The 63699-nt window shown below is 35.0% G+C and overlaps 1 pseudogene; it reads left to right on the top strand.

Moving 5' to 3' along the window:
• The first annotated feature begins 6309 nt into the window (after window positions 1-6309).
• LOC144374183 (tolloid-like protein 1) lies at window positions 6310-33266 on the top strand (annotated as a pseudogene).
• Window positions 33267-63699: the final 30433 nt, after the last annotated feature.

Here is a 63699-nt window from a genome sequence, read left to right as displayed (position 1 = left end):
ACATATAAGAAAATGGCATGAGGCAGGCATAATGGAATAGATTTCCTCCGTTTATGAGAGCCTCCACTGATTTACTTGTGACCACACTTTCTGGGATTACCTGAGATTGCCCAAGAATTAAGGAAAGACTTGTAATTCTAAAGTTCTCTTTAGATACAATGCCTTTATTATTTTCCAAACATATTAAGTTGATCTCACCATAGAAGGGCAAGTATAGGCACCAAGCAGGAAAAGTAGTTATGATGGTTACTTCAAAAACCACTTTTAAGTTTAAAGCTAGCCTTAGCAAAAGCAAGGCACCAAGCAAATCAGTGAGACCCTGTCTTTAAAATTTAAATTTAAAAAATACAAAATAGGACTGGAGATATTACTCAGTGGTTAAATGGCCCTGAGTTCAACCCCTGGTAACCCTACTCCCACCCCTACCATCAAAGAAAAAACACTTTTTAGTTTATTTTTGCTCTCAATAAAAGAAGCTTCATCTCGAGTAGGAATCAGGACCCACTCTTGAATAAACTGCTTTCCAAAGTCAGGGATTAATGATTAGCAAACTGGCTGTGTTCCTCCCCAGGTCAAACAATGATGATGATGAAAGTGGCTGTACATACTACACATGGTTAAGAATCACGCTGTCAAACACAGATAGGTAACAGGGATCCTGCAAACTTAGGAATCTCCATGGGAAGGGCAAGAGACACAGAGATAAGCACATACCATGGTATTTCTTTTTATCTCATAGATCCCAGAGCCACCTAAGGAAACAAAAATGAGTCCTCAATATTAACTCCTAGGTTTACTAAACAAACAAGCACATTAGATCCATGGCCAATGATACCAGCACATATAGAAATCACTTTGGGAGACAGGGGAGATACTGGAATTGCACTCAGGGGCACTGAACCGCTGAGCCACATCTTCAGCCCTATTTTGTATTTTAGAGACAAAGTCTCACTGAGTTGTTTAATGCCTTGCTTTTTGCTGAGTCTGGCTTTGAATTCTGGATCCTCCTGCCTCAGATTCCTGAGCTATTGGGATTACAGGTGTGCATCACCACACCCAGCAGAAATCACTTTTTATGAGTATTTCTTATGGTTCCACAATTGTATTCATGGCTTATTGTCTTTTAAAGAACAGCAGAAAATTAAACTTTAAAATATTCTTAGAGGTTCCCCAGTACCCATCCCTTCTGTGCCACACCCAGAACTTCTTGAATACCTTCACTTACATAAGACTTATTTACATTTTTGAAAATCTTACCAGAGTGCTGTTCCTAAAACAGAATAATACTGTATTTGCCTTCTAATTCAGTCATGGTTCTACATTAGAAAAGAAAAAAGCTACCCCATCTTAGAAATCATACAGATTTGAAGACAAATACATATGCAAATTTTTAAGTGTTATCGCCTTTTAATATAGGCTGAATATTCCAAATGTTTATTTTCCCCCCACAAATAGTTCCTCTAACACAAAGCCAATAAGATTAGAATATATAACTGTATCTAATCTCCTCTCTCATTAGTCACCTGACATATCACAATGCAGGTTATTTATGACCCAGCACCATAATTGACAGCTTCCAGGAATACCACATAACTTTTTTTTTATTTGTTCTTTGTAGTTATATGTGACAATAGAATGTATTTGACATACCATACATACATGGAGTACAAATTCCCATTCTTGTGGTTGTACATGATGTGGAGTAACACTGGTCATGTATTCATGTCTGAACATAGGAAAGTTATATCTAATTCATTCTACTATCTTTCCCATTCCCACCCCAAATTCCTTCCCCCGGCTCCCCCCACCCCCCATCCAATTTTGTGAACACATAACATTTTTCACAACATTTCCCAATAAAAGAAATGGACAAGAATAACTTCCATATGGGGATAATACACTTAACAGATTGTAATTATGTATTCTGTTTATTCTGCAGGTACTTATCTGATAATTCATAATTTACCAGAACAAGTTTCTATTTGTGCAAATTGCTAACAGATTTATATTCTAAAGAATTCACAACTAGCCTAGATTCCTCTGGAGAAATCTGTATTCCTCAGAGCCTCCGGCTGCCTTCAAATCATGTGGGGAATTAATTAAAATAAAAAATATATATGCTTGGACTCTGTCATAGAACTACTGAACCAGAAGCTCTACAGTTGAATTACTGGCCCCATGCATTTTTTATAAATCAACTTTATTAAGGTATAATTTAATTCAAATAAAAGTACCCTCTGCTTTTAAGACTATCTCCATCACATACCAATATGTGGAGGCTGAAATGCTAATTTTATTAACATTGTATTGGATTATGTATAAAATTATAAAGTTTGATTACTTAAAAATTAAAACTTTAGATCCAGGAAAAAAAATACCCATTTTAAGTACACTGTTTGGTGTAGTATCCACAACCAAGATCTACAACATCTCCATCATGCTGTGAACATCAAAACTGGTCTACTGTTGGGCCCACAAGACTTTCCTAAGATTTCATGTTTTTCAATTGTTTAAATAAATTCCTTGTTGAAGTATTAAATTCCAACTGGCTATTAGCTCCCTCAAGTAGCAATCTGTCGTGCCTTATGTGAGTCTTTTCTTTTTTTAAGTGCAACTTATTGGTGTTCTTAAACAAATCAGTTTTACAGTTATTCTCTAACTATAAATGATGCCATTAAGTCCTTCTAAGTGCATGTGAGAAGAGGTGGGGAGGGGAGAGAAAGAAAGTCATTATGCAAAGCCTTGAGACAAACAATTGGCCCAAAGTGGGAAATGTCAGCCATCTGTTATTCTCTCATACGCCTCTCTAGACTCCGTTTATAAAGTACATCATCTCTGAAATCCACCAAGTTTCTGTAATGAAGCACTCCACAAAAAGCTATGACTTAGGTGAAATACCACAGCTGCACCTAACTCCACGTAGCTAACCCTATATTATGCATAACCATGCAGCCCATGCCCAATAGTCCAGGTGACTCAAGACATAACTACCTGCTCCAAACACACTGGAGGCAAAAGGCTGGCATCTCAAAAAAAACACCTCAGGTACCCTGGATGATTCTACTGCAGCACTCACACCTCATTTTTGGAAAGCCCTATAACTGAAGTCTGAGGGCAGTGTCACAGAGTCAATAAATTTTAAACATAATCCTCATTAAAAATACTCCCACACATATATTGAGTACCTAGTATTACAGGCATTTTCTAAATGATGCTATAGTGCTCATTTATATTTTTTAAAATATAAAAAGATGCTTTGATACATTATGAGAACATCACCTGAAATAAATCAAACTAATGTCAAGAACCAACAAAAAGGGGCTAGGGTATAGCTTAATGGTAGATCACATCCTTACCATGTGCAAGGTCCCAGGTTCAACCTCCAGAACCAAAAATACTATAAACCAACAACAGTCAAGAAAAACCTCACAAAACAAAATGAAACCACAACTTAAAACATTCTCTAATATGTTAGTCCCAAATAAGAACAATTCCATAATGTTACTTTTTGTTTCATTATGCCAACCATCTGGAAAAAGACATAAACATATCAGTTACATGCCTATTTATGCTCTTAACATTCACATTCATACCACACTCACCATTCACTACAAATACCAACTACGTATCTAATAATAATGAAAGCAAATAAAATGCACTGAAACACATTCTACATGTTGTACTTAGCATGTGTTTTTGCCCTTCAAAACAACCATATGAGGTAAAAACTACAATTATCTTATTTCCTAGCTACAGTTTGGTTCAATGTCCCCTCCAAACACACTGTTTTTATCTTTTTTACTTTGGTTTATGTCTCTTATTTATTATCAATAATCAGGTTCACTATAGATTATTCTGTAACTGGGAAATAAGAGCACCAAAGAACTGATTATATACCATCCTTTTCACTCACAAGCTCTGGTTTGCAACATTAATTCACAAACAATAAAGGCAGCAGACAGCTCCCATTAAAGGAGAAGGAGATACAAATTCAAACACATTATAATCTGAGAAGCAATTAGGTCTCTAACTTGGAAAGTTAGGTATTTCCAACTAAATACAGAATGGTGCACTTCCAGTGCCACTAACTTTCGGAAGACTGCAGCTAATCTCATTGAATCCATAAATAAAACCTACTCTGTGAACATTACATAATTCACCCCTCGACCTCTCATTTCCTGGACAGCAATAAATTCTTGAAAGGCAATCAACTTCTTTCTCCCCATGGAACAGGAAAAAAATTCTAGTGATGCTGTGTACACATCAAGACATATTCACTAAAATCGTCTCTTTGTGATTTTTGTCTCCCACCTAATTATAGATGAAATATAATTTACATTCCTTGTTCAAGTGTGACATATTTAATAGATTATTCCATATCAGTTTATCCAATCAAGTCAGAATGTCAGTAACAATGTTAATCAGGGCTAGGCCTACGTATCAATTTTAAGTTTCATATAGTTCAATGCAATTATCAAGAGATGCAGGACACTATCAATATGTTTTGCTCTCTATGTCAAAAGATTCAGAGTATTTTTTGATTTCTCCTTCATGTTCTCTTTCACTCACAGTGGGGGAAGAGAATATGTGCAAAATGTGTGCTGAAACTCGGCCCCACATGCTCCATGGTGGGGATGCTGAGGGCCCAATCTAAGAAGAAGGATGCTATCTTGCTACCTGGAGCCTTGACACCACCTAAGCCATCAGGTCACATTTCACTGTTCTGCTTGGAGACTGGAAAACCCAAGCACCTTTGTGAAGAAACTTATCTTCTCATCCTCTCATTTCGTCCTCTGGAACTCATTTTCCCTCAACTTCCCTTCTTCCAAATCAGGGCAACTATCTCTCTCAAACACTTTCTGATAGCACATAACCTTCTCCACTGTTCAACTTGCACTGATCATTCCTTCCATTTGTTACTAATTAAAATGTGGTTCTTTTATACAGGGTCTCAGTACCCCACCTCAGGATCTTCCTATTCATTCTTCTAAACCTTACAGCTTATAGTTAATTGCTGGTGGTGTTGAAACTATCCTAGCTCCTGGCTATAACTATAACATGAGTTTTCTAGCCTCATGGAAAAAAAATATACATCCTGTGCCTAGTCCCTCTTTGAGCTGAGCAGACTGTCTCCCTTCTCTATTGTTTCATTGCCTACAAAAGTGAAATGTATTCCACTGCACTACTGTAAAGCGGAATGAGCTAATGTAAGTGCTTAGCAAAATACCTAGCACAAGGTAAGTGCTAAATGTTCTTTAGCCTATGCTCATTCTTTCATTCAGCTTATAATCTGACATGACAAGAAGAGGGCTTGTAGCTTAGATGTGGTCAAACAGCCATCTGGGGCCATGGTCAAGATTAAAGACACTAATTCTACCATTTACCTTTCCATCAATCACTTGTCTGATAAACCAAACATTCACTAGAAAATTGTCAACAGACTATTGTACCAAATTCTGCAGGTTTTAGAGGAGATAGAACTAAAACGTGGTACCTACACAAAGGAATATAAAGTCTGATTTTAAAAAAAAACTGTCTTGTATAAGTACAATAGAACTGATGAGACACAGTGATGACAGTAATCTCCAAGTGGGGCACTAAAAGATCTGGACAATTAAGAAATACTTAAGCTCAGGCTTGCTAAGATTCAACTTACTTCTCTGGCCAGGTATGCATTCTGAGAATCTGTTATTTGGGTCTGGGCCTCAGTGAACAATAGACAGTGGTGGGAGTGTGTTCAAATTCAAGGTATGCTACAGCAGGTGACTGAGAGCACTTACCCAGGGTCAATTCAAAACAATCTAGAGATCAAGGACCAACAAGATGACCTTAAATACATATCTTTAAAATCTAGTTATTTATGGAAAACAGTTCCTTGAAAATAAAAACAGACTTATCATGTGATCTAGCAATTTTACTTCTCTCTCTCTGTGTGTATATATATATATAGATAAATAGATAGATAGATAGATAGATATCTACCTATGTACATACACACACACAGAAAACAGAAAAGAGAATTGCAAAGAGACTTGCACATCCATGTTCATAGCAACACTATATATACAACAGCCAAGAGGCAGAAGCACCTCACATGTAAAATAAAGAATGAATGGTTAAACAAAAGTTGGTATAGACACACAAGGAAAATGCGGGCCAGACAAACTGACAAACAGCGCCTAGACAGGCTAGCCCAGCGGGGAGCTAGGCCCCACCAAGGGGGCTGCGCATAAAGGCAGATGGGGGGAGGGGGCGCTTACCTCCAGCGCTTCAAAAGGGACAAAGCTGGTCCTGGCAAACCCATGGATGATGTCCTCTTCGGCCAAGGTGGTCTCTCGCCTCTTCCTCCGCGGGGGTCTGGGCCGGGACTTGGTGGAGGACAGGGGCTTCCCATGTCTTCCCTGTGGGAGCCCGACGAGGCAAGCGAGGGCGCCTAGGTCCAGAAGGCCCCGCTGCCGCCCGCCGCGTCGTCCTCAGACCTCCCCGGGAGCGCCTCTCCCGGTCTCGCTGAGACTGCCGCTTTTTGCGGAGTCCAAGGCCCGGAGCCGGTCCATCCATGGCTCTGCCACGCTGGGGTCCCCGCGCTCGCCGCCCGCGCGCCCGATCGTGGCCGCACAAAAAAATTCACACGGAGCCCTCCCGCGGTACGGCGTCCCTCGGCCCCACTCAGATGCTCGCCGCCCGCACCCGCCGGGGGGCCCGCAAAGGACGCAACAAAGTCGGGGCGCGGAACTTCGCCCGCCCCAGCGCGGGAGAATGCTCCAGACGCTGCTCACGCAGGAAACTCACTGCCCGGCCGCAAGAGGTCCAGGCCGTGCAGCCGGCGGCGGCTGGGGCCAGGCAGCGGGAGCCCAGGGCAAGCGCACTGGAGGTAGCGAGTGCCGCGCATGGGGGGGGGGGGGGCAAGGGGGACGAGCGGAGGGGGCCTCGCGCGGGGGGGGGCGGGGGGGGGAGCGGCATCCAGAGCGACCCTCGGCGCGCACCCCGCGCCTTCCTGGGGCACTTGCTCCTTGACCCGCCCGAGGAGCCCCAGGGCGTTTCCCCTGGCGACCCGTGGGGTCAGAGGAGGGCGCTCCGGGCCAGGGCGTGACCAGGCACCGCAGAGGGAGTGGGCATCTGGTAGCGCGAGGCCTTGCAGCGCTCCTGCAAACATATTCTTCAGTCTCTGCCATATGAAGCCAATGAAAGATGCCTGCTGGTGACCAAATGATGCTCATGCAAAAAAGTGGTTCTGAAAATTTTAATAACCCTTATGTTTTAAAAAATTGTGTCTTCATTTCTTCTCAGGACATGTTTTCAATTCAAAATTCCATGTGACTTAATCAAATGTGAAAATTGATGGAAGTTCATATGAAAAAACTTCAAATGACTCTTTAAAGCAACCAAGATCAAGGTTTTTTTTTTTTTTTTTTTTTTTTTTTTTTACTGATTTTAAACCCAAGTGTCAATTTTTAATGGATTTGATAGATGACTCCTGATGAATTATGATTTTTATATTTATTTTTAAAGAGCAATATAGATCTAAAACAGATCCAGCTAAGATACCATTCTGGTTAAAGAAAGTATCCACCCTCTGGAATTACATAAAAAATACACTAGATACTGGGGACATGCCCTAGTTCAGTTCCCAGCAAAACACACACACAAATAACAATAATAATAAGTAAAAATATTAAATTCTAGTCCAGATCCAGTTACAAGCCTCCTATTCACAAAACTTAGTAATTAGTTTGTTTCTGCCATGTTCAAGGCCTTTCATGGTCTGATTCCTGTTACCTCTCAAACTCCTTTATTTCAGAATATATTTTTCAGTGCATCCTAAGCTAACTCTTTCCAGAACACCTCCATATCCTTGCCCATGCTGATCCATCAGTCCAGAATCTCCTTTACTGCCATCCAGATTTAATGAATTTCCATTCACCTATCAAAGCCAACTCATCCAGAAAGCTTATTCTTACTATTTCCATTTAGAATTATCACCCTTTTTCTACTTATGTGGCACTTTAATTTGTGGGCTTATGTATATTTCAATGTATTGTTAAATATTTTGAAGTAATATAATGACAAATCATGTACTTTCCCATTTCTAAAAGGGCTTATATTATTTACAAAATAATTACATTGAAGGATAATTGATTAAAAAAACCTACCTACCAGAAGAATACTATCTATATACCTTTCCAAAGTACCTGACCCCTATTATGTACCTGTCTAGAGTCCTATCCAATTTCTGCAATCCCAGGCCCCTTAAATCTTCTTTTCCCATCCCCAGGGGATATCATTACTCTGAATCTCACACTTACCATTTCATGCATTTCTGTATATTGTTAATACATATGGAAGTATCCCTAAGCAATATATAGGATTCTTTTGCACCTTTTTAAATCTACATACATGATCAGTCTATTTAAAATTTGCTGTTACAGTCAGTGTTTTATTTGTCAGAACTGTTGATACATACAGTTTCTGGGCATTTTTTTTCACTGTTGCCTAATAATTCCATCACATGAACATTCCACAACATATTATTTGATTTCTATCTGATCAATAGAAATTTAGATTGCTTACAATTTTTGTTAGAAATAGCACAGTGCAGAAGGAGACAGGGTCCCCTCTGTTTATACTGATGTTATGGGACTTCCACACTATTCTCTTATTTTGTTATTAGACATACATTCTGTGACTAAAATGTCACAGGACTGGGTGGGCAATGCCGAATGCTCAACGAATGTAAACTGATTTTCAAGACTTATCCTTTCTGTATTTGAGTTTAGATTTTGTAGACTTAGGCTGCTATGTTTTATAGTACAGATGAAGACTTGAATCTTTAGATTTTCACACTTCTCCTTCAGAAACTCTAAAAATAAGTTGGAAGGAAACTCAAGACTTAGTATTAAAAGGGGCTCCTTAGCCATTCAGGTGTGGTGGCACACACCTGTAATCCTAGTGACTCTGGAGGCTGAGGCAGTGTAATTTGGTAAGACCCTATCTCAAAATTAAAAAAGGGTTGGGGTTGTATCTCTGTGGTAGAGAAGCCATAGGTTCAATCTCCAGTGTGAAAAGTGGGGGCAAGGTGGTCCTTAAAAATGAGTTTGTGGTATTCCTGAGTTCCTTAATGCCTCTGTCAATTTTGGAACACAGTAGATGTTTCTTTATGAAATAATGACTACCCAGTGATCACATTTCTATCTTCAAATGCTATTAATTGTTTTGCAAGATCAAAAAAAGGAAATATTTTTAGCTGTGATGAAATCATCCTGGCTTGAAATCATCAAACAAGCAAATACTTTGTTGTTTGAAACATCCAGATAAATATATTGCCCAACTCCTACCATGGATTTATATTACCAGGAAGTTTCATGAAATGGTTACATAGAAGGATAATTGATAAGCTAGCAGAAAAATATATAGATATATATATAAAATATATATTCTAAGAAAAGTAAATATTTGTTATGTGTTGAACATTACACTGTTTTCTGTCTTTGCAGATAAGACCCAGAGCTTGAAAACAATGGGTTTATGCAATGCAAATAAATGTATTAAAGTCTTTCTTTTTAAAATGAAAAGAAAAATGTTTATATGTTGTCAACACAATTCTATCCTATGTTGTGTTTTTACTGAAAGTTCAAATTTGAAGGAGGAATTTCATGTATACAAAATGAATATTCATGCACACGAAAACATTTGTAACATTATATTTTGGGGAAAAACTTGAAAAAACAACATAAATGCCATAAAATGAAGGATAAGTAACTTATAACATGAAAATAAGTTAGAATTTAATGAATTTATTAAAGCTATGATTTTGTGAAACTCTGTACTTGTTAACTAATAAATATAATTGTAAATACCTCTGGTTACAACTGTTCTGTTTTTTTGTTTGTTTTGGAGTTATTTTGGTACTGGGGATTGAACCCAGAGTGCTTTACCACTGAATTATAACCCCAGCTCTTTTATTCATTTTTATTTTGAGACCGAGTCTCACTATTTATATTTAAACTTCATGTGTGCTGAGGCTGCTCTCGAACTTCTAATCCTACTTTTTCAGATTCAGGAGTCACTGGGATTTCAGGTTACAATTATTTTTACAGTTGTTAAATTGTATATTATTTGTCAGAACAAAGTGTAGAAGAAACAAAACTGCATGTGTAAATTTGGTTTGTTTTAGTGGTAATATAAATGGAAATTTATCTATTTTTTAAGTATTATTTTTAGTTGTAGTTGGACACAATACCTTTCTTTATTTATTTTTATGTTGTGCTGAGGATTGAACACAGTGCCTCACACATGCTAGACAAGCGCTCTACCACTGAGCCACAAATCCAGCCCCAGAAATTTATTTTTAAATTGCTCCTTCTTATACTAAATTTAATATGATAATAAATAAAGCATCATGTTTTATTTTAAAGAGTAAAGTGTGTATATTGTAGTAACCAAGTGTCCCCATTTGCTTATAACTGATGGTTTTCCCAGAGTGCTGAACATTTCATCACTAAAATCAAAATCATCCTGGGTGAGTGAGAATGATGAGTCACCCTATAAAGTATCTTTAATTGGTAGGAGAAATGATAAAAAATTATTTCTTTTTCCTTGAGACCATAGGAATTTAACTCAGAGTTACATTGGCACCCTTTTACTCTTATATTGAGACAGGCTCTTGCTAAATTGCCAAGGCTGGCCTCCAACTTGTGATCCTATTGTCTCAGCTTCCCAAATAGCTAGAATAATAGATATATGCCAACAAGCCCAGCAAGAAATTATAATTTAATTTCAATTGTTAGGAAATAAACTGGATACTAGTTTGTTCACCAATCAGAAATTATTTATATTTTAACCTCTTCCATATGACAGCTACTCTTAGAAAATTGCACGCAAGGTCTTAAAGAGACAACCTTCTAATTACATATTCACCTTGTATCCATTTCAACAAATGAAATTAGTCTCAGCACACATTAACTGACATAATTACCAAAAGATCAACATCAGATTAGCCACTGTAGCTCAAAGAAAAATAGAAAAGAATCCATTGCTCCAGCAAATTGCAAAAGTGTTTTCTAAAAAGGGCTCAAAAAGGTTGTTCAACTTGCAGATAGTTTTAAATAAAGCTAATAAAACATGGCTATAATAATATTCATTCATGAGACGATTCTGGTTTTTTTGTGTGTTTTGGCTATATTGCATGTAAACTTCAGTCTTTATAAAATCATGCATTTTGTTGATCTTGTAATCCCCATTATACATGTTTTACTGGCATAGCACTCCTGTTCTAGGAAAAAAATTGTATCTACCATTTGTGTTTTCATAATTAACAATCATACAGTTATCCTCAAAGCACAACAGCAGCAACAAAGACACCGTTGTATTTGTAAAAAAGTTTACTTCTCAAATTTCTGGCTCTTTTTCCTAAAATACTGGCATCATAGTAAAACACTGTTCTCCCTGCTTTGGGTTCAAGTCATCTGATAAATCAGAGAAACATGAAGATAGCAAAAAGAAGACATATGTTAGTGCGATTCTGCAAGGCAAAAATGCCTTTGCCAAGACTTCTTTATTGATTACATGCCATCTATCCTTTCACATCTCTCTTCCTTGTTTCCTATGCCAGGTTATTCTCACCACTTAAAATGTAATTTGCACAATCCACCTTCCATGCACTCTGTTCTGGTTACTGTGCTATTATTAGACTACCTCAGCTTTACAAGATCTTTTATCAAAGCTCATTAGCATTCTTTATCATCATCATGATTATTGCTATTATTATTTACTTTTGCTCTTCTCTGCAGAATGTTTTCTCTTTATTGCAACACTTGGTATGTTCTCCCTATTATTTAAAAGCTGGTTCACACATTGGTGTAGAATTTGCTTTTGTTGTAAATGAACTCTGATAAATCAGAGAAACACAAAGAAAACAAATTATTCAAGATAAAAATAGACATATACTTGGATTATTTGTTACTGTTCCTTATCCACTTAAAATCTTCACTATCAGTAATGTCTCTTGAAAACTTTTCTTTCTGACACAGTTGGTTACTAATTGTGTTTACTATCAATAATATATGAATTTTGGGAAATTACAACCAGAATTAGAGTGAAATTACAAAATGAAATTACAACCAAAAATATAATGGAGAAGGGGAACTGAAATAAAGAAGGGAAATTATAACTCACCATTTAAAAAAGAAAGACTTTAATACATTATTTGCATTGCATAAACCTATTGTTTTCAAGCTCTGGGTCTTATCTGCAAAGACAGAAAACAGTATACTGTGTTTGTTCTGTTCAACACATAACAAATGTTTACTTTTCTTAGATTCTTCTCATTAGGTACCCCAAGCCCTCCACTTAACACTGTTAAAAATTTGAAGAGCATGTCAGTTTATCTTCTCACTTTGCTTTAGCACTTCCATTACACAAACACACTCCAGGGTCTCTCTGTGGTCCAGCCCATGCTTGCAAGAGATCTAATGATTATCCCAATTACTTTTGTAGAAAGCAATTAAACTATAGCAATCTTACAATCACCATTGATAATGGATGCCAGAACCTTTGACAAATAAAATCTCAAAGTGTCACTCTTCACATCTCTTATTAATTATAAGGAGAAATAGTACTTTAACATTGCAGGCATTTGGTGAGTTCTGCCTTAATCAAATGACCCAATATATTGTACCAATTACAACAGCACAAAAATTTGGATATGATGCATTGAGTACACATTAATACCTATATGATATTTCTTCAAAAAATTTTATTATGCTGGAGATTATACCCAGGGCTTTGTGCATGTTAAGCATGTGTTCTGCCCCTGAGCCCTTCCTTCCAAAAATATTTAACCTGAATCTAATCATTAAGAGACAGCCAGGCAAATTCAACTTCAGGGACATACTGAAAACTGGTACAAATTCTAAAAAAAATGTTAATACTATAACAGTGAACAAATAAAAAAAAAGACTAGAAAATTGTAACTCAAGGGAGGGTAAACAATAGGAAAATTGAATGTAACAGATAATCTTGGTTATATCATGGAATGCAAACAAATAAATAAAACTACAAGAACTGTGTTGAAACCATTGTGAAAATTTTAATATAGAGTTTATTTTCAGATAATAATATTGGATCAATGTTAAATTTCCCAAGTAGTCATATTGTGGCTATGTAGAAGAATGTCCTTTTTCTTAAGAAATATATGCTACAGTATTTAGGGATGAAGTGTCAGGATGCCTGCAATAAATTATCCAATGTTTCAACAATACCTATACACCAAGGGAAGGAGTACATTAACAGAGAGCAAATGTGGCAAAACGTTAGCAATTGGTAGATACAAGCTCCTCATTATACTTTGCCTGCAACTTTTCTGAAGATTTGAAATGTTGCAAAACAATAAAGCTTGGGAAAACCTATTAAACCAAAATCCAGCATTTCTTAGGGAAAGAAGTCCTGGGTTTAATCATTTACATTAAGCCAACATGCTTTGCTTTGAGAAAACACAGAGGTCTCCAAGTTTGGGGAGCATAAGGAGCAGGGTCAGCACCAGGTATACAACAAACATTGCTATGTAGACTCGAAATTTCAGGACAGGTTCTATGTCTCCAGGCACAATGAACTTCAGATCAAAATAGTAAACTACCCCAAAAAAAGAATTGTGTTTACTGAACATGTACAGATTTCTTCTTGTCATTATTCCCTAAAAAAATCCAGTATAAAATTATTTACAAGTCATTTACATTGTATTAGATATAAGTGGTCCGGGAAGAATTTAAAGCATAAAAGAGAATGTGTGAAGATTCCATGCAAACACTATGCTGTTTTACATAAGGAACCTGAGCATCCTCAGATTCTGGTATCCATAGGAGGTCCTGGAACCAATTCCCTGCAGATATGGGAAAGATTGCATATATTTATGTAGTTAAATATGACATCAGAGATGCTGTAGTACAAACAGAGGCTCAGAGAGATATGCCTCACCCCATGTCCCACAACATAACAATAGAGCTGGATTTCAAACCCAGGAGTCCTGTGTTCTATTAACATTTGAGGCTTCCTCATGTACAATTATTTCTACAAAACAACAACAATCTAAAATTTCCTGAGCTATTTCAGTTTAATAAAAACTTTGGACTTTTTGCATGAACGAATGCTACCAATTCCTCTCTCTTTTTCTACCAATCTTCAATGAAAATGAGACTACAAAGCAAAACCTGAAACATGTAAGATTTTTGAAAGTTAATAAAGTCAAACCTATAATATTAACTAATTTCAAAGGCATATTGATATTGGAAGGAAATTGTCCAAAGTCTTGGCATAGTTTGTTGACTTCATGAGTTTCAGCCTTTCAATTTCAGCCTTTATGAACCATAGATGCTCAGTGGTCCAAATTCACCTGAATATGTTCTGATGTTGATACGTGTTTTATTGATTGTTTGCTCAGTGATACCTCTTTTTTAATTTGTCTGTTAAAATTCAAGGAGATTAGGGGATATAGGGGACAAAATTGAGGGCTGCATTTTCTAAAAGCCCTGGAAGGAGATTTTTTCTCAAAAGCTGTGCTTTCTGATTTAGGACAGAAACCTATCTTTTAAAGTCTTTGTCAGTAATTTTTATTAAAGACATATTTTCTTAGTTCTCTTCTCTCCTCTTCCTTTTGAACTTTAATATTCTTTAGATCTGTTTTCATAAATTTTATAAATTACATAAAGTAATGGAGTGCATTTTTCAATTGAACACCATTTAGGTTCTTGTTATTTTCTTCTAATTCCAAATTTATTCCAAAATAAAATTAATTGGAGAAACTTGATTTTCTTAAAATGACATTTTTAAAAAATTTAGTTGAATATATTATAAAATATATTAAAAAGTTTTCAAAAATTATCAAGACTTTGGAGCAAAACTTGTGCTACTGGATATAAAAATATCCAGTTTCCATAGAGGAAATAGCTGAAATACAATCAGTAGAGCAGAACAACTTGCTGTTGTTATTACATATAACATTATGTGATGTCATGGTCACAGTGAAGAAAAACTCTTCAAATTATCAATAGATGAATGAATTGTCATGTTGTCCAAATAAAGTCATGATTCAGATTGCTCTCTAAATGCCCCACACATCCTTTATTTTTAGTTAGCAACATTTGTTGCTGTAGAATTTTTACCTTACACAAGGATTCATGGATATTCATAACTCCAACACGTTAAGATCAAAAAAAGGATGTCCAGAGAAAACTAGTGTAGCATATTACTATTGTTTATTTGTGAGAACTTGAAAATACATTGAGTGTAACTCAAGTGTTTTCTGGTATTCTTTAAGGTGGACTTTGTGACCATGATATGTCAAAGAAATGAGGGGCCCTCTATCAACTCATAGACAGGATAAGAAGAATTGGCTCTGGTATATCAATGTTTAAAGTTGCAGACGCTTGACTTGATGTACAGTAAATATTATACTCATAGAAGTTTGGTTAATTAAAATCAGTGTGCCATTATGACCTGAAGCTTGTAAAGAATATATGCTGAGAAAGAGTTCTTTCTTTATTTAATTTTGTTAGCCAATATATGATACAAGGATTTTAGAATTTAATTTGAAAAATTTGAAATGTTCTTTTAACTTATTTTAAGTTTCTATTTTAAATGTATTAGGTATTTATTTTGTTTATACTTATTTCCAGTCATTTGAGTATCACAGCAAGATATTTTAATAAATCAAGAAGCTATATCAATTTTAATCAAATGGAAAAATATCATATCAATTTATTTTCAAATAAGTCGCTTAAATTGACAAACTAATTTCTTACATTAAAAAGGTAATGTGAAAAAAAAAAAAAAAAAAAAAAAAAAAAAAAAAAAAAAAAGGTAATGTGTTTTTGATCATGAAGCATACATTTAAGACATTCAAAGAAACTACTTTCTGGTTTTATAATTAGTAAATATTTATTGAAGTCATTAAATGCTCTTTTTGGATTTTAGTTTTTTTAAAAATCCTTCATTCATGCTTATTTTCTAACATCTCTTAAATTGATGGATTAATAATTAAATTTTTGAAGTGCTTTCAAGTAATAATTTTCCTAAGCAAAGATGCTTTGCCCCAGGACAGACATAGGTACAGGGAGACATATGCATTTAATACTTGTTGTGTCAAAACATATTCCAGTGAAAAAGCATTTGTATCAACAATGATAGATGAATATAAAAAAATCATGTAAATTTATGAGAAACAAGACAGTAACTGAAAATATTACAAAAGGCCACCAAGAAAAGTCAGACTAGACTTGGAAGCTGCTCCAGGGAGAATGCATTTTATATGAGCCTACTCTTGAGGTACTTACCTCTGAGTCATGCTGATACGTGGAGAAGAATTCAGGGGAAACTGGAATGGAGATGGCTGAGTGTTCCCAGGAGTCAAGACCACATCTGTCTTTATGTTATTGTGTTGATTATCAATATAGTGTAATATTCATAATTTAGACCATATTATAGAATATTAATTTTGATTTAAAGTATGAGGGATTTAGCCAGAATAAGAAGACTCTTGAATACCACATAACTTTATTAAACAATATATATTTTATTATTTTGGGGAGAATTGATAGTGAGTTAGTAAAATAGAAAATATAAAACCATTTTTCTATGGCTTATATGCCTGTGTAAATTCTACCTACTGTATACAGTTGTATGAAAATTCTTCAAAATTCATTTATAGAGCATTAAGAAATAGTATTTGGATATGAAATACTTAAATATTTTAGTGCCTTTCTAAGCTATGTAAGATAACTAAAGTTTTTTAAAAATGAATTTTGACTTCAGGCATATTTATTCAAATATGTAAATAAGACATTTCAACTTTTGTCCTTTAAGAGGTAAATGATTCCCTGACAGAGGACTTCTGTTTCACAGAATGTTTTAAATGTCACTGCAGGCTTGGAGCAAAACACCACAGTTAAGGGAAAAGTACCTCTAAAATTCTCAGGGCAAAATGAGAAAAATCGAGTTCCCAGAGCTGCTACATCATGAACTGAAAGAATATGGCCTGGAGATGTTATTCCTTATGTTATAGGAGGCAACTTTACTGGTAAGATATTCCCAGAGTGACTGTTTTAATAAAGAAAAACAATTACCATGCACATTAAGTGTGCATTTTTATAGAATAGGAATATAGCAACTATAGTATTCAATCAAACTTGGAAAAACACTCCCTTAACCTAAGTTACTAGCTTAGAATATCTCTGAAACTTGGAAAAGAATATCTTTACCCTAAGAATCTAAAGAAATGTTCTGGTTTTTGAATTGAGCCTCAAATGTGTCTATTAAATCTGGAAGCTGATCTCTCTTCAACTGACAGGAAGAATATATACACCATCTATAGAGCCTTGTACACACATATTTGTAGAGATAGAGAGCCTTGACCTTCTGATTATAAAGTGAGTGTTGATTCTTAATAATGACTCATCTGGGGTGCTATAAGCTAGTACTCTTTGTTTAGTGATAACAGTGGCATTCTGAATTGCCGGCCTAGCACAGGACGGAGGAGCCAGCACAAAGCACTCCTCCCTGGAGTGGACACCATTGTATTAAAGTCGTGCCATTTTTTTCCAGGCAGCCAGAGAGCCATGTTCAAGCAGGCCTTGAGGCACTGGGAAAAGCACACCTGTGTGACATCCATTGAAAGAAGTGATGAAGAGAGTTACATTGTATTCACCTATAGGTCTTGTGGGTAAGTAGAACCAGGGAATGATTGAAGTTTAGATGGAAAAAAAAATAAACTCCACAAGTAGGATTTCTTTATTAATATTGCATAGAACTTTGGCCATGAGAAAGTCTGAGTTTTACATAAGAAAATATTATATATTAAATGAATATATTCTAGGACCACAGAATTTTGTGCCTGTAGGGCAAGTGGGTTCCTACCTCCACCACACCACTTTCTAACATTGGCATTGCTGATATCCACTCACCCAAGTTCAGAACTTGAGCATACTTGTGCTTCTGGTATGCTTCCTCTGAAATCTATTTTCACCTCGTCCCACATTAGTGCCCTGGTTTGCTCACATCTTCAGCATCCCATGCTTGGGCTATTCTTCTGTCTTACCTCATCAATTTGCTGCCAAACTAGAATTATTTTCTAAACGTATTGGTCAGAGCAAGATTCTACATTTTCTGAGTGTCTTAGATATTCCCTCCCACAGTAGTGTTTTCCAGATTTGCTTCTTGCAAGATAACAACTACTGTCTCAAAAATAATGTGTCCCATGCTTATATAATTAATTAAAATGAACTCTAATATTATGTATAACTATAATGCACTAATAAAACAAACCTCAAAAAGGCTTCTGTAAATTGTGAAAATGCTGTGCTATATTTTAATAGATATTTTTACAGCAGTGTGGAAATGAATCGCAGTATTATTTATTATTATTATTATTATTATTATTATTAGTAGTAGTAGTAGTAGTAGTAGTATTATACCAGGGATTGAATCCAGGGGCATTTAACCACTGAGCCAAATCCCTAGCTATAATATATATAAAATATTAGAGACAGGTCTTTCTGACTTTCTTAGGGCCTAAGTTGATAAGGCTGCTTTTGAACTTGTGATCCTCCTATCTCAGCCTCCTGAGCCACTAAGGATTATAGGCATATGCCACCTACCCAGCTCACTAAGTTGCTGAGGCTTACTTTGACCCAGCTCATGATCCTCCCGCCTCAGCCTCCTGAGCTGTGTTACTGGGATTACAGTGTGGGCCACCATGACTGATGGTTTTATCATTCTTTCGAAATGGTGTTGCTATCTTTAAATCTCATAAAAAATCATTTCAATTATTAAGGAGTTTGGAAGTTGGTGTTGTACAAAGTGTTTAGGGCCAATGAGAATAAGATATGTGTATGTCAAACACTTAACACTCTCATTGGATTTCATATTGGGTCTTTTATGTCGTCAAAGCTGTTGCACTAAATAAATAAATGCTGTGGTATTTGGTTATTCAGATTAGTGAAGAAGTTAATTTATGATATACATATTGAATTCCCATGTTGTGTTACCTCCATAGTATGTGTTGGGATGTTAACATTGAATATAAGGCATTCTCTCTGAGGAGGACGTAGATAGGCAGTTTGGGGGGTGTGATAGTCAAGATTCTTATTTGCAAACACCAGAGATGAGCTAACTGAAGCAGGAAGAAGAATGTCTCAGAAGGTTATTAGGTAATAAATAGAATCACATGAATGGAAAATTGGAGAGAGAGGCTGTGGGATGAATCAACCTTAGCTCCCTCCTGCACATCTGAGATCTTCTCTTTAAAGAAATAGCTACTGTGTTCTACCATATGCCAGGCTCTGTTCTAGGGGCTGGAGATAACAGGAGTGTCAGACGGAGAGTCCTATGTGCTCATAGAGCTTACATTCTAGAGTGGAGATGCAGAGATGAAGGAATGAAATAAGTGAAATATAAAACATACCATTAACTACAGGTTAACTTGAAAATCTTAGGGTAAAGAGGCAACTGGGTATCTGGGAGAACTGAGTTCTTGAGGAGGAATGATAAGCAAGAGCTTTTCTGCATTTTCAAGGCAGAGTAAGGAAGTAAGCATGACTGGAGTCGATGGAGTGACAGGAGGGCTGGTTGTAAGAGATGAGCTCTGTGTGGTAAGAGATTTGTGTGCGGAAATAGTTTAGGATCTTCTTGTACTTTGTAAAGATTTAAAAGAACCTGTTTTAGTCAGATTAGCAAATTTATACTACGGTAAACAAGGATCCCTCAATCTCAGAGGCCTGGACCAACAGACTTTTATTTATTTGCCCACGATGGCTTAGCTGTGGCTGTGTTACAGCAGTGTTACTCTCGCATCCAGTCTTTCTGCCCATTGTTCTCCCTCCAGCAGATGCAATAGAGACAGTATGGTCAACCATGTGTTGGCTCTTAAAAGACTCTCCCCAGAAATTACACAAACAATTTGGGCTTCTGTGACATTGTCCAGAGCAAACCACATGACCAAACCTAGCATTAGTGGGGTAGGGAAATATAATCATCTGTTAGAGAACGGTAATGGATATTTTAAACCATTGACACAATTTACCGCAGAGCTATTGCAGATTTGATGTTTTAGAAGAATCTTGGTGCTAAGAAAACTGCTGAAGGAAGGCTAGAACAGAGAGAATCATCAGTTAGTAAATGATTTCAACACTCCATGTGAGATTCCATGGTTGGACTGGGGTGTTAACAAGGGAGACAATGACAAGATGATTGATTATGGATATAGGCTGAAGGTAGAGCCAACAGGATTGACTGTTGGAGGACAAAGGGAGGATTCAGAAATCCTGGCATTACTCAGCCTGAGCCTCTGGAAGGTTGGAGCTCCCTTTAACTGAGATGGGTAGGTGAGAAGATAGATCGGGTTTCTTGGAGAAAAAAACTAGGAACACAATAAATTGAAACATTTATTATTCTACAAATGCAGACATTAAGAAAGTTGGGTGACTATTTGAGCCTGGTATTGGACAAATAGTGCTATCTCTGGACTAGCCCTGCTTTAAATCCTTGTGATAAATCAGTGAAGCGAAGAGATGAAGGTTCTTGTCCTGATTACTACCCCATTCTAATGGTGGGCACTTAAATTTTAGTGGCCTTTTATAGGAGTTTATCATAGAAAACAAGAATAAAAGAGAGGAAGGAAGGATGAAGAAAGGAGTTATTAAAAAATGTAATGATTAAACTAAAAAAAATTGGAAATATAGCTGATGAAAAGGTAGAAGGCATTCCAACCTTTTAATGTTGAAATGTCCCAAAGGATTATCTTAAAGGAAAGTGTTTTGATCTGCCAAACCAAGGTGAAAATAGGGAATAGTATACTTCGATTATTCCCTATGATTAGAGAGAGGTGAAAGTTTCCTATGGGTGTTGAAAGCATTTCTTGAGGTACCAGATAGACCACAGGATGGTCAAGTCGTAAAAGTGGCACACAAATTAGAAGTAAAAATTTGAGAGCCATATTGAAGAAAATGCCTTCAAACCTGGATTACATTAGAAACTAAGATAATGTTTGGGTATGATTAAATCACATTTTTCTAAATTGCATGTTACCCTATCATTCCATGCCTAATATTTGTCTAAGTACATATTTAGTTAATCTGAATGTAGAATTCTTTGTCCCTAAGAGCTCTTGTTAGTCAGGGATAAAAGCACTACATTTTTCTTGTTTCACAGGACCACTGTAAAATAATAACTCATGAATAAGGCAGTGTGAAATCTATTTTTCCTTTCCATTATGAAATCCCATCTTATTATAGGAAATTGCCATGGGTAAAATTATGCTAAAAGGGTGTTTTAGGATTAAATAAATTGACCAAGTTGCTTTACTGTCTCCCAGAATTTGTTTTGCAAAGTGCTGTCTTCTCTGACTATAACCAGCAGAAATGACTCAATGTGAGTAATTTAGTGGTTATATAATCACCAGATATTTCAGTTTCAATAATACTGCCTTAAGGTATCAAATATTTCAGTTTTAATCTCTATAATATTTGCACAAAAATTGTATCTCCATATCTATTACTTATTAGGTATGTAATAAATATTTGAGTATGTAATAAGTATATATGGATTAAAATATTAAAGAAAATTCTCAAGGCAAAAAGACAATTCAGATTTTCACCTTCCCCACCAATTTTCTCTTTTCTATTACTTACTTATTTATTAGGCTTAATTTACTGCTATACTAGATTTACACATAATGAGTACTAATGAGTTCATCTAACTCAGTTAAAATATGTAGACACTAAAAACCTAATTAGAATGAATGAACAAATAAATAAGTAAATGAATAAATAAGTTAAAAACCTACAGAAATAATTTGGGTAAGAAAGAGACTGACACAGGAATTTATATTTGTGCAAAATCAAAAGCACCATCTAATATACTTACCCTGGAAAATTAAAAGAGTAAAATTCTTTTTACTCCTTTGTGCAATTAATTTTTGACAATTTTTCTTTTAATTTAATAAATCAGAGAGGTGTTTGACAATGTCTAGTGCACTGCAGTTCCCAACTACTCAAGACCAATTATTTAGTGCTCTCTAATGCTGTTTAGGAGAAACATGCTATAGACAAGCTATTTCAATTCAAACCTGATTATCAAAGTTTTAGATATGATTTTATTTGCATTTATAATTATAGCTACTATATATCACCTAAAATTTGTTTTAAAGGGTGTCCAATGTATTTATTATTTATAGAGTGTGTGGATAAGAGACTTCCAGACTGTTATGCACTCATACATACATGTGTGCACACACACACATTTAAATGAATAAATAGAAATTCTATTTTGGATAGAAAAACCTTCTATGTATATACATTTATAAATATATAAATATCAATAATTCAATGAAGATTTGCAGGAAGGTATTTCTGGGTGTTTCACATTTTTTTCCTGATAATCCAGGAGATTCTTTTAGACAGTGAGATTAAAAAAAATCACACTCAAATGTTAGTCTGAACAATAGACAGAAATCACAGAAATCTAATACTTCTTTGAACGATTAACTATTGTTAGTGGTTTTTTTTTTATCAGATTTTGCAGACAATTCAGGATGCTATAAGAGAATACTATAGGCTTGGTGTTATAATGAACAAAAATTTAAATTTCAGCTTGGAGCCTGGGCACTGCAGATAGAGTGTCAAATGAGATACCACATCCTGGTTCCTTAGGTTATTTATTTATTTATTTATTTATTTATTTATTTATTTATTTATTCATTTATTTATACTGGTGATTGAACCCAGGGGTGCCCAACTGCTGAGTCACGTCTCCAATGATTTTTATTTTTTATTTTGAGACACAGCCTGGTTATTGCTGAGGCTGGCCTGCGATCCTCCTACCTCAGCCTGCAGAATCACTGGGATCACAGGCATGTACCACTGTGCTATGGTTCAACACAACTCTTCACAAAAGTTCCACCATATTGTAATTTATCTATTTTTCTCTTCCACCAACATCTCCACTTTCTACTTTATTATAGATGCTTCTCCTATGTAGGTTGGAGGGGAAATGGACCCCAGACAATCTCTATTGGAAAGCACTGTGATAAGTTTGGGATCATTGTTCATGAACTGGGCCACATGATGGGCTTTTGGCATGAACACACATGACCAGATCGAGACAACCACATAACCATAATAAGAGAAAACATTCAGCCAGGTGAGAGATTTTAGGGTGTGTAAAATTATTATGTTTTGTAAACAGTGTAAATTATGTGGCAGAGTCAATATGTTATTTTATTAAAAATCACTCTTGTTGGTTTTATATTTTTAATTTCTTTTTAGAGACTGATTTCCTGCATTTTCTAGGCTTTGTTTGTTTCTTAAGGTCTGTTTTCTTTCTAAACGTCTGTACTTTTTCAAGAATAGGTGTGAGTTGTTGAACAATATACTAATATTATTAAATGATTATTTTATTTGAACTGTTTTTGTGCTTAGATCTATAATTTATATTATAGGACTTAGAAAGAGCCCAGGGTTTGCCATGACATGCACAGTAACCACAGGAATCTACATTTATCATGTATAATTTCTGAAGAAAATTCCAGTGAAATGAGTCATTTACAGGATAGTCTACATAGTTTCTTTGAGATTTTTCTCTTAAACTTGACTTTGTCAAAGACAGACTATTAAGAATATTTTTAGTAGTTGAAATATAATTTATAATTAAATTTTAATTTTCTTTTAAGAGTTGGTATATAATAGTTGCATCATTGTAAAACTTTTTACTTAGCTTTCACATTTGCAAAGATCAGTAAGTACATTTCCATCTCTACCACACCCCCTCCCAAAAAAATCTGTTGTTTGGAATTATTTTATAAGGTAGTGTGCACTTTTAGCAAAAGTAAAATAAAAATGTGAGCTTACTTTCTTGTTCATGGGCAATTTTAAGTTATCAATGTTAAAATTCTTATCATTTTCTATAATTTAGAGTTGCTTTCTTTATTTGCTCATTATATATTTGGTACCAGTTAATGCTGAGGCACTATTAGACACTGAAAGGTACTGTCATGGAAAACATAAAACTTTGTATCTACACAAATGATTTCAAGTGAATAAGAAAAGTACCTGTCACATTGAGAATACTGCAGAAAAGAAGCAAGTTGTAACAAATGTGCATTGGCAAATCCAGAGAGATGTCACACACAAATATGAAATTTAGAAATAAAGTATGAATATTTATTGCAGGTGGACCAGAAAAGTGGTCAAATTTGTAGGCTGAAAATACATGATCTTTTTCACTTAACTGTTGTGGTGGCATGTTGAACTATGAGTGAGAGTTAGTTCACAACTACCTAGGGAGGGTGGAGAATCTTTTCTGTGAATCTAAGAAATTTAGATTGTATCCTGTAGTTACTGGGGAACAAGTGAAGGGTTATAAACAGAGAAAGTTAAGATTTTTAAAAGAGGAATTCTGTAACCTGTAAAAAACATTAATTGGGGGTGGGGGAAAGATGAGCCTCAAGTGAGGGAAACCTATTAGAGGTTTGAGAGGTGGCTGTGTTCTCAATTAGGGTAGGACAGGGCAAGAGGAAGAAGAGAGTCTTAAAATGTTTTAAGAGGAACATAAGGAAAGATCTGCAAAAGCTTTATCTTCAGACAACACAATGAATTGTGGTATCATCAATTGAAGAAAGGAACACTGGTGAAGAGGCTTGGTTCTGAGAAAAAGAAATAAAAAATACTGATTCCATTTAACACATCCCTCAATTCAAAGACCCTTTGAATTGATCCTCCTTTACTAGACAAAGGAAAGGCGAGTTTGGACTTTAGTATGTATCTGAAGATAAACATTTTGTAGTGGATTTGACCGTCTAGGGAAAAACTGAGGAAGAAGAAGAAAAAAGTGGAGCATAGAAAATGAAAAGCAACAAGATTTGAGCAACCTTTAGAAGAGTGTCCACCAGAAGACCAAAGGTGTCCTCTAAGAGGTAAAAGAAAAAATCAGTGGAATATGATGTTCCAGAAGCCAAATGAGGAAAACAATTCAAGAATGACAAAGTGATCTGTAGAGCTGGATATTAAAGAGAAGCAAAGAAAATTTATACTCCCCCCAAATAGAAGCCCTGGCTTGAACCATCCATCAAAGTTCATCTTTATGCTTTATGTCATTGAGAGAAAAACTTAAGAGGAAACAATATTTCTGAAAATTAATTCAACTATCAAGGAAATGAGAAGCTTTCTATTAATCACTGCTATTTTCTTCTATTTGCCAAATATTATGTGGAATCCCCCAAATACTCTTATAAAGTACATAACTTTCAAAAATGATTTTACCATTAAGAGGGTTTCTGATGCAACATAAATATTACCTAAACAGGGAAAAATGTATAGGTATTATTAAGATATAGATTATGATACCTTAATACCTGACATAGTAGTAGGAAAATTTTGATCAAATACTTTTTTGACTAAACATTCAGGTCAATTGAAAATAAAATATATTTCCAGAGATTTCTTAAGTAATTGGAACTCCTGTATCAGAACTACTGTACCAGTCTGAAAGCATTCATGTTAGAGATTAGTTATCAACAAATTATGAGTTTCCCTAACTCAGAAACTTAAGATCAGGTGTTTCCCAAGAGCTCTGGGTAATAAAAACAAATGCTGGTTTCATATTTACATGCAGAATTGGTGACTATGATTAAGAGGTAAATTGGTATGAGGATCAAATTTACATTAGGAGATACGTTCAAGAAAGAAGCTACCATTTATTTTAATTGTTAAGTGTGGGTCACCCTGTTTCTATCACTGATTCTCCCCTTCTTTCAAGAAACAAGTCTAATTTTCTTTTGTTTGGATTGTATGTGGCTATGTTCTTTTTAACTAGCAAACCCCTCTGTTTCACATGTTTAAGTTATAAGATATATGCAGGGAAATGCATTTCTGAATTTGGTTATGTTTCACTTTCAGAAAATTTATGAAATTTTGCTTTAGCTAGAGAATCTATTCTCATATTGTGTTCTAAATTGAAATCTTGTTGATGGGTCACAAAATCTGGTCTATAGCTTTTTGAAAATTCCCTCTAGAATGGGATATGCTATAACATGCTGAAAATTCCTTAGGAAGACAAGAATTTGAATGAAAATTCAGGATAATTTTTAAGAATATTTTCTAACACACATAGATATATCAGATATTTGTTGAATATATATTTCACTATATAGGCTAGATAATTAATTTAAAATTTTTTATGGTGTGAATTCATTCAAAGATATATTTCACTATATAGGCTAGATAATTAATTTAAAATTTTTTATGGTGTTAATTAATTCGAAGATGCACTAAAACACTTTAGCCTAGAACAGGGTTCTATGGATCCAAGTTGTTTCCTTCATCCCTAATGCTCAAATGAGTATTGGTTTCATCATCATGTAAGAGAGATGTTATATTGTGAAATCACTAGATTTCTTTACTGCCTTTTGGAAAACTTTTTATTTAATATTTTTATGTTTAATAGAAATATGACAGGGGACTAAAAACCTAGTTATAATAATGGTATGATCATTTCATTCCCAGCCCTATATGAATTTGCAATTCCAGTACTTCACCTTTAAATAAAATGTTTCAAAGCTTTGCAAATTACATAAATAACATGACTTGCATCATCTTCGACTGATTTAACAGTGAAAAGGGAATCATTGAAATGTAAACTCTCTTGAAAGAAATTCTTTGGTTTGGGAACTATTGATGTAGACCCATGTATTTAACTCTTTTTTTTTCAAATTTCAGGAAAAAAATGTTGCCTAAAAAGGTACAGACAGGCAGTCGAAAATCTCTTAAAATTGAAGATGTCCTGAAGTTAAGATAGCAGATGTGCAAAGGAAAAAAAAAAGTTCTGAAGCATATTATTCTTGATTCAAAAGCTGTCAAAGTAGAAACATCTTTTTCTCAAGGGGAACCTTCTTTTATTTTTGAATGAAAGTAGATTGGCTATTGTTTTATCACCAATGATGAAGTCATGTAGCTATAACCTCAGAGTTGTGTTTATACTAATATTGTTTTTGTATCTTCCCACAGCGTTTCTTAGAAAGGATCTAAAGCAAATAGTCAGATAATTTTTGTGGGTCCTGGCAAACATAGTCATGAGAAAATTATGGGAAACGCATTAAATAAAAGCATAACTTTACAATCACTTCTACTCTATCCAGAGAAGCAGTATGATTTTAAAGAAACAAATATTATGTGGTGTTAACAAGTATACACAGAAAACAAACCCAAAATATGCTTCTGGTAATTTCCTTTCTGCAGAACTGAACCCATTGTTCAAATTCAGTTCTTTTGCAACTTGCTCTTTTAATATGATATCGGAGTGCAAATGATTTTTGCACACACCTGGGAGTTGGTATGTAAATACAATCAGCAAAAAGATCAGTCATTTAGTCAAAAGCAGATGCAGGTCTAAGAAGCGCTCTTATGTTCTTTTAGTTAAAAGGCTTTTGTTTATCCCTGATTCATAGGTCAAGAGTACAATTTTCTGAAGATGGAGCCTGGAGAAGTAAACTCCCTTGGTGAAAGATACGATTTTGACAGTATCATGCACTATGCCAGGAACACCTTCTCAAGGTTGGAGTCTCAGGTTATAACTTTTGACTTTTAATCCCTTTCTCCATGTGGCCTCTCACAAAGCTATGTTTGACATTAGAACCAGACCATCTTCCAATATCGCTGCCTCCTGTCAGAAAGAAAGTAGAAAAATAATGGTTAACATTCATAGCTAATAGCAGGCATTCATTTAAAAGATATTTTACATTACCTATCCAATGTATAAATTTAAAGTGATTGTTTTAAAATGATTCGAACAATTTTATATTCATAAATTATAAAAGAAAGGGCAATTAAAACCATTACCAAACTAATCAGCACATTAAATTGGCAAAGCATTGCTTAATGAAATTCAGGCATTTCTAAAGCAACAGGTTACTTTATTGTTGAGTTTGAATTATATTCTCTAAAAAGAGTGTTTTGTAATGTAGATTTTCATTTTTAGTACTCAAGTACCATTTATGGTCAAAAATTGATATTATTAGATGGATTCTCAAAGAAGGTGGTTAAGAAGATATTTTACTTCCACGAAGTTGACAATTACAGTTCATCAATTGCTAACCTTAAATTTATTTCATTAGTAATTGAATGCTGTTTTTAAAGAGATAATACATTTGGGTTTTGATCTATTTTACTCTAAAGATGATGCCATCAAGCAAATAGTTCCCAGGTAAGGATCTGGAAGAATTTAAGCACTAACCTCCTTCATCCCTTCTTCCCATTGACATCAATTTTACACTAACCTTCCTGCCCATTTCCATTCATTCTTCTTGCCCACTTATGTCAATGTCACATTTCATTAGCATCTATTTTTAAAAACGAGATTAGGAAAAAGAGAAAAATATTCAAATGTATTCCTATGCTCTAAAAACAAATTTCTTGGTAAAAAGTAAAATACATGTTAATGACCCCTTAATACATGAAAACATTTTAAAATTATCTTTATCTGGGCAAGGTGGCACATTCTTATAATCCTAGCAAATCCTTGAGAGACTGATGCAGGAGGATCATGAGTTCAAAGCTAGTTCAGGAACTTAATGATGCCCTGAATGCTGAATGCTATGAATAAAACATAAAAAGTGCTGGAGATGTGACTCAGTAGTTAAGTGCCCCTGGGTTCAATCCTCAGTACCAAAAAAAGAAAAAATAAATCTTTTAAAAAAGTCTGAATGTCAAAAATTTGAGAGTTGACTATATTTAACATTCATAGATTTAAAAGTCATTACCTTCTGAAGATATATAATATTTATTTTTGTGCAAATGTGATAACTATCCAGATACTAACTGTTCATTCCTGAATTTGAATTTAAGTTTTTGTAGATATGTATCCAGAAATTTGGCCTGAAATTAACCCTAAAATTTTATTTTTAGGTCAATGCTTGAAATTCATTTTTACATGTAAATATGTAAGAAGTTGATTGTTACATCCCAGTTCATCCAAGACACCGTTCTCAGGCTGTTGAATTATATTATTTAGAATGAACCTGGGATTTAATGCTTTAGAGAAGAGGAAGTGAAAGAAATTTATCTCCTCTGTCCTTCATAGAATGAATCTTTACTAAGGATTACCATATGTAGCATATTAGCATATTCTCTTAGTCTGTACTACTTTGATATTACATTGCATTTCCCCCCCAAAACTACTCTGTTCTTGCTGCCTGCTTTCAGTCACCACCAACCTATCTTTGTATGGTATGACAACTAGCTTTGACCTATGATTCTGTTTCAAAACTTCATTCTTGTGGATATTCAGATTTGTGACACCATTTGTTTAAAAAAAAACTGTCTTTGCCCAAATGAGTATGGTTATGGCACTCATGTTAAAGATAATTTGACTTTATATATGAAGTTTATTTCTGGCCCTTGTTATTTCATTGGTCCGTAGCTCTGCAATTATGCCAGTACCACATATTTTGGTTGCTATAGCTTTATAATATGTTTTGAAATCATTTCTCAAAAGTCAAAGTATGAGTTCTTCAAGTTTATTTCTTTTCTTAAAATTATTTCAGCTTTTTATTTTCTATTGAGGTTATACATAATTTATAAAGTGTTTTTTTTTAATTCTGCAAAAAAAAATCTCTTTGGGATTTTGATATGGATTGTAGACTGGGTAATATGATATGTGAACAAAGAATATTTCTATTTTATGTGTCTTCTTTAATTTCTTTTTTTAAATATTTATTTTTTAATTTTTAGGTGGACACAATATTTTATTTTTATGTGGTGCTGAGAATTGAACCTTACAAATGCTAGGCGAGCGCCCTACCACTTGAGCCCTAGCCCCTCTTCTTTAATTTCTTACCACATTGGTTTTTTTTAGCTTTCATTTCTTTGGTTAGTTTTATTTCTCAGACATTTTTTAATGCTATTATAAGGAGAACTTTTCTACTTAATTTCTTTTGTGATTGTTCTGTGTTACTCCACAGAAATGCCTTTCTTATATTGATTTGTATCTTTGTTTCATTATTAGTTCTAACAGTTTTTGTAGAGTATTTATGGTTTTACACATAAGAACATGGCATCTGTAAACAGATATAATTTTTACTTTTCCAATTTGGCATGCATTCTATTTATATTCTTCTTTTCTCCCTCCCTTTCTCTTTCCTTCCTTCCTTCCTTCCTTCCTTCCTTCCTTCCTTCCTTCCTTTCATCCTCCTCCTTACCTCTCTCTGTCTCTCACTTTCATTTTCTTCTTTCTCTGGCTAAGACTTCTAGTACTGTGTTGAACAGAAGAGGTGACAGAGGATAGGTATCCTTGTCTTGTTCCTGATCTTAGTGGAAGAGCTTGTTTTCCACCATTGAATATGATATTAACTCTAGGCTTTTCTCATGTGGCTTGTGTTATGTTGAGATAAATTCCTTCTATTTTTAGTTTATTGAGTATCATGAAAAGAATCTCATCATGATAAATACTTTGTCATGTAGAATCTTCACAAATGCTTTTTTTTGTTTTTATATCAACTGAGATGATCACAGAATTTTTGTTCTTCATTCTGCAGATGTAAACATATAAAGTTTTATAATTTCTTCTGTTCATAACGCTTGTAGATTCTGAAAAGAGTCAATAAAACTTTCAATTGTTTTCATGAGTGTAGATCAATAGCAGATCTGGGAGAAACAGGGATGGACTCATGAGGTTTTAATGTTCATGGATATTTTGTAATGTAGATGTTTGCACACTGGAAAATTCTAATTTTTCACTAAAAAGAGAGTTATGATATTTCGCAAAATTTTATTTAAAAACATGTCTATTTTTCTCTTTAATTGTAGCTAAAGTGAATGAATAATGGAGCTTAGTTAGCATACTCCCAACTGGATGTGACTCAGGCCTGTTAATAGGATTTCACTGAGATGATCCATGAAAAGTCTGTCTTGCTCAATGGCCAGGATGTAGGGAATAGAATTTTTAACTTCTTGATGATGACAAAGAAAGAACACAAGAATAAATCACTTAACCTCTTTTTGAATAATTACTTCTTTAGGCAGAATGAGGCTTTAATGCCCATGGATATTTTGTAACATAGATGTTTTCACACTGGAAAACTCTCATTTTTCAATAAAATATTTCATAAAAGTATTACAAAGATATGAAATATTTTCACCTCCAAAATATCATTGACCATTTAAAATGGAATCTTTTTTTGAAAGCTGGAAAATATTAAAAGTTTTCAAATATTATAAATTTAGTTTTGAAATAGAAAATAGTGACATCAGTATGGAAGGACTTCATATATTGTAGCACTTTATTAATTTAGAAATAGCTTTTTTTAATACTACCTGGTACTTTAGCCTTTCATTTCCTTTGCAGTGTCCTCTCCAGTGGAGAATCTTACAACTATATGCAAACTCTCACTTTTAATGATCAGTTTCCACAAATCATTAATCTTCACCCACATCTCAGGTGGTATACACATAGGATTCTGTAGATGCTTGGATCTGGTTTTAGAGTTCCACTGTCCTTATTTGAGTTATTCAAGTTAAATATAATGTTCATCACTCTTTCTTTTATTAAAAACTAGAGAAGTTAGCCTTAAATTACTCAGAGATCATGTTACTCTTCTGTTTACCAACTTTCTCCAACTTTCCAAGATTAACAGTTGTCCTCCAGGTAAGAGTTAAATTCTCTGGCTGGTGCTCAAACTTTCAAGATCCTCTCATCTCCAAGCTATTGTGTTTCTTGTTCTTTCTCTTGGGGAACACTTTACTCTCAGTTACACATATAGCTCTGACCTTCACTTCTTGTATGTTTGGTTAAAACGTCAAATCCCAAATAAGTTTTTTTTCAATCATCCTCTTAAAAAGCCAGCTATCATATCTGCACAATCAATATCCAAAATTTTACCTTTATATTTTCTCCCTAGCACTATCACTACCTCAATTATGAATATCTTGTTTAATGCCATTCTCCCGACATTAGTCTGTTAGAATCATGAAGGTGTGACTTTCTGTATGTTTTATTTGATGTATAAATCCAGACCTAAAACAGTGCTTAGTAAATATCTCCTAATGGGAGAATTAAATAGACCTGAAAATGTTGTTCTGTTGAAGGAACGTCCTATTGGTTATCTTAATTTGAAAGATATTTTATGATTCTATTTCTTAAATTTATGTACAGTTTTTCCACCTTTTTTTATTCCATATACACAGACTCCATACTTCTCAACTCTTTGGAATAGTCTCTCAGTCTGTTTTGACTTTTAAGCTTACTACTTCTTTTTGAGTTATAAATGTTTGATATATATTGCAAAATTAGAATACAACTTTAGTGCAGTGTAGCCAGAATATTAAATGATGCATATTAAGAAAAATAGCAATTCTCCTACCACAACCTTGAGTCCAAAATAACTCATTATCTGTAGTTTAGCCTTATTAGGACATTGATCAAGCTATTTTTGCTTATTTATTTCATAGTGAAAAAATTTATATTATATATATATGTGTGTGTATATGTATATTTACATATGCAAAATTACAATATTTTTGTTTTGCATGGTCTTATCTAAATCTCAGCACCCTGTTTTTCCTTGTTCTTGTAACATATGCTATAATAATACTGAACTTCTCAGTTCTTTAGGTTAAATTAGTAGTTTAACTAAAAAAATTAACTTTTCATTTAACTCTTACAATTTCAGTAGCTTCAATTATTTTTTGGAGGTTGCTATTTTTATTATTTAATGAGGAAGAATTGTTTTTCAACCTGGTAATCTGTGTGGGAGACCCAAATAAAAGTCTAGTTGGAGACTAAAAAGTATTTCAGATTATTACAAACATATGATGTACATTTCTAAGGAAAAAGTGGATGTTATCATTGAACGTGAGGCACACACATTTAACATGAATCTTTTTGTCCTACCTTGATGAAAGTACTTTGAAAGCCTCATACTGCATAAAACTCAAACTGGCATATCTCCCCTATGATTAAAATTGAGTATGGGGGAAAAAACAGCCTGATGTTTGTTAGGAGTTTTAATTTGGTGACGTAGGTGTGGTTTGTTTCTCTTTTTTTTTTCCAGGGGGATGTTCCTGAATACCATTCTCCCCAACCCTGATGAAAACCGCATACGTCCGACAATTGGTCAGGGAACCCGATTAAGCAAAGGAGATATTGCACAGGCAAGAAAGCTGTATAGATGTCCAGGTATTGCACAAAACAAACACAGAGGCATGCCTGGGCTTCACTATGCTCTTCCAGATGCATAAGCCAGAATTTAACTCTTGTCCTTCTCTGTGCTGGCAAAGGGTGTATATAGTTCAAGTGATCCAAAATGAGATAGAACAGGACTCTGGAGTACTCACAGCTATAAATAGAAACAGGTTGCTAAAAATCAAATGGTATATTTTTATTTCTTTTAGCTTTATGAGTAAGAGTCAAATAGAATGATCATCTGATCACTGTTAAGTAGTATCGTGATTTTGTAGCTAAGTGCTATTTCTTGCTCACAGAAAAAGATTATCTTTTCAGAATGAGATCCTATAGGATCTTTTCTTGCCAGAAGCATTATTGATGGTATGTAAACTAAAGTTTTATCAGTAGGAATTTTAAGTTTTTTACAAAAAATAATTTCTAAGCATGTTGCTAGTGAATTACTGAGTAAGTGTATAAAATGATGGCTAGAAGTTCATGATTTCAGTATGGGCAATGGCATTATTGTATTGATATTTCTGCTAAAAGGAGTTTCCTCTCCATTAAATCACATTTGCTAAGGAAAATTGTGAGAAACTATTTTTTCCCAATTTTATTTTTATTAGTTTAAAAAATTTAGGTCCATTAAATTTTCAGAGTGAAGCTGAGAAATTTAAGTGAGTACATAAAAACTTTTGTATCTCAATGATGCAATATTGAAGACTTCAAAATTTTTCTTTTGCACATAAACATTTCTGTATCATATCTACAGACATTTCTACTTAATGTTAATTAGTTAATTTACTTCATGTTATTTATGTTAAATTCATATTTGAATAATGCCTTTTAAAAATATTTATGTAGATCTGTAAAATACACACATCTGTGTGGTGCTGTTTTATTATTTTTTTACTACAGTTTATGATAGGAAAGATAAATTTATAAGACAGTTACTACTTGGAAAAAGGATACGGTGATCCTTTACTAATTTCTAGCAACATTGGACATATGCTTTTGTACTTTTAAAAAGAGAAAGATGATGTGATTAGTCATAACTTCATAAATGAATTCCTTGAAAATCTCATTTGGTTGTCTCTTTAAATATGTCTGTGTGTGTGTGTATGCATATATATAAAAAGCTCTTTGAGATGCATTTGCACATTGACTTGGAAAGTCAATGAGAATACAATAATAATTGAACTTATGGCACCATAATTTAATTTTCAGCCTATGGATCTTCATATTTCAGTTATTAACAGAACTATCATTACATTTTTATATTGAGATTTTAATTGTGTAAAATGCATCAATGGGTCATAATTAACATAGGCACTATTTTGTTTAATACAGTATATCCACACTCATAAAAGCACAATGATCTGTGAGAAAGACAATTTGTATTTCATGCAGTTCACAAAGATGTGTTACAGTTTATGAATTTCACAGAACAAGGGAGAACTGAAAGATAAATGTTACACTGCATGCTCCTTTGGAGTTTGCCTTATTCTTACTCTTCTGTTAGAAATTGCTCATCAGCAGAGTTCATGAAATATATTTGACTACTTTTCTTGCCAACATTGCTTCTCATCTGGTTATACTCAAAACTCTAGTAGAAGTACATTTTGTAGAGCTATTTCTTAGAGTTTAATCTTGAAAGAAACACTGACCTGGTAAAGTATAGAGTAAGATTTGCATGGTTGTGGCTTTTAGGGTCTGTGGTGAGTGGTGAGTGATATGACTGCCTGCAAATACTGTTGCTCCTTCTTAAATAATATAGAGAATGGTTAAAAATTGTTATAAGATAGTGAACAGTGTATATTTTTAATTAAAATAGTAACAGTTACATTTATGGGAACCTATAGGTGACATAAACCATTATTATATTTATAATCCATTATTATTAAATCCATTATTATATTTATCTCTATATGCTGAAAGTATAAATTAAATGGATGTATGAAACCTTCATTTTATTATCAGTAAATCCTTATCATGAAAAAGCTCAAAATAAGACTAAAACTAGATTTTTAAGGTGATGCTCCAGAGGTAAATTATAATTTAGAATTGTTTTCATTGTGATTTCTTCCTCTTAGTTCTATAGGTAGGCAAGAAAGTCTTCTTACGAATTACTGTGTAAAGAAAAAAGATGATCCCTTACAGCCCTGGTACTGATGTAGGAGACATGCTGGATCACATGGTCCCAGAGGGTCATGGGAAGGGAAGGTGGAGATGCTCAGCATTGAGAGAGGATAGATTCCTGGATTCTGCTACCAGACGCTCAATCCTGTGTCCTGATGACTTCCAAGCCTTTCAAGCAGTAAGGCATCTTAAAGGACACCCACCAAAGCTACTTGCCTGCTATCATAGTAATTAGTATCCTGTATACCATTTGGTCAAGAAACATCAGTGGGGGTAGAGACTAGGTCATTGTTAAACTCTCCTTTATCCTATCAATTAGCAGTTTGCTTGTGAAGGTGATCCTTTCTAAGATATGTGTTATAACATATCTGCTTTTTTCAATGATTAATTTGTTCTCTTATTCTCTCTCTTTTGGGGCCTCTTATTTTTCCTTGAGATTCTTATTTTCTAGGGGTATTCTCTACTTTAATATTTACATTAATTTCTTTTTCATCTTTAAAAAGTTTTACTCTTCTCCTACAATCACTGGTAGAAATCAGCATTTTTTTCTTCATTCAGTTTTCTTCTGTAATCCCATAACCTTTTGCTTGTAATTACTTGGTACTTGGACCAACTATAAATGGTAATATTTTCTCCATAGGTCTTCCATAGCTAAGTCTGTCAAGCATGTTAGCCAGTTTTACATTACTTTAACAAATGCTTGAGGTGATTATTTTATAAAGACTAAAGGTTTACTTTTGGCTGATAGTTTTAGAGGGTCTAGTCTATGATTTATTGGCCCCATAGATTTTGGACTTGTGGTGAGGTAGCACATTATGGCAGGGACATGTGGTAAAACAAAGCTGCTCACCTCATGACCAGGAAGTGAAAAAGGGAGGAAGAGAGGGCACACCTTCAATGACCTGAAGACCTTCCACTAAGCCCCACCTCTTAAATGTCTCCCTCTTCTCAAATAGCACCATATTGGGGACCAATCCTTTACCACAAGGGGCCTTTGAAAAACATTTAATATCCAAACTGTAGCATCAAGCAACATAGTAAAATTTTTAAAAAAAGATATGAAATAAATTTATATCTAATAATAAGCTTTTGAAAATTAGAATCTCTTTTGTAATATAAACATATATGTATACTCACATTTTTATGCAAATAACCTGTGTCCACAAATTCACTTTTGATATGCAAACAATACATATATATAATGTATATATGTATAGATGTAAATTTATGTGCAGGCTGAAGGGATGAAAGGCCAGTTTCAACATGCATGGGGTTTGATAGAGTAGGAACTTTCAAAGTGTTCTAGCACTTTTTTCATTTATTTCTAAAGTTGATATAGGTATATTTTTTAGTTACCTAAACTATAGTTATTTCTGTACTGTAATTCTATGATTCTCCAAGAATGCAGATAGAAAATTCTTCTATAATTGCTTTTAGATGTATGGTTTTTGGCTAACATATACTGTCAACTTAGTCATTTTTCTCTATTTATTTGTGATTGTATCAATTTATCTATCAGCAAACCTTCCCCTTTCAGTGGATGGTAGCACAGGACCCCCAGTAGCCCAAGTTAGACAGTGGGATCATCCTCTCCATTCTTTTGTCTGCCTCTCTTCCCATGCCTACTCAATCTCCACCCTTTTGTTTCCACCCTCTTAGAATCTCAAATTCCTACAGTGAATATTTTGGGTATCATCCTCTCTTGTTTGAATGCTGGCATGCCTCCTGTTTATCTCTTGCCTTTACTCATCTACCCTTTCAGTTTTCTGGCCATGCTGCTGTCCAAGTGACATTTCAAAATGCAAGTCTTTTCAAATGTGTCTTCAGATTAAAGGTTAAATTTCTTCTCCAGGCTTCTTTCAAAGTTTGTCCCAAATCTCTTCCCTCACCCTCATGTCTAGATACTGATTTCCCTAGAACTTAATTTCTCACCCTACATCCATTAGCCTCCAGTGGAATCTCTTGCTTTGGGACTCTTCTGTCAGACAGAACCACCAATAATTGCCAGCTGTTGAAATCCTGTTACTTAAAAATGCCCTGGTCTTCCAGGACTCCTGCAGTGGTAAATTCATTATTCGATCCTTGTCTTTGTTACTCTCATGATTGTCAGTTACTTGTCATTTCCCATACTAGACTGAAAGCTTCTCAAGGATCAGAGTTGGGCTTTTCTTCCTGGTATCTGGAATCAGATAGAAGTTAGGAGCTCAAGAAACTTGAATGAATGAATGAATGAATGAATGAATGAATGAATGAATGAATGAAGCAGCTTTCATATGTGCTGGGAACTGCACTGGATATTACAGACATGGAAGGTAACACAGAATTTATATTCAGATAGCAAGGGAGGGACTTCAGAGGAGGGCAGTAGAGCATGGTGAAGAAGTAAATCTAATCCATAAAGGATGCTAGAGTAGAGTCAGGAGTAATTGATCTGCTGTCTTCCAGGAGCTGATAATTGTGCCCTGACTTGAAGTGTTTAGGCTTGGCTACACGGTTGCTACAACATATATTTTAAAAATTTTCAACAACTTATCCTACTATAATTTCTCAGATGATTACTTAGGATTCTTTTTTTTTCCATTTCCTTTTATGAAAATCATTTTGAACCCAAATTTTATTTATGATGTTTTAAAAATTTTAAGGAGCCCAGAATTTATGTATGATTTAAAAACATTAGGTACTACTAAATTAATAAGATGTTTTTATTACTTCTTTTAAGCTATAATTTATCAATTTTTTAGAGACTGGTTATTTCAAATTATTTTGCAGTTGTCTGTTTTCATTATCTTTAGTAAAATACAGAATATGGAAAAGAATATGATTTTAAAATTTGGTATTTGTTGGATGCTATGGACATTTGACAGGAAATATATTTGTAGATGGATGTGCAGTCCTTTGATCATGTTATTAAAAGATGAGAATCTGTAATTATTTATCAATAATACACAATCTAAATGGTGCTTACACCAAAATTTTCTATGTTAGAAGATGAAGATATGTATAGGTTATTTAATTGAAATATTAGGTAAGTCATATGATAGACTTTTATATTTAACTTCCAAATTATGTTTTAAAGTAATGTTGATTTAGAATACTCATCATAATAATTTACCTCTTTATATTTTTGAATGCTTTTATTTTTCCAAATATACTCAGAAATTCTTAGTTGTAGTTTAAAGACAAATTTTTACCATACAGTTCTAGTCTTTCTGCCAGTAGGAGAAGTGCTAAGATGATTCAGGGCATAGTAACATTTGACCCCTACAAAACAACCTTATGAAGTCTATGTGAACAAAATACATGCAAGAGAAAACTGGATCTAAGGCTTTTGAACTTTGAGTGTGATGATGTAATTAGGAAGTGACAATGTCAGTACTTACATTTGTTTTCTCATCCACAAACCTTGTCGTCAATGTGTAGACTGAGTGGTAGAATTGAATGGTGCCAACTATTCTTTGTTAATTTTTAAAATTACTTGAATAGTAAAGATTTTTTTTATAACTGAACATAACTCAATTAATGGCTAAAATGTCATGTGTAGGAGGGGATCTTTAACTTGGAACAATCACATTTATTGAGGAATGTTTAGAAACTTTAATAATAGATGTTTGTACTTTTTTTCCTTTTGTACTAGGATTGAATTCAGAGGCATTTAAGGACTAAGCCACATCCCAGCCCTATTTTGTATTTTATTTAAGAACAGGGTCTCACTGAGTTACTTAGCACATCGCTTTTGCTGAGGCTGGCTTTGAACTTGTGATTCTCCTGCCTCAGCCTCCTGAGCCTGGCTCTGTACTTCTTGAATTATAAGCAGACACTATGTCATAAACACTTAATTATTAAATTGTATGTTATATTTTGTTTTGTTTTTTAAGACAGTCTTTTTTCATTCAGGACATTACTGTATAAATTTATTAATTATATGTATGTTTACAAATACATATATATTACTTATATGTGTGTGTACATATATATTATAAACATATATGTATGTGTATAGATACACATATATATACATAAAATTATTTTAATTTCACTTTAGGAAATACTGTCTAAGCATTCTCTGTGGCTTAAGGGGCTTTAAATCATTACAGAATTTAGTTTTAAACTGCTGAGAACTTTAAGTTTTTTCACTGAAACATTCTACTCACAAATTATGTGGCACTTGATAGAATCTTAACACATTTTCGTTTTTCCAAAACCTTCTTACATTATGGCAATTGTCGAGTGCCCTAGATGATTCATAGAACAGTGTTAAATTATGTATTTTGACCTTGAGTATTTTCATTTTGTACTAAAGTTACTTTTATCTGCTTGTTCATCAAAATAAACATTGCGTACTGCTTCTTGAAATTTATTTTGTTGTGCAAACATAATATATCTTTTCTGAATATTTATATTGTAACAAACTATTTTTACAGCTCTGTTTTATGTTTTTAGAGTCATTATCTTTTCTTATTTAACACAATATTTCCAGGACCATTTATAATTTATTGAGGATTTGATGAGACAAGAGTTCACCTGCTGGTAGCTCTGACTCTGTAATATGGTAATATCTCAGTTCTGATTGCAGTCTCCTTCAGAAGGAATGAACTGTTATTTCAGATTGTTGAGTGAAGTTTATAAAGATGACAGGCTGCACCAGAGAGATCATTCTTGAATTAGGGATCCTTGAAACAGCCTAGGTCATGTGCTTTATACCATGTCTTGCAAAAGCACTAGCAAAACCAACAATAAAATAGTGCAGATCACCAACTTTGCCAAATACAGGTCTTGATTATGTGTAGCTGATCAGTTTTTATTTTCAATGACTGATAATTATTTTCAAGTAACAAGACGAGCTTAGTAGGAGAAAATAAAAATTGTTTTTATGGCAATTTTCTACTTATGATCACAGAAAGACAAAGTAAAATGTTTAGATATTTTGGAAAATTTGAATTTTCCATGATATTTTTAATCTTTCAAATTTTTTTCTTATTTTGAAACATTGTACTTGAAATTTTGATATCACCTTTAATGAAGATTTATTAGTTATCATTTACAATGTTTTTAATCTTGAATGCTATTTACTATTAACCTCAATTCACTAGAATATATTAATAGACTGTTCTGTGCAGTCTCAGAGAAGCATCAACTTGGTATCTACTAGCCTCATCCTGAATATGGGTGTCTTTTAAGTTGGCTACTGGCTTCTTGAGAAAGAATGAGAAAATGTCCTATGAGGGAGAACTTTATAAATGTCAGTTATTTATTTCATAATCCTATTTTATAGTTAACTCTAGTGATGAGATTAAGTATACCAAATATTTTTTTGTCCAACTCATTTAAAGGCTGTCCTTTGACTCTTTTTTTTTTTTTTTTGCAAACACTTCTTTTTGATCCCTCATTTTTGTTTTATATCTACGAGGTCAATTCACAATAATTTATATTGCCAAAGGTGCCATGTAAATTCAACAATCACCATATATATTTTTGATTCTATTAAAATAGATAAATATTTTCTGATGCATAAAAATTTTGATTCTTTTTTAAAAAAAGAGATGTATTTTTCTGATGTGCCAAATAAATCCTTGCTATCAAGAATCTCACAAATTAATAATAGTCATATAATTGCTAGGATGAAAAATTACTGAAGAAAGCAAGATGCAACTTGGGTTCTGAAGAGAGCTCAGATTTTATTGGGAGATTCTAGCATGACTGAAGAGTTGGAAGACGGGTGGGGGGGTTGTAAAAGAGTTTCAAGGCACAGGGAAAGCGAATGTGAAATGCAGGTAGACTTCAGCACACCTTGGGGAACGTAAGCTAAAACTGGGATGCTTTAAAACAATGCTAAGCAGGAAGTGTGAATCAGGTGGTATAGCAATACCAGACTTCAAACTATACTACAGAGCAATAGTAACAAAAACAGCATGGTATTGGTACCAAAACAGGCGGGTGGAACAATGGTACAGAATAGAGGACACAGAAACCAATCCACAAAACTACAACTATCTTATATTTGATAAAGGGGCTAAAAGCATGCAATGGAGGAAGGATAGCATCTTCAACAAATGGTGCTGGGAAAACTGGAAATCCATTTGCATCAAAATGAAACTGAATCCCTTTCTCTCGCCATGCACAAAAGTTAACTCTAAATGGATCAAGGAGCTTGATATCAAATCAGAGACATGGCATCTGATAGAAGAAAAAGTTGGCTATTATCTACATACTGTGGGGTCGGGCTCCAAATTCCTCAATAGGACACCCATAGAGCAAGAGTTAACAACTAGAATTAACAAATGGTACTTACTCAAACTAAAAAGTTTTTTTCTGAGCAAAAGAAACAATAAGAGAGGTTTACAGGGAGCCTACATCCTGGGAACAAATCTTTACTCCTCACACTTCAGATAGAGCCCTAATATCCAGAGTATAAAAAGAACTCAAGAAATTAGACAAAAAGACAACAAATAACCCAATCAACAAATGGGCCAAGGACCTGAACAGACACTTCTCAGAGGAGGACATACAATCAATCAATAAGTACATGAAAAAATGCTCAACATCGCTAGCAGTCAGAGAAATGCAAATCAAAACCACCCTAAGATAGCATCTCACTTCAGTAAGATTGGCAGCCATTATGAAGTCAAACAACAACAAGTGCTGGCGAGGATGTGGGGAAAAGGGTACACTGGTTCATTGTTGGTGGGACTGCAAATTGGTGCAGCCAATTTGGAAAGCAGTATGGAGATTTCTTGGAAAGGTGGGAATGAAACCACCATTTGACCCAGCTATTCCCCTTCTCGGTCTATTCCCTAAAGACCTAATAAGAGCATGCTACAGGGACACTGCTACATCGATGTTCATAGATGCACAATTCACGATAGCAAGATTGTGGAACCAACCTAGATGCCCTTCAATAGATGAATGGATAAAGAAAATGTGGCATTTATACACAATGGAGTATTACTCTGCATTAAGAAATGACAAAATCATAGAATTTGGAGGGAAATGGATGGCATTAGAGCAGATTATGCTAAGTGAAGCTAGCCAATCCTTAAAAAACAAATGCCAAATGACTTCTTTGCTATAAGGGGAGTAACTAAGGACAGTGTAGGGACAAAGAGCAGGAGAAGAAGATTAACATTAAATAGGGATGAGAGGTGGGATGGAAAGGGAGGGAGAAGGGAAATTGCATAGAAAGGGAAGGTGATTCTCAGGGTTATACAAAATTACATACAAGAGGAAGTGAGGGGTAAGGGAAGAATAATACAAGTGGAAGAAATGTTTTGCAGTAGAGGGGGTCGAGAGAGAAGAGGGGAGGGGAGGGGAGGGGAGGGGGGATAGTAGAGGATAGGATAGAGAGCAGAATTCATCAGACACTAGAATGGCAATATGTAAATCAATGGAAATGTAACTGATGTATCTGATGTGATTCAGCAATCTGTATATGGGGTAAAGGTGGGAGTTCATAACCCTTTTGAATCAAACTGTGAAATATGATATATCAAGAAAGATGTAATGTTTTGAACGACCAACAATAATAAAAAATAAAAAAAAACATGGATGCTTTTTCAGGGCATAACTTTAAGAAGTTAGGAATGAGTAGAATAAATCTTATGTGTTGGAGGTTGTGGAAGAGAAAGTGGAAAAGGTGGATTTGGACTCGAGAGTTTTTGATAACCAGGCATTGATGGGATCTAGACTTTACTGAGATTCATGTGACTATAAGTGTAGAACATGCTGGAGACAAGTGAAGCTAAAAACCACTGGAAGCCATTACATCATTGGCTATGTAAAAGCTTCTAGGCAGGGGTGTGCATTTAGGAACTAACTAGATATGTGGTAGGAGTGGAGATTAAGGAGAGGTATAAGGAAATATTTTGGTGACTAGTAGGTGATGACAAAAATCAAAATCAAAATATTATCACATGAGTTTAAGCAATAAATTGTTTTAATAACATAGTCACACTCTTGTTTCTATCTCTGATATAAATAATTCCTTATTGAAATTTGGGTCTCCCCAAGGTTCCACAACTAGGCTAGGGTCTACTTGAGGTTATGCAAATAATCTAAGGTAGGAACTTCAAGGAAAGCCCCAAGATCTTCTGTCCATTATATGAATTTTGAGATTCCCTTATTTTAATATCACTATTTTTTCTGTGAAATTTTAAAATCACATTTTTATATTTCCTAAAATAGTTGACTTCATGAAATTGGATGAAAATTTCTTACATTTTTTTTCAAAACATATATTGTGATAGATGCCTGAATATTTACCATGAAATGAACATCTTAATGCTTTAGGATTCTCTGTATTTTTCTACATGTGAGTGAATTTAATTTTGATGGGACAAATCTGATAGGATGATATCTGAGATGGTAAGAAGATTCATTTGATATAAAGTTTAAGTAAATTAGCAAACTGAAAAGCTCAAACTTGAACCCAAGGTCTTTTGATTCCTACTCCAGAACAGCTTTAATTATAGGAAGAGATGTTAATTATTTCTCCCTTTACTACAATACAATTTCAGATCTGAACAAAAATTTAATGTATTAATTATTAATTAACACATTATAATATGTTATAATTATTAAATATATAATTAATACATAATGATTATTATTTAATTATAACAATTATTGTAGGGATTGACAAACTTTTCTGGTGAGTAAATATTTTTACCTTTAGAGGGTAGATAGTCTTTGTTCAAATGCTCATTTCTAGCATTGTAGTGCAAGAGCAGACATAGTTGATATAGTAAGGAAATGGATGCAATAATACTTTATTCACAAAAGTAGGTTGCAGGCAGATTCTGTACCAATCTCTGATCTACTCCCCATGAGCCTTATTTCTGAGAGAAAAAGCTGTAGTCAATCCAGAAATTTTATTAGACTTGTTTAGGTTTCTTTGGGCTGGAACCTAACAATCTATTTCATCTTGTTGCTTTTGAATCTAATCTCTCTCTATCTAAAGAGCCATTTAATAATCAATCCGGTTGGCAATGTCTGCATATTCCCTCTCCTCAGCTCTAAAGATGTAAATGTTATTGTAATTGGCCATTTTATGGTGCCCATGGACTTTGTTTAGGTAATCGATAATGTCTTAATTGCATGGACAAAAGTTAGTCGATTACATTTTTCTCCGGAGACTTGCAGACATCCAGTCCCTTGAGCTGTTGCTCTGTCTTTCTTCAAGATTCTTCACTTTGCAGCTTTGTGAAGCAAAGTCTTTAATAAGCAAATTTAACAGCAATTGTATCACTTTAACGTTGCATTTAGACTCCTAACAGATCACAGGAAACAGAACTGTTCTTTGAATCTCCTCCATCTCATGTTCCAAGTGAAGATGGTTAATTTTAACTTGATACTTATATTTACCATCTGAAATAAAATATTTGTATAATTGTACTATGTAGTATTCATTTTATCTTTCTTTGAAAGATGCAATATGTTTGCATAAAATACCATAATATGAAACAACAAAATATTTTCCAAGTGCTTTTGATTTGTAATGCAAGTATGAATTCTGCTGGCAATTTTAGTCAAAGGCCAGAATTTTACTTCTATAGTCAGAGCCTGGGAGATTTAATTTTAGAAAACCTATCTTTATTACATTTTCTACTTCTAAAGAACTCTGTGTTTTATATTAGTGTCAGGCTGGTTTTGTTTCTCCACGGAGCTTGGAGTTTAAACTAGAAGATTAAAAACAAGATAGGAGACTTTTCTGCTCAGTTATCCCCTTTCCTGTGTGTGTGTGTGTGTGTGTTGGGAGCCAGCGACCACACCCTGAATATGGCGCTGGTCTCTGCTTCCGCTTCGCTAAGCGGTTAGAGTTGTTAGAGGTAAACAACTCCTTGTAAGGTTGTGGGGCTGGGCTCTGGCCTGCTTCTGCTGCGCTGTACCTATTAGACTTTTCCACGTGGTGCTAGTTCATTGGCGGGGCTGGGTACTTAAGCTAGGGCAGACCGACTGCTTGCTCTCTTGTTCCTGTTTTCTCATCATGATTCAAAGGTCCTGAGTAAACTTCTGAAAGAAGAATCCTGTGTCGTGTTTCCCTTGCCGGCGAGGGGTTGTGGCAGTTGGTGGCCCGAGCGGGGAAGAATATTCCTCGAACCCAGGATCCAGAACTTTCAGCAGTCAGAGTGGTGCACCGGTAAGTTCCCAGGTAAAGTGGGAATCCGCAAGTAAATAGCAGGACGCTCCTCTGTAGATAAAGAGAGAGCGGGGGAAAATAATAGAACGGGACACTCCTCTGTAGATAAAGAGAGAGCGGGGCTTTTGTACTTTCACTTTCTTTATAGCTTTGAAAATATTATGGGTGTTACCTCTTCAAGCCCAATTTTGTTGGCCCTGGATGGGCTGCTATGTTCAAAAGGACTTAAGGTGGAGCAGAGTACTTTGCAGATGTTTTTAAGAGAAGCTGATATAGCGGCTCCTTGGTTTGCCTTTTCAGGGAGTCTTACGATTCCCAGCTGGGACAAATTAGGGAGAGATCTGGATTTCTCTTATGAGCAAGGTACTTTAGAGGGTGGCGTTATACCACTTTGGAAATTGGTTAGAGAATGTATAGCAGACGGTAAATGCCAGGAAGCTGTGGGTGAGGGTCAGGCCGTTCTTGAACAACTACATGAGGAAAAATATGAGGGGTCATATAGCGAAGTGGCAGAGAGTATTAAGAGTAAGAGTGGTGAAAAGGCAAAAGAGCCTAAAAATAAAAATAGGAGAAGGCTCTATCCAGACTTGACCGAACTAAAAACACCTGAGGACACAAGTGGCTCGGAGAGTTCTGAGGACCTGGACATATTGTTACAGCAACTACGTAAGATAAAAATGAAAAGGAAAAAAAGGGAGACACAAAGCATGAAAGCCTACTGTGAGAAGGGGGATAAATCTAATTTTGATAAATCTAATTCTGAAGAGGAGGTTGAGAATTTAGAAGAAGATGCAGTGCCTGTTGCACCGCCCCCATATGTGAGGGGAGTCCAAAGCTCCGGGAGAACTTTTCATACACAAGTTTGGAGAACAGTTAATACAGACATGGGACTAACGTACCCGGTTTTTCAGGATGCTAATAGGGGAAGATACCATGAGCCTTTAGATTTTAAAATAATTAAAACTTTGGCAGAATCCGTTCGCACTTATGGTGTAGATGCTGCCTTCACTCTTACTCAGGTAGAGGGGCTTACCAGATTTTGCATGACCCCCTCAGATTGGGCTAGTCTGGTGCACGCTTGTGTTTACCCAGGGAAATATTTGGATGGGAGAGCATTTATGCTAGAGGGCGCGGTAGAGCAGGCTGCCCAAAATCATGCACGGGACGCCCCGCCTGGGATAAAGATATGCTTTTGGGGCAGGGTAGGTTTGCCAATCAACAGACGGATATCCTCCTGAAGTATATGAACAATTAATAAGATTTGTATCCGTGCATGGAAATCACTCCCAAATAGAGGAGAAGTGTCTGGCAATCTGACTAAAATTATACAGGGCCCTACAGAACCTTTCTCAGACTTTGTTGCTAGCATGGTGGATGCTGCGGGAAAAATCTTTGATGATCCCGATAGAGCCATGCCTTTGATTAAGCAACTTGTTTTTGAGCAATGTACTGAAGAATGTAAGGCAGCTGTTTCTCCCTATGTTGGAGGCAGCTTACACTGATTTAGTACATTTACTACAATCAAAGGGCTTGCTTATTTCACCTGATAAAGTACAGACAGGAGACTCTGTTGATTATCTTGGTGCTAGTATCTCTTGTGAAACTATTACACCCCAAAAGGTAACTCTTGGGACTGATAATTTACATACGTTAAATGATTTTCAAAAATTATTGGGTGACATAAATTGGATTAGGGGTTACTTGCATATTCCCAATGTTGAATTAAAACCCTTGTATGAAATTATTAAAGGTGGTTCAGATCTTACTTCCCCTCGTCGTCTTACTGAGGAAGCCAGGTCAGTGTTGCTTAAAGTGGAAAAGGCTATACAACATGCTAGCCTTTGCAGGCTTCAAGAGGATAAGCCTCTTCAATTATGTGTACTTGCCACTGTATGGCAACCTACTGGAGTTTTGTGGCAAGATGGTCCTTTGTTGTGGATACATCCACGAATATTCTCTGGAAAATCCCTTGAGTATTATCCTGATGCAGTTGCTTCTTTAGCTATGTTAGGGATACAACAAAGTATACAATTTTTTGGTTTTCCTCCAACGTCTGTGATTGCCCCTTATACGTGTCAACAAATTCAAGTTTTGTGTGCTAACCTGGATAATTGGGCTATATTACGATGCTCTTTTCCAGGAGAGATAGATAATCACTATCCTTCACATCCTCTTATTACATTTGTTAAGTAACATCCTATCATTTTCCCTAAAATCACTTCTTCTACGCCTATCCCAGGAGCTGCAAATATCTTTACAGATGGATCTAAAACTGGTATTGGAGCCTATGTGGTAAATGAGCAACCTCCTATCCAACATCAGTTTGCTCTTGGCAATCCACAATGGGTGGAGCTGCAAATTGTCATAAAAGTATTTGAACAATGTCCGTTTCCTTTTAATTTAATCTCAGATTCTGTTTATGTAGTTCAAGCTTTAAAGGTGTTGGAAGCAGTGGGTCCCATACACACATCAGGAGTAATGTCTTCCCTTTTTCTCCATCTTCAAACATTGATTTGGAATCGCTCCGCCTGTTTTTACCCCTTGCATATTCGAGCCCACAGAGGTTTACCGGGTGCTCTTTCTGCTGGCAATGCCCAAGCTGATCTTGCTACTCGTCCTTCTTGGGTGTTCCCTGTTTCCTCCTTAGATCAAGCTAGAAACTTTCATAGTAAATTTCATATTAATGCACGAGCACTTCCAAAGCGCTTTACTATCTCCCGTGCTGATGCTCAGCAGATTGTGTTGGATTGTCCTAATTGTATCATTTTACGTCATCCCTCTTCTGTGGGCGTAAATCCTCGTGGTTTGCAGCCTTTAACTATATGGCAAATGGATGTCACTCATGTTCCCGACTTTGGCAAACTTAAATATGTCCATGTGTCTGTAGATACTTGTTCTGGCATTATCCATGCTTCTGCTTTGTCTGGTGAAAAGGCTGGAAATGTTATCACGCATTGCTTGGAAGCCTGGGCAGCCTGGGGATTACCACAGACCATTAAGATGGACAATGGTCCAGAGTATACTGGACGACAATTTTCTTCCTTTTGCAACCAGATGGGTATCCAGCTTGTCCATGGTTTGCCCTATAATCCTCAAGGTCAGGGTATTGTAGAGCGCACTCATAAGACTCTAAAAGAGATGTTAATAAAACAAAAAGGGGGAATTGGCTTAGGTCACACCCCGAAAGAGCGCCTCTCCCTGGCTCTATTCACTATTAATTTTTTGAATCTGGACATCCAAGGGCGCTCTGCTGCGACTAGGCACTGTTTGCCCTCTGCCCCGAACTTTGGGCACTTTAAGTGGAAAGATGTACTTTCTGGACAATGGTATGGGCCTGATCCCGTTCTGGCATGGGCACGAGGTTCTGTCTGTGTCTTCCCACAGGACCAAATGGAACCATTGTGGGTGCCAGAGCGCCTCGGGCGGAAAGTTCCTCAAGCTCCGTCAGGAAGGAAGAATGAAGATGAACAAGATGAGGTGCTTGATGCTTCTCCTGATGGTGATCGGACATGAGGTCGTCTGGACTGCAGAACGACTCCTCTGGGCGGTGGTAAAGACGTGGCCATATCCATTGCCCGTTACTTCTCAGGCTGGTGTACTTTCATTTTTCTTCACTACTAATGGCTCTGCCACCATGGATTGACCGAACTTGCCTATGGATACTGTAGCAGCTATTGATAACTTTTCTACTGTTTCATTATTTGACACATTGTGTTTCTCTGTACATGTTAATTACTCTGATTCCATACCTTGTATTATGTTAACCAATCAATCTTTGGGCTGGTTTGATAGTGATGGTTCTCGGGGCTCAAGTGGTAATGCTACTGTAATCAATGGTGTTTTTCCTGCTAAGGTATTGAGAGCCAATACTTCTATTTCTCAACAACCAGCATTGTTGCCCATTGTAAAGCCATAAAAACTAGTTCACCAGCTTGGACTGGATGTCAGGGCTCATTGACCCCTTAGTTTATTAATTCTAACAAAACCTTTACCTTTCCTTTAACAACCACCTACAAGAATGCTACTTTTCTAGGGTTCAATTTCACTTATAATAATCCTACTCAAGCTGCTTTCTCGAATCCTTTTGACTCCTGGGTATTATGAACTCGTTTGAGCGCCTGCTCACAACTTAATGCCCTCGGATTTATTGATGGAGGTAGTGTTCAAAAATGTAACTACACTTACAATACTTCTGCTGGCATTATCGAAGAGCAAGTGATTTAGGTTACCAACACCTGTGTGTGTATGACCCCCATTCATGTTATTGATGTTCAATTATTCATCTCCTTTACTCAATTGTTCTAACCAGAGGTGTAGACTTGTACAATGCTGGAATGCCTCTTTGGAGGACTCTGTTGTGGTAGTACGTGTGCCCTCCTACTTGCCTTTACCTGTGTCTATTGATGATGATAATTTGCCTGTATTATTGCAAAGAAACAAAAGAGACCTTGGTATAATTGCAGCCATTGTGGCAGCCGTTGCAGCTTCTGCTGTTGCTGCGGCCACTGCCGCTGCGGCTCTCGCTACTGCCATGCTTACTGCTGATGCTGTGAACAAGCTTGCGAGTACTGCTGCAACAGCCATGGAGACTCAGACTATGATGAATTAACATCTACATCATGGCATTGTGCTTCTCAACCAGCAGGTAGATCTACTACAAGACCAAGTGGACATTTTGAGTCAAGTACTCACTCATGGGTGTTTATTGCCCATGGATGGACTACAAGACTCGAGTCCATATTGCTCCCGTGAAAGATGTAATATCATGGTTGTTTAAGTCTTTTAGTTTCTTGAAGCAATGGGCAGGCATGGGTGAGTTGGCTGTGGTCACAGTACTTGCCATTGGATTGTGCCTGTGGTGTCTGGTTCGTATGTGCAAGCGGCAGCAGGTGCAGAATCTTATGCTTGTACAAGCCTTTGCCGCTTTAGAGGCAGGACAGTCCTCTCAAGCATGGCTCACCATGCTCAAGCGATAGACACAGCACAGGGTGCAAGGCAAGGCACTGCACTTGGGAGCTCTAGGTTTGAGTCCCAAGAAAAGCATGTCCTATTGCATGTGGGTTTGATGTCGACGCCCCACCACTATGAAAAAGGCATCGGTCGGAATGGTGACTCGCCTGGGGAGGCGCCCCTCAGGAGTGTGCCATTATTTACGGCCACTTTTGCACAATGGATATAGGACCTCTACTTTTATCTGTTGCTTGTAAAAAAAAAAGGGGGAACTGTTGGGAGCCAGCGACCACACCCTGAATATGGCGCTGGTCTCTGCTTCCGCTTCGTTAAGCGGTTAAAGTTGTTAGAAGTAAACAACTCTTTGTAAGGCTGTGGGGCTGGGCTCTGGCCTGCTTCCGCTGTGCTGTACCTATTAGACTTTTCCACGTGGTGCTAGTTCATTGGCGGGGCTGGGTACTTAAGCTAGGGAAGACTGACTGCTCGCTCTCTTGTTCCTGTTTTCTCATCATGATTCAAAGGTCCTGAGTAAACTGCTGAAAGAAGAATCCTGTGTTGTGTTTCCCTTGCCGGCAAGGGGTCGCGACATGTGTATATGTTTGTGTGTGTGTGTTGTGTTGTGTATGTTTATTCTAAGTATTTGAATATTAACTATTAACAATCCAACCATGTCATTTTTAATTTGGGATGAAATTTAATGATATACATCCAATTCATCGATTTTTTTTTCTCATGCAGGAGAAAATTGAAACTATTTTCACACCATTGTAAAAAACTCCCCTTTAAGCAGAGAGAGGAGCCACAAAATGATCCAAGGTTATCTTTTTTGTGTCTGTTTCTACTTTTGCTGTCTCCACTATAACAAATGATAACAAATGAGATCATAGGGAGTTGAAACTCTGGTGGTTGCTATAGGGAAAATACGAATGCAGAATGAAACTTAATATCAGGCAGTGGTGGTATTCCCTATTTGTAGCAGACTTAAAGTAAACACATAGTTAAGTGCAAAAGCCAGAAATTATTTTCCCATTGTATCCCGAGAATAATCTGAGGTTGCATGGGAGAAGAAAATATTTGGGTAACTTGGAAAAAATAATTTAGAAACTAAAGCGTTTTGACAATCAAGTGTTGAGGATTTTGAAAAAGAAAGAAAAAATGATCAGTACTTTACCCTTGGATACTTAGGGAATTAAAAAAAATTTCCTGTAATTATAAATGTACAGAATGCCTTTATTTTGTTTACTTTTATGTGGTGCTAGGGATCAAATTCAGTGCCTCACATGTGCTAGGCAAGCAGTCTGCCACTGAGTTACAACCCTAGCCCCTATTTGGGAAATTTTTTCAAACAGTCTTTGAAAATATTTGAAACTAAAAAATTGAAGGAAAAATAGATAAACTTCAAAATGGAATGATAAAAATAACTATTAAAACTAAAAACTAATAGTAACAACTAAATAAGTACTAATTAAATAATAATGCATGCTGTATTGTATTTAAAAAAAGTATCTCTCATTTTTTCATCCTTGGTAGAATTTTGTTTCTTAGTACATTAATTAAAAAGTAGATGTTAATCTATATGAACAATTGAAGCTGTGCACCTAGATAGAAGATGCTAAGAGAATTTTTTTGTGTGATATTGTGTCTTCATACTAGGAAGGAGTAGGCAAGCTAGGATTGATTTGCCATAATTAGTACTTAAATTTTTGTCAAATATTGTGTTTAAGAAAGGGAAGAAGTATATGTTTTCTTCACAGTATTGGTAGGATTTTTATGTAATATAGGTTCAGGGTTAATGATTATATATTTTACCTCTTTAATTATTCCTTTAGATTTTTTATAATCAGCATTTTCTTTGAGCTCTTTGAATATTGTTATAAATTATTATTTTATAATAGAAACATTTCAAATATTCATAATTTGTTGCATTTGGGCAAAGTACATTTCAATGTCAATAGGAAAAAAAACAGGTATACTATGAGCCATAAGCATATTAGATAATTTAAGCAGAACTGAGTTAGAATGAGTTTTGAACACACAAAATGATTTCCAAATGAATTTTACTTAATTTGAGCACATTTCTAACATTAGATTGATTGTACTTTTGTTGTAATCAAGTAAAGAGTTAATTCTTTGAAAAGTAAAGAACTTTTATGAAGCAATGAAAAAATTATCTTTCCTAGAATTGCTCTTGAATTATCTTTACAAAAAGCAGCATCATTCCAAAACAAAGTACAGAATAAAGGTCATGTACAAAATCTAACTTGAAAGGCTTTGAATATGTATTCTTGGACCTTAAGAAGAGTAGTGACATATGAGTTTGATTATAGTTTCAAGGATACATTTAAATGCTAGGACTGCATTTAAACATTTCAACATACACAATGATATTATATTCTGGGAAAATGGCACCCAGTGGTTATTTTTAACATAATTATAGATATCTGACTGTTTGTCTTTGAAATAAATTATTAAAAAGAAGATATTCATGAAAAAATTGGAATTCTTCATAGTTTAAATCATATTTATCATAGAAAATTCATAATAAACTATTCAAATGAAGATTTGTTTTATTTGTGCAATTAATTGTTCAAATTCACTTTACAGAATGTTGGGTTAATTTAATTCCTTCTAGTTATTAACATTGTGCTTCTATTGGAATTAGTAATGAAAATGAGAAAACATGGTTTGGGGGCATTTAAGAAAAAAAAATATTAGGGTGATTAAAATATAGAAAAAAGAAAGAAATAGCTGTAAGTTCCTTTTCACTGTAGTTTTGGTTCCTTTCTTCCAGGATTCAAATTACGATCATTTTTACTTTGTGTGTTGTTTTTCTCCATCTTACAGATTGTCTTAAATTTTACCAAAATGGACCTATACAAGAGTAGTTTGTGTTGGTATGACTACATTGAAGTAAGAGATGGGTACTGGAAGAAGTCACCTCTCCTTGGTAAGTGCTTACTTATCTCCTATGTGGTTACACAAGTATTCTGTCCTGTATAGACACCATCCGTTGTCTCAAGGGTCATCTTAGAGTTTAAATGTATGTAGTCTACATTGCTTTTATTTCGACTACCCTTTTCCAAACATACTCAGAGACATGAAGACATTGATTAATTGACTTAAATTAACTTAATTACAAGTGGATATTTGGATCTGAACGTAATGCTTGAGCATAGCTTTTTCATATATTAGGGTTATAATGCTAATTCTTCAGTATTTTCTTGTTTTTTCAGTTTCATAATTGTGATTTTTAATTCATAATTTTTAAACATTTATTTTTTAGTTGTATGTGGACACAATACTATTTTTATTTTATTTCTATGTGGTGCTGAGGATCAAACATTTTGATGAAACAAAAACAAGATCAGGTGTGAATATATTCTGTGGGTGTTCTGTGTTTGCTGAGGCAGTAGCATGTGTTCTGTCAGGTATTTGATAGATTCTTCCTGTGCCAAGCATATTCGTTGTTTCTATAGACATTGCTGTTTTTTCTTCCAAGAGTTTTTCTGTGGCTGAGAAAACAAAAACACTTGTAGTTTGTGTCATTAGCTGTAGCCAGATTTGGTCCCTATGTAAATCTGCCATCAGTGCTTAACCACAGACCACACTATTAATTTGTATGAGGTGGTTTACTGTCACCCTGTTTAACTTAAGAGGTGAGAGCTGAAAATTTTCTTAATTTTTCCTTTTTTTTTTTTTTGAGATTGTGGCTGCTTTTATTTTTAGAAGTAGCTTTGTTTAGCCATGTTGATGTGTTAGACAGATTTCTTTTTTCTGAACATCCAAAACCTGCTGAATGGACACTCTTAGATTAAAAGTGACAGCAGCCTGAGTAAGTTGGAGATCTGTGGAAATGTTTAAAAATAGGGAAGTAATGAAGAATTAAAGTAATGTGAACAGTCAGGTTGAGGAAAACATTGTCTTGTACGTTTGAGGAAAACATTGTCTTGTACGTTGAGGAAAACATTGTCTTAGCCTAGATGAAGCCATATGTTATATACATTTGTGTATTCTAAAGAAAACATTTCATTAAGCTCATATAAATCTGAAGCTAAAATTTGAGTTATGTCCACCAGACTGACTCAATGTGATATGGTCTTCATGTGAAAAGATTTCTCCACCATTTCTTGTAAAACTTTAGCACTCAGAGTGCTTACCCTATATTCATCTGGAAAGGTGTAAGCATTATAAAAACTCAGGAATTATAAAAAGTCAATATCTTCTGAGCAAGAGATTAATTTTAACAGATTTTCCTGGCAATTTTCATGCATACTACAGCTTAAAATGCACTATAGAAACCTCTAATTTATTTTGCATCTTGGGAAGATATTGTTCTTTCTTTTCAATGTTGATAAATTTGCTTTATTTAAATTGGCTACCAGTTTTCTCATATAAAAATTATGCATGATGTCATTTTCAGAGGCACACAAAAGTAGATAGAAATGTCATGTATTTATAGAATTATTTCATGTGCTTTGTCACATTTAAACATTTGTCATTATGTGAGTTCCTAGAACCCCAAGGTAGATATACAGTGAATTTTTGTGGAAGGGTTGCATAAGAAAGGAAGAAACAATAGTTAGTATTGCATCTATTTTTCATTATTTTTACCTCTGGATATGCAATTAGAAAACGTCACATCTCAGACTGAAGTCTTATAGTAATATTGGTTATTCTGCGTATAATTCCACCAACTGCAGCTTTATAGATGAGATAGTGTATGCAGTAAGTTCCTTGGAGTATTCCAGATGTTGTCCTGATGGGTTCTCATTGACCCTGGCTAGAGAACCAACTTCTGTTTGGACCAGGAGCATATTTGTCAGCAAGTCACTCTCCTGCTTACTGACCAGATGGAGACTTGAACCAGTGTCTCGAGGGACTTGTGTCTTTTCTGTTTTTCACCTTGATGTTTCATGGGTCCATCTGTAAATATCCTTTTTGAATTAACTCTTCTTACTATATGTGATGATAATACTGACATCAGTTGTTTGATAGTTTATAAATATATATGAAGAGAATGTTTTATTAATCTTTATTAAATAAATATTAAGGCACTATTCTAACTCTGATCACTAGGGATAGAGATACTAGCCAAACTAGGTTTTATATGTATAGTTTGTAGCTAATGTAGAAAGCAAGTAGAACACAGAATCATATTTATTTGGTGCTCTTTATTCTTTCATTTCTTTTAGGTAGATTCTGTGGGGACAAGGTGCCTGAAGTTCTTACCTCTACAGACAGCAGAATGTGGATTGAGTTCCGTAGCAGCAGTAACTGGGTAGGAAAAGGGTTTGCAGCTGTCTATGAAGGCAAGTCACATTGAAGTTAAGAAATGAATGTATTTTAGATCTCTCAGCTAAGTGTCCTTTTTTTCCCCCAATTTCATTAGAATGATTTTGTGACCATTTTTAAAAGTTTTAAATTATAACATTTTGTGAACATGCATTTAAATATTCACAAATTATCTTTATAAAAAATTCTCCAGACATTAAAACTGTTAAAAACTGCCAGTTTTCTTGTATCAATGATATAATAACAACAAAATGTGCTAAGAGAGGTGTGGGAGAAAAAATCCAAATGGCACAAAGTGTTTAAAATTTGTTTCACAATACTATTAAAATAGTATTAAGACATTATTTTCCTTTGTCCTGATTTTGTACGTATTTGGCCCCAGCACTACTGAAATAGTCTATTATAGGAAACTGCACAGAAAGTAATTGTGCACATTTCTAAAGCATGCTTTGACTAAATCAGAGAGTCAGCATTCGAGGAAGAATTTATTGCATGCTTTGTCCTATGCTTCTCTAAAACAATAAGATAGCATTGTGCTTCCTGGCTTTAAAAACAGCCCCTTACTCACCATGTGGTAGACAGCGGAGATCCTTGCTTGTATAGGAGTTTAGGTAATCTCCAAGACAGAGATTTTTGCTTCCCTTAAACTTTTAAGTGAATGGAAGCATTTTGCTTTAAAGATTAACTGCACAGTGGTGAAGAGGAGTATTTGGATGAAGCCACAGATGTTGAGCACATGATGCTAGCTCACTGCCAGAGGCCCATTAAGCTCTGTTCAGGGTGAAGCTTGTCTGCTGATGAGGTTTGTTCTATGAAGCTTGTCTGCTGTGAGTTTGTTCTATGATTTCCTCAGGAAATCATAGAACAAACTCACATAGAATATATTTATAAAATTCCTAAAGGCTTATATAAGTTTAAGACATATTCATTTTTTCAGGGGTGAAAATGTGACATAAGAGTGATCAACAATTATATATTCCTTGACTGATAGTGATCTACTGTTTATAGTTAAGAGAACTACATGTTTTACCCTCTAAATCTGCACAACAGTATAACCAGCCAACTCTGATTTTTTTTATAACCTTTTTATAAAATGTTCTTAATTACAGGAACTGAACTTCAATATTGGCTTAATAGAAAATGAAAATGAAGTGCCATGTCTAGTTCTATTTATTTACTTATTTTTGCTTTCTTCAGCTATCTGTGGAGGTGAGATACGTAGAAATGAAGGGCAGATTCAATCTCCTAATTACCCTGATGACTATCATCCGATGAAAGAGTGTGTGTGGAAAATAACGGTGTCTGAGGGCTACCATGTCGGACTGACCTTTCAGGCCTTTGAGGTAAAGTCTTTTAGGTGACCTTCATGGGGCATCTTCTTCATAAATGACAGTGGCATTTAAAGGAATCCTCATTAAACCAGTAAAGAAACAGAGAATCGGCCTTTTAATCAGTGAAGAAACAAAGGATCAGCTATAAAATGTAACATCAAGAGCGAAAGGTTTTTTAAAATTTTTTCTCCCTTTCCTCTTGCTACAGACTTTTTTTAAGAAGATTAAAGCGAGTTTACATTAACTTCAATATTTGAATTAGGATGTTTGAAGTGCTGACAATAGGGTTTGTTTTTTTTTTATTTTTGACAAATGTGTGGGCTTATTTCACAAGACTACTTGGAGGGTCCATTAAGTAATAGGACTTTTATTTCTCTTCTAAGAGGTTAAAAGGTAGACAATCTTAGACAATATTTTTTGTTGTTGTTGGGAGAAAAATCTTTTTTTTTTTTTTTTGCTTTTTACCTGTTAACACAGATCATTGTTTACATCAAATATAGAAATTCAAGTGTTCTTAGGAGTTTTCAGCTTCATCAAAAATATTTGTCAGGAAGATCAGAGGCACCATTTTATTATTAGATGAAGGAGTAGAATAAACTAAAGATGAATCAGAATTCTGGATCAAAGTCAGGGTCTCAAATGACTAGGCCCAAACTGGTTAAAGTGTAATGTTTCGTTGAACAAGAGAAACTGAAGTAGTGATTTGAAGATAAGAAATAGGGGAGTTTTCCAGGGACTCTAGAGTATGTTTGCATCAAATAGTCACTTGAGAAACAAAGGCCAAGGTGAAGAAGTGAAGATGAACAATGAGATGGTGCTGGATCTAGATGCCATGATTGGAGATTCTCTCTGTGCTGATCAGAAGCTTGATTTACTGTGTAAGTTGTCAAAAGGCAGTAACGGCCCGTCTATCAACAGCTAGGTTGCTCTTGCCACCGAGGGCAATGATCAGGGTCCAGGTTGTGGATCTATAACAGGAGCCTCAGGGGAATCTAGACATTTTCATAAGCCCAGAGATCTTAACACACACTCTGTAAGCTGGTGTTCTGTATTTCTTTTGTACTTTTCTCTATCTTCTTCCCCTTCCATGTGTCATTTAGTTTCCTAGATATTTTTCTCAACATGAAAAAAAAAATTTCTCTGCTTTGATCAGGATGTTGTATTTTATGCTCAAAACTACTTTCCATTTTTGGTAATCTTGGTTCTGAAATTATCTGACTCACATTTGAGTTTTGTTATTTCATGGACACATAGGATTGCAAATATTGTTTAGATAGACTAATTAACAAGGAACTAAGATTGAATGAAAGATTTTCACCTGCAATTCAGACTGGAACTGATTATTGAAAAATTATCTACCCAATGGTCATATTACCTGTATTTTGGGATATTTCAAGAATTAAGACATTAGCTGTCTTTCAATATATAACTCATTCGGTTATGGAATTCTCTCATTACAGAAATGATGTCAGACAAGGCATTCATCCCATGCACCTAAGAACAAGGAAAGATGAAATTACTGGCTTGGATGTCTGTGCTTTTATTTTATTTTTTATGTATCAATGCAATAACTGATATTCTTCAAAAACAGGATAGGTTTTGGACAAATAGGAAGCATTTGCAACTAGGCTGTTCCTGACATGTCATTTAATACTTGTTGGCCAATTAAATGAATACATGATTACTATGCTTTGGGATTGAGAAAAGTCAGGTAATAGTCTGACTGATAATACCTTTTGTTTTCTACAGTTTCCTGTCATTTCTTCATTTTTCCATATATCCCTTATGTTTCTGCCTGTTTCATTTAGATACTGGGCATATTTCAATGCGTAACCACACCAAACTTTTATCATCCTCATTACAACCACTCTTCCTCAACTCACTTGAGTTCTACCTCAGCATTTGGTGTCACCATTTACCTACAGAATATCCTTAATTCTATTTTTTCCCTAATTACTTAGTTATTATAATGAAGTGAATTAACATATCCATCATTTCACATGGTTACCTATTTCTTGTGTATGGCAAGAACAATTTAAATCTACTCATTTGGTAAAAATTCCAAAAACAATGACTAACTTAGTCCTCATTATATTCATTAGACCTTTGGAAATGTCAGTCCTATATATCTGTTAGTTTGTATCTTTGATCTATGTCTCCCATTCCCCTTCTCCTCACTCTGTCCCTATTTCTGTATTTTAATTTCTTAATAAAAGAAGATACCACATGCAACTGAAATCATGCAATATTTTTCTTTCTATGTCTGGCTATTTCACTTAACATAATTTCCACCAGGCTAGACATGTTGTAGTGAATGACAGGATCTCCCTTTTTTAAAGCTTACTAAATATTCCATTGTGTATTTTTATGTGTATATACAACTGAGTATATACACACATCCACGGTTCTTTTTATCTATTCATCCTTTGATGGAACATTTAGATTGTTTCCATATCTTGGCTATTATTATTGATAATGTTGCAATAAACATGGCAGTGCAAATATCTTCAAGAAGTAGTGATTTAATTTCCTTTGGGTGTACCCAGAAGAAGGATATCTGGGTCATATGGTCATCCTGTATTTAATTTCTCTAGAAACTTCCAAACCATTTTCCAAAATGCCTGAAATAATCTAAATTCCCACCAACATTTCCCTTTATTTATATCCTTACCAATACTTCCCTAATCTTCAGAAAAGCCATCCTAAGGACTTTTTGGTGATATTTCATAGTGGGTCTACATTTCCTGATGGTTAGTGATGATCTGCACCTTTGCATATACTCGTTGGACATTTTTTCTGTCTCCTTTGGAGAAATGTATATTCAGGACCTTCGCCCATTGTTTTTTCTGCTATCAGGTTGTAAGGATTTTTCTTTTATATATTAACCTTCATCAGATATGTGATTTGCAAAGATTTTCTTCAATCCATAAACAACTTTTTCACTAAAATATTTAATTAAAATGACATTATAATAAGCCAGTTTACTAGTTGAGCTGATTATACTAATTTTCTTATACATTGAATGCTACCTAACCAAAAGTTATTTGTCAAGGTCACTTTGTCCAACAAACTCCATTTTTTTTTTACATTGCCTAAACTAAAAGCCATTCAATGAGTATTCAAAAAATTTTCCCCACCACTTTGCTCTATTTAAAAATCTATATATCTCTTATCAATACTTTAAGTTTCACATTCCATATTTAAATCTTGTACATAATCCCAGCAATGTTAGTGATTTATTCCCAGGTACACTTATGTAGTATGGAACAAAATCAGACTGTTTGAAAACATTTTTCCACTTCAGGTATAGAAGTTTGGGCAAATACTGGATAGATGTTCACCACATCCTTTTTTTTACTCCCTTGCAATTAATGTTGCCAGCTGATTGAGTTTGAGTCAGTGGAATGTGTGTGTAAGGACTGCTGCACTTCCAGGATGCCATAAAATTCTCCCAAATTTCATCCTTTTTTCATCCCCCCTCCCACTGAATGGAAACAACTGTGTGGATTACCCAAGGGAAAAGGAAAATCATGGGACAGAATGAGGTTTTGTCCTTAAATGATTTTGAGGAAGATGTTTAACTGAGAAAAGTCATTATGAAACACTAACATGAGCAAGAGATAAATTTCTATTGTGCTGACTCACTGTATATGAGGATTTATCTATTAGATAAGCCAGTGTTATCTTCAATCATATAGAATCAGAGTTTTATGTAAAATACCCCATCAACATTTATCAAGCTGTGCTTTGGACTAGAATTTCCAATATTATCTATTTGATGTGTTAATTAAGTAAAAGAAGATAAATTCCTATGACAATAGTATGGTAAGATCACATATAAACACACAACTGGGAAATGAGAGGAAAATTCAATATAAGAAGTATGCCTATTGTAAGAACATCATTGAAATGTCTGCATTTTTAGAAATTTGAACAAATGCTAAACAAAATGATATTCAATTTTGTCCTATCAATTATTTTTTAATTATACTTAATGAAAACATAATGAAATAATTACTTTCCTACAATGATGGGAGTGATATAAAATGGTAAACCTATTTTGTACATCTATTAGAGAATATTTATTAAAAGCATTAAAAGGTCTATTCCTTGAACATAGTAATTGCACATAAGCAAACTATCTCAACAAACTTGTGCTAAGGGTACAAAATGGCTTTGGGCATTGACATGTCCAATGAAGTATTATTTAGAATTCTGCCAACTTAAACATTCAACAGTAAAAGAAAGGTAAACTTTCATTGAATGGAATATTATATGGTCCTTAAAACTGTTATCCAAATAAACTACCTAAGAATGTGTACAAATTCTTAAATAGAATAGTACATATTTACTTGTTGGCTTTGGATACCTGGCACCACTCCTCTTTATGGCACCATTTTGATTTTCTTTTAAAGTACCATGCTATCCCTCACTTGCAATCCTTATGATTCTGGCAGCTCTTTCTTCAGCCCAAAGATGGTGTGCTGGAGCTGCTGCAACTTGCCTACAGGAGCTGACCGTTAAACATTCAGAAGTCATGCAAGTCAGGCATCTTCAAATTAGCCATGATGGAAGTATTTATACTAAAGAAACTAATAAATGCCATAAATACTAAGGCTTTTAAAAAGCCTTTTTTTTCTTTCTAATTTTTAAAGCCAATTTATAAGTGCATAACGGCCTCCACTCCAACCTCTGTTCCAAGGTGGAAGGTATTTCCTAGTTTGACCAATCAGTATCCAGATGCCCCTGACAGCAGTCATTATTTAACAGAGGCAAATGACCTACTCAGAGCCAGAGCCAATGCAAATTGCTATTCCATAACCATAGAAGACACCCTCTTTTCTACTGGGCTTAAACCTGGAAAGACAGTAGGCTGAAGCTGTGACTGTTAATCATTGTTGGTATATAAATCATACTGCAAAAATTTAAATGCTTGTTTCAACCCAAATTCTTATGTTGAAACTCTAATCCCAAAGTGAAGGTATTTGCAGGTGGGACCTTTGGGAGTGATGAAGTCATGAGGGCAGAGCCCTCCTCTATGGGATTAGTGTCTTATGGAATTGGTCACTCTGTGATAAACACTTGAAATCCATTCTTTCTTGATTGCACATGTGATATCCTCCACCTGGAATATATTTTAAAGTTCAAAGCACCAATAACATGTTTTCTTTGGCCAATTCCTACATAAATTTGACCAGAGTTCCAATAGAACTGCCTCCAGAAAGTCTACCCTAACTACCCAAGGCTTTGAAATATGCCCTTTCACGTGATTTTTTAAAAAATTATCTGTCTATGTGTATTTCTCCTCAGGCATGCTAACAAGCTCCTTTAAGGAAAATCTCCATTTATTCACCATGTATGACTGTATCAGGAGGAACTAGCCTGGGCGATGCTGGCTTAATAAAAGTCTTCAAAGTTAGTGAACTTTGGACTCACTGCAAACCTGTCAGCATTTTGCTCATAACAAGTACTCAAAACCTATTTATAACATTTACTTTAGAAATATTTTCTGTCATGAAGTATGCAATTTTTACTTGAAATTTCTATGCTTAGAAAATTAAATTCTTTTCAGTAGAAACAGGCAATTTTTCATCATAAAAAATTTTAGGTAAGAATTGACTCCAGGTTGCAAATCTGAGTTTTAATCTTTGAGATGACCATAAAGTCATCTGAACAAGATCATGGAAATATGTTTTGAAGCCAGTTATGATTGTCTACAAATCTACATTTACTTTGTTACCTAACACATGCAGGTCACTAAGATGCTGGGATCTTTCTGTAGTCTCAGCATAGCCCAGGTTTGCACCTGGGTAGACTATGTTTGCAAGTATTGCATCTGTGCTAAAAAACTGGTGGCATTCTAAAGGATGCTCCCACTATAGATTCACGCTGTTGTAGTCAAACTGATTGGGCCAAGCATGGTGGGTGCTTTTGGCAAAAGCAATGTAAAAATGCCCACTTCTGAGAGGACAATAAGCTGCCACTCTGGACTGCTCCTTTAGGTGGAGCAATGGTGAGTCACTGCTGCAGCTCCTTGTTACACATATCAGGCCAGAAATGGGGAGAATGAGCGGTGGCTACTGCAAAGGTTCCCTTCGCTTCCTCACTATTCCCATGTATTTTCTTGCAGGAAACACTCATCACCTGTGATAATAGAAGCATGCCTCTTATTTTACATGCTCTGTCTTCTACATTAAAGAGGCTAAGAAAATGTAAAACTAGGGCATTCTGAAGCCTCAGCCAGAATAGAAAAGAGGGAAAGAACAGAGCAGGAGGTAAAATTGGGGAAAGTGAGAAATTTAACTAACCAATCGGGAAATGCCATTGTTTTGTTCAGATTATGTTACTGTAAATATGCAAAAAAAATTGCTGAGAATTGAAAGACACAAATTTAGAGGGTGTAAGCCAACTTAAACTTCTGGCATAAGCACACATATTCATTTTTAAAATAAATAAAGTCTACTGAGAGAAAAACTTAAGACTTTTGTTTGATCTCCATTTCAAACCCTTATTTTTTAAAATTCTATTTAATGCTATTTATCCAAAATACACATTTGTCTATTAATGGTATAATTATACCTAGGTTAATATTGCACAGGAGTAAATCCTGTCATCTCTGAGATCAATTCAGTGATTATGAAGACTCTTTTCACTACCAGTGCAGTA

The sequence above is a fragment of the Ictidomys tridecemlineatus genome, unplaced genomic scaffold (assembly GCF_052094955.1).
Source record: "Ictidomys tridecemlineatus isolate mIctTri1 unplaced genomic scaffold, mIctTri1.hap1 Scaffold_604, whole genome shotgun sequence".
Taxonomy (NCBI): domain Eukaryota; kingdom Metazoa; phylum Chordata; class Mammalia; order Rodentia; family Sciuridae; genus Ictidomys; species Ictidomys tridecemlineatus.
Note: the sequence above shows the minus strand (reverse complement) of the source record. Positions and strands in the feature narration are given on the sequence as shown.